We start from the raw sequence: 72089 nt of genomic DNA, 5'->3' as shown, positions 1-72089 counted from the left end.
ATGGACAAGAAAAGGAGAGATTCACATTGCTCTGTAGTTTTCTGGAAAGGCCCCAGCAGCAGATTAGAAGGAAGTCTACTTCAGGAGAGTTGTGGGTCTTTTTTTATGGCAGCGGCAGAGAGAAGATGGAGGAAGATGAGATAGGCAGTCTAGTTAGAGGCTGAGCAGGCAAGGAGCCAGTGACCAGAGGCAGTTGCCTCGTGTGCACTGGGGATTGTTATGGGCAGAACCGTGTCCCTCCCAAATTCATTCATTCATCTGAAATCCTCTTCCCTATACCTCAGACTGTGACCTTATTTAGGGACAGGGTCGTTGCAGCTGTAAATAGTTTAGATGAGGTCATACTGGAGTAGAGTAGATCCTTAACCCAGTATAACTAATGTCCTTATAAAAAGGGAAAATTTGAACACAGGTATGCACACAGGGAGGATATCATATAAAGGTGAAGACAGAGATAGGGGGATGCCCCTGCCAATGAATGAACCACCAGAAGCTGGGAGAGAGGGACAGAAGGAATGCTTGATCACAGCCTCAGAAGGCCCCCCCAACCTTATCTCTGACTTCCAGCCTCTGGAGCTATAGGACAGTCCATTTCTGTTATTGAAGCCATGCAGTCAGGTCCCTCTTTGTTACAGCAGCCCTAGCAACTTGATACAGGAATGTCCCAGGTCATGCCCTTACCTGGGATATATCAGGTTTCTGTCGGAGGATGGTGTTAGGAAGAGCCCTGCTTGGAGTCATCCACACTGATGACCATCTCCTTTGCTTCAAATCACGCTTTTGCAGACGTTGGGAGGCATGATACATTCCAAAATAGTCTTAAATATGTACTGTATGTTATTAGAGTGCCAATAAAGGCTAACCCAGAAGTCTCTGCACCTCATTAACAGGCCCTCAAAGAGAACATTAATTAAATCCTGGAAACTACAGGGTTTTGAACAGTTGGAATTTATATTTTAAAAATAGGCAACTTTGTTTCCTCCCAGCTCTAAAATCTATAATTCTGGTTGTGACACACTTATCACCCACCAGTTCTTATGTTCGTTTGGATCTTTCCAGATTTCTTAGAAAGTGCCAAGAAAACATTTGCATCCCGGCATACATTCTGAACTGGACATCGTCCTGAGAATTTCAATAAAATGAAAGAAGCACATGGTTCCCAAATATCTATCAAATCCTGCCACCTCTTACTGTTTGAGAGGAAAGAGGTACTACTTTTTAAAATAATTTTTAAAGCATTTTCTAAATTTTTGTGCATGAAATTTGTGAGATTTTCTTTAATAGGTGATAAAGAAATTATGTGATCTTAATAGACTACAAAGATTAACAGAAGTAGGACCTCAAGAAATCTCTGTGATGGAGAGCCAGTGTTTACTATATTTGGGTGCACTTTCTCCAACAGCCATAATCCCACAGCAGCTACTGCTGACTGGTTCTCTCCTCCTCCTTCCTACCTTGTCTCCTCGGCAGTGGAGAAAATACAAAGTTTACCAGCCCGAAATAAAATCTGCATTAGGAAGCATGAATAGGTCAGATGCATCATCAAAAATATCGACCTTAAACTTAATTTTGTTTTGGATTAGAAGGGTTATTTCTGCCTTTTTTTTTTTTTTTAGTTACTACTTGGTTTTTTGCCTTAACCTTTCAAATCCCAGACACTTTGCTATTTCATGACTTTATTATCTTTCCACTGCAAGATAAATATGATACTTCATAATGTTTAATAAATTATATGTGCTGGATGAGTGACTTCTACAAGTTATCTCTCAGCTTCTGCATCTTCATGTGCAGATGAGAATATTAATACCCACCCTACAGGATTGTTGCGTGACCTAGTAATGTAAGTGAAAGGGATGCTCCATCAACTCCGATAAGGATTCTCCATCAGCAAGCTGATAGGAAGAGGACAGGGGGTTTACTGAATGGGGAGGGAATGGTTAGCAAAATTACCAGAAGCCTAAAGAAACAAGTTGGGGGATGGTGTGAAAGGGAGACAAGGCAGCTGGAATCACAGCAAAAACTACTCTACAAAATGATTTAGATGAGGTCTTCCTGAGCAGAGATGCCAGTAGCAGACAATGACTCCTATTGCACCCGCTGTTGTTGTCACTGCTGATGTCATTGCCACCAGACGGAGAGCTTCCCTCTCTTGGCTCTTTGTATGAAGAAGTCCTGACTCAAATTCCTGGCTGGCTGTGTCTGATTGGCTAAGCCTGATCACATGCTCCTAGGACTCTGCAGCAAGGGAGTCTGGGAAATTGAGTATGTGACACTATCATTTTCAAGAGAGGCAAATTCCAAGTCCCAAATAGATTGATATGGTTCAGAATTTTATAACTAAGAAGGGAATTAAGAAACATATCAACAAACAAAACCTGACGAGGGCCACAAATATCCATCATTTTCTGCAACACAGTAAGATTTACATATATTATTTAAATATGTTATTATAAAAAATACAAGAAGAGAACAAACAGAAATAATTCCCAAGTGGGAAAGATCAGGTGCAAGTTTATTTGGAAATTAAGGCTTATGATGAGATTGAGAGTAAGTAATATTTAGACACACAGGCAGGTAAGGAGAGTTTGCGAATTTCAAGATGAAGGCAACTGTAGGGACAGTGGTTTGACTTCTAAAAATATAGAAGTATACACTGAAAATGAACAGAACCATATCTCAGAAATAGACCACTCAGGAGATAACTGGGAAAAAAATGGGAATTAAGTATAGGAAGTTAACTTGTACCCTGACTTAGGGGTATCTTTAATTCTATATTAAGGACTACATGGCTATTCAAAGATTTCTCACTGGAACATGGTAAGGGTAGGAGAAGTTATTTTGAAATAATGGAGCACATCCTGAGAAAAATCAGCAAGTTCTTTAATGACTTGCATGTGACTTGGGAAAAAGAGACAGTAATGGAGGCATTTGAACAACTGAGCCTTGAAAATGACTTTACAGCAGGACTTAAAGGATTCATAGTTAAAAGCAGTTTGTTACTTATGGCAATGGTAACCTGGTTGAAATCTATTATCAGAGATAAAATGCCTCTGAGAGGCTTCTTTAGCTGGCTTCTGTTCTTCCTGGTGTGAATCTTGTGGTTTTACCTTTTTTTTTATTTTTTGGCTATAGAATGCAGATTATGGGCAGGCTGCATTGTAAGCCAACATTTCTATTATAGTTGTCCTGTATCATTGAGGACATAAACATATTTAGAATGGTAATTTGTGTCAGTCCCGGAATCTAAAATCCACTCAACTGGTGAATGATAAACAAATTGTGAGTTATCTATAAAATGGAATACTATGTAGCAATAAAATGGAAGAAAAACATTTCATGCAACATGTATGAATTAAAAAAAAAATTTCCAAGAGAAAGGCACTAGAAACTTAAAGCTTGCTACTGTTTAATTCCATTCATTTCATTTCCTGTCAAAGGCAGTCCTGAGCAATTTAGTCTTTCTGCTTTTGATAGCACAGCAATCATGGCCACATAATTTTTTTTAGAATCTGTTCCCTTCTCTTAGAGATTATGGAAGTTTTTGTTTAGAACTGATATTACTTTCATCCTTAAGTATTGGGTAGAATTTTCTGGTGAAGCCATCCAGTACTGGAGATTTCTTTGTTTAAGGGTTTCTTAATATTGGTTCATATTCTAATTAGATGTAAGCTTAGTTAGGTTATTTGTGAGTGAGCTTTCATAGTTTTTGTCTTTTGAGGAATTTGTTAAATTTAACTTATTTTAAGCATTTTCATAAATTCCTTTATCATTTAATAGCTATAGAATCTGTAATACTATTCATTATTTTCATTCATGATACTGGTAAATTGTTTCTCCTCCTGTTTTTTTTCTTCATCAGTTGATGACAAGTCTAACAATTTTATTCATCCTTTCAAATAAGCAACTTTTGGTGTCATGGATTTTTCTTTCTCAATGATTTTTGTTCTTATCTTTATGACATTATTTCTTTTGTTTGACTTGGGCTTACTTTTCTCTTTTGTTCTAGTTTTCAATGTGGAAGATGGATAACTTATTTGAGACCTTTCTTCTATTTTAAATGAGCATCTGATACTATATATTTTCCTCAAAGTGCTGCATCAGCTGCATCCTGAGCATATATTTTTGGTATAATCATCAAAATATTTGATATACTATAAGACTTTGGTTCTTATAAGTTCAAGGTTTTGTTTTTTTTTTCAATTTGAGATTTTAAGGGAGCTAGATGCATGTTTCCATAAGTGTTTTGTAGATTGTGTTCTCCAGAGATATTTGCAACTGTAATTTTCTCCCCATATGCTTTTCTACAATGTGACATTGGCTTCATCTATTAATAGATGGATTCAAATTACCTCAAGAGAAAGGATGATTAGTAACTGGCCAACAGAGTACCAAAGAAATGATTTTTTAGGACTTCTGAGGCCAGTTACAAAATGTTATACATCTTCTGTCTTATTCACTGAAATACTATTTTTTTAACTTAAAAAGTGAATATTTAAAACCATAAGATACTGCTTAAGGTGTCCTGCTACCCTCAGAAGCTGCCATGTTCTGAGAATTAAAAGAACCACGGTGAAGCCACATGAAGGGATTTGCTCTGTGGATCTTTCTGGTCCAGGAGCCATTCATGTGGGTAAGTAAGCTTTCAGATTAATTATATCCTCCAGCCATCAGGTCACCCCTGGTATTTGAATTTTTCCAGCTAAAGTCCAGATGTTGTGGAGCAGAGAGAAACCATTATTCCTGTGCTCAACCCTGACTCACAAAATCTAGGAATATAGTAAAAGTATTTTAAGTTTCACATTTGGGAGTAATTTTTATGAAACCCTAGTGGACAGAACAATTATATACTTGACTTTATACTTCAAAGCCAATTTTTTTTTTAATACACTTTACTTTTTAGAGCAGTTTTAGGTTCACAGCAAAATTGAGCAAAAAGTGAAGACTTCATATATTGTCCCCTTTATCACAGACTCACAGCCTCCCCCATTTGAAACAGAGTAGAACATTTGTTACAATCATTGAACCTATACTGACACATCACAATCACCCACAGCCCATCATTGACATTAGGATTTACTCTTGAAGTACTATATTCTATGGCTTTTGACAAATGTATAATGACATGTATCCATAATTATAATATTACATGGAGCATTTTCACTGCCCTAAAAATCCTCTGTGCTCTGACAATTTATCCTTCCCTCCCTGCTCCCCACCACTGGCAGTCACTGATCTTTTTACTGTCTCCATAGTTTTGCATTTTCTAGACTGTCGTGTAGTTGGAATCATATAGTATATAGACTTTTCAGATTGGCTTCTTTCCCTTAGTAACATGCCTTTAAGTTTCCTTCATGCCTTTTCATGGCTTGATGGCTCATTTCTTTTTAGTGATAAATAATATTCCATTGTCCATAATACATATAAATAATATTCCATTGTACCATGGTTTATTTGTCCACTCACCTACCAAGGGACGTCTTGGTTGCTGCCAAGTTTTGATAATTATGAGTAAAATTGCTATAAACATTCACATATGGATTTTTTGTGGACTTAAGTTTTTCAAGTCATTTGGATAAATACCAAGGAGTACAATTGCTGGATCATATGGTAAGAGTATGTTTAGTTTTAGAAGAAACTGCCAAACTGTCTTCCAAAGTGGCTGCACCATGTTGTATCCCATGATCAATGAATGGGAGTTCCTCTTGCCCTAACACCCTCACCAGCATTTAATGTCGTCAGTATTCTGGATTATGGCCTTTATAATCAATGTGCAAGGGTATCTCACTGTTGTTTTAATTTGTACTTCCCTGAAAACATGATGTGGAGCATCTTGGCATGTGCTCATTTTCCACCTGTGTATCTTCCTCAGTGAGGGGTCTTTTCAGTTATGTTGCCCACTTTTTAATCTGGTTATCCAACTTTTTATTGTTGAGTTTTAAAAGCTCTTTGTGTGTTTTGGGTCATGGTCCTTTATCAGATTTGTCTTTTGCAAATATTGTCTCCCTGTCTATGGCTTGCATTTTCATTCTCTTGACTGTCTTTCCCAGAGAAGTTTTGTTTGTTTGTTTTTAATAAAGTCTCTCTTATTAATCTTTTCTTTCATGGATCAAGTCTTTGATTTTGCCCCTAAAAGGTCATTGCCATTCTTAAGGTCATGCAGTTTTTCTCCTATGTTGTCTTCTAGGAGTTTTATAGTTTTGTGTTTTATATTCACGTCGGTACTCCATTTTGAGTTCATTTTGTGTCAAAGAAAATACTTTACCAAATGCACAGCCCAGCCAATATTTTCTTTTCTTTTCTTTTTTTTCAGTATATGACACTTCCCAACTTTATTAGTTTACAGTAATAAAATCCAAGGGGAAAATCAGCATTCACAGAAAACTGTATACATACTGCCAGGGATATCTTACATGGCCAACTGATGAGGTTTAAAAAGACTAAAGGACTGCGAAGAAAACTTTCAATTACTGAATGCTCTTCTGTCTGACAGTTTTGTCTGTAAAGTAAGCCGATATTTTCTTAAGGGCTGCAAGTTATGGAAACTTCTGAAGAGGAGCTTCCAGGTAGTTAAGCCATGTTTAGTAACTAGTGTTGATGCACATGCCAGTTAATCCTGGGTGATTCCGACCTTGGAGATAAGAACATTTTCATTAAGTCATTCTTCTACACAATATTTATTCAGAAGTATTTACTAAAATGTCTCCTTCTGTGAGACATTTTTCTAGGGGATAAACTATATCTGAAGATATAGTATGGAACTGAAAAATCACAAATTTTTATATTTATGGAGCTTATATTCTAGTGGGAGAAAATAAGGAAACTATAATGTATATTAGCTATTGGTAAGTGCTGCATATATAATATGGGAAAGAAGAATAGGCAATTTGGGGTGGAATTCGCAATTTTTAATACAGTCATGTAAGGTTCATGGATAAGATGACCTTTTAAGGAAAGATCTGAAGGAGATAAAGAAGAAAATTGTGCAGTTATCTGTAAGGAGAAGAAGGGAGAAAGTAGGCAGACATTAAATCAGAGAAGTAATGAGAGGGGAAGATTAGGTAGAAATTTATATGCTTTTAGTCTGAGTGAGATGGAAAGTCACAGAGAGTAGACTAAAGGGACCAAAGTATGGATACTATTCTCCTTGTAGTTGGAGAATTCCACAGCCAGGTTTTCTAGGTCTCCAGCTTAGAGACAGTAGATCATGGAACTTCTCAATTTCCTTAATTGTGGGAGCCAATTTCTTGTAACCAATCATCTTTCTCTCTCATATCTAGAGTATATATTACATAAATATTATATATACATGTTTTATGGTAATATATAGTATATCCTATGTTATACGTATCCTGTGTTATATATATTATATAAATATATATTTGCATATGAATATAAGTTTTTAGGTATAAATATTATATAAATATATTTATAAAATGTATATGTGTGTAGATAGACAGTTAAGCCATTGGTTCTGTTTCTCTGGAGAACCCTGACTAATTAATACAGGATTTAAGTTCAGATTTTTTCAGATATGGTATGTCAAATAAGATGATTCTTGTTTGATTGCCTCTGCATCTGATGGCTATCAGAGCCATTGGCTGGGGTGTGTGCCTGCATGTGTGCGTGGCAGGGAAGACTGGGTACTGAGGAGGAACACTCTTCGGCAGAATACCTAAGCGGATTACCTAGGAAAATATATTGTAAAATTTGACTGCTAAGCCATGAGCATGACGGGGCCCTCTTGAGACCTTTGAATGTCAATGGAGTAATAATAATGATGCACATTAGGTTCTGAGGAAAGAAGTGAGGATATAAGGGTAAGATCCATAGTGAAAAGTTGGGGAGGTCGTGAGTTGGACAGTGACACTGAAGTCAACGTGCCAGAAGGAGAGTGAAACCCATAAAAAATGTGTGATGTGTGTACATCTGTGTGTATGTGTATGTCTGTGCCTCTGTGCATGTGCATATGTGTCTGTGTGCATCTATGTGTGTGTCTGTGTATACATTTCTCTGTGTAGGGTTGTGGGGAGGGTGTGGCGCTGTGTGTGCATTTTATCCAGCAAAATTCAACTAAGGTGTACAGAACGCAAAGCTCAGATTAACAAAGTTCCAATTAGATTTTTGGCATACTGAAGGTAGAGGCTCAGGGCAGTGGAAGGAGTCATTACTATAAAAGATTCTGGACTGTAAGTGGAGTAGGAGGAAAGTGGGAATATGAAGATATTTGATATTTACATTCCCACCCACAGTGTGTGAAAATGTTGATTCCTCATATATCCATGAGATGGTACCAATCATTTTAAAAGCATATATCAACTGAGAGCCAAACAGTGGGATTGGATCTATCATTTACCTTGCATTTCCCTGGCTTCTAGTCAAGGTCGAGCCACCTTGAACTACTTACTGACCTGGCTTTATTTTCTTTATCAAATGACATTCACATCTCGCCAACATTTTTCAAGTTATACTTTATCTTTGATCTTTATTTTATTTTTCCTACTTGGTCTTATAAAATTAATTTTAGGAACTTATGTATATTAGGGATACTGATTTTTTTTTACCGATGTTATAATAATTTCTCTATATTTTATTCTTTGACTAAGTTTTTGTTGTTTTTGCTTATAGAACTTTTAAATGTTAAAATGTTAAATTGGTCATCACTTGTTCAATAGCTTTTGGTTTTCCCATTTGTGTTTAGGAGAGCCTCCCTCACAAATGCTTTAAAATAATCTGTATTAATTTTAATACGTGCCTTCTTTAAATATTTTAATTTTCTGGAATACATTTCTGTATGGTGTAAAATAGGGATAAAACTTATTTTTTTCCCCAAACGTGTAGCCTATTTTCTCAACATCATTTATAGAAAAACTTCATTTTTTTCTCATCTTTTTGCAATACCAAATGTGCTATAGATTAAATTCCATGCATTCTTGGATATCTTTATCAGTCCTCTGTTCTGTTCTTCTGGGATTGCCATATTTTGTTACAATTTAGCTTCTTAGAATATTTTAATATCTGATAGGACAAATCCACCTCATCTCTGCATATGTTTCACATTGTTCTTGGCAATCCTCACACATTTATTCTTCCATATAAATTTCATACTCGGTCTGTCCAGTTCCCAAATATACCTCTGTTAAGATGATGACTAAAATTTTATTAGATTGAATTATTTGTTTTGGAGAATTAGCAATTTAATTAGGAGTAAAGCCTGTCACTCTTAAGTCTTCATTATATTTTTCAATAAAATATAGTTACTTCATATAGGACTTACATCTTTATTGTTGGGTTTAACATTATATTTGTTTATCTTTCCATTTAATTTCTTTTTTTTTTAAGATTTTTTATTTATTTATTTGACAGAGAGAGATCACAAGCAGGCAGAGAGGCAGGCAGAGAGACAGGAGGAAGCAGGCTCCCTGCTGAGCAGAGAGCCCGATGCGGGACTCGATCCCAGGACTCCGAGATCATGACCTGAGCGGAAGGCAGCGGCTTAACCCACTGAGCCACCCAGGCGCCCCTCCATTTAATTTCTAACTGGTTATTAAAAGAAACCTTACTCTAAATGTTCTACATCCTGCTGCTTAGGGCAATTATATTATTGGTTATAGTTATTTTAAATGAATCTCTTTTATTTTCTAAAAATATAGCAATTATTAGTAAGTAAGGAAAATTTGTTGCCATTTCTGGTATTTTTATCACCAGTTTCACTTTTCGGATTTCTTCACCTATCCCCTCTAACACAATTTTGAATAATAGGTATTCTCAGATTTCATTTTGACTTTAGTGACACTTCTGTTAGCAATTCTCCGTTTAATATCACATTTGCTGTTAGTTTCTGATAGATACTCTTGCCATGGGCATATATTTTCCTTTTGTAAATTAAACTTCTCATTTAAAAGAAAAACAAAAAAACACCAGTGTCTGCTTTTACCTTTACTGCCTTGACTTTTTGGTTGGCTTTGTTTTCTAGCTGAATAATCTGTTTTCATTGTTACTAATTCTTAGGCACTTTCTTCAGGTTTATTTTCTTCTTCTTGAGCTTCATGGGTGACAAGGGCTTCGTGTGCACATCCTTTAATGCAGGTGCTTTCTTGAGGGTGGGGTGGGAGGAAGCTTCCCGACAGCAGCTCCATGCAAACGCCTGGCCCTGCCTGCAAACACCCTCATTTCTCTGCACAGACCTGGGGAAATCTCTCGTCAAGCAAGACTCTATGTCAGACTCTTTCATTTTTTGCAAAAAGAATGAATTGTTTTCTCTCAGCTTGATAGAGCATATTGATCTTCTTTCAGTCAATAACACAAAATGCCTGCCCTTCTGGTCCTCCCTAATGACAGCCATTTGGGTAGTCTGGCATGCTGTTCTCGTCGCCAGCCCATCTGAGACAACTGGTATCTGAAAGGAATAATCTAAGAATTATGTTGACTACTCACTTTTCAAGATTCTCCAGGATTTACTCATAACTCAGATTAGAAAAAGAACTGAACGCCCAAGACAAACACCTTTTGCTAGATCATAGCCCTTGTCCCAGCACACACTGCCATGAGTCCCAGTGCCAGAATGTTCTTTACCGGATCACTATGAGTTTTTGATGTCCACTGGCTTGTATTGGAGTCAATTGTCAGAAAGAGACCCATGGAGTCTCTCTGTGTTCTTAAAGGATGATTAGTGGTGACTTCTATCATATTTTAAATCTCACATACATAAAGATTTTACATGACATATTTCTCTCAGGCCTTTGGGAGTGGAAATTATTTCTCCCATAAAGTGGGATACATTTTTTTAAAAAGATTTTATTTATTTATTTGACAGAGAGAGAGATCACAAGTAGGCAGAGAGGCAGGTAGAAAGAGAGGGGGAAGCAGGCTCCCCACTGAGCAGAGAGCTGGATGCAGAGCTCAATCCCAGGACCCTGAGATCATGACCTGAGCTGAAGGCAGAGGCTTAACCCACTGAGCCACACAGGCGCCCCAAATGGGTACATTTTTTAGCTAAATAATAAATATTATATAATTCATGAGATTGGATTATTTGCCATGGTTGATAGGAATCTTTGTTTCTTTCTTCACCTCTCTGCTGTGCTATTTAATCTTTACCTGTTCTTTTATTGTAAACTGCTTTTGTGAAAATATATCTGGTATAATCAAGTCAGGGCATGTACAAATAAGGAATAAAAGTAAATAAAAGCAATTTCAAGATTTATAAAGCAAAGAAAGGAAACTGGTCTATTTGTTGTTCATTATCTAAAGTAATTATATGGGGTTCCAATACTTGGTATATGTCTGTAAAAAAAGTTACAAGGACTTCCTGTAAAAAAATTGTTTTTTGAACCTGCACTCCATCTCTATGTCTGGGAAGCTCAGGGGTTGATATAGCTCCTGAATCCAAGAATGATGTACTAGAGAGAAGACTAGAAGGGCTTCTTTTACTCACTGTTTTGACATTATGATGTAGTGAGTTTCAAGACCAATCTGGACATCTCATCTAGAATGCTGACCAGCAGGGCTAAAGCCATGCTTCACTCAGGAAAGATGAAAGAAGTACCTGTGTGATGTCAGAGCCACGCCACAGTGTCATCACATATTAGCCATCCCCTGGGCTCCCTCATTCTGGGCCCTGAGGCAAGTCACAGGTTGAACCACCATGACTGGGCTCAGGTGGCACTGCAGATTGGCTAAAGGGTCTCTCATGGGTTGTGCGATTCTGTGCCTCTCCCCTAGGAGGCCCAGGCACTGGGGAAAGCTACCTTACCTTAGGTTCATCCTTTTGAAAAGAGGGTGCTTAATTCAATCAAACAACCCCCAGGAATGACCTATCATACATGTCCCTAACTGCTCTGAGTATGGCAGCATTTCCAGGGTTGGGGTTTCTGGGGCAATCCTGTATCCAGCCCCTTCCATTTGCCTCTGCAAAGTCAGAACCAAGATGTAATGGGATAATATTTTTTAACATTTTCTGAGGTATTTTTTATTGATATCTTTCTTGTCCTGAAATTCACAACTCATGGAATGAATGGCATTCCATTTCACTACCTTAGAAAAAGGGAGGAAACAGCCTGGAACAAAGGATTCATTGGAAGATAGTCTTTGTTCCAGAAAAGAGGGGAGGGGAGTTGTTCTAAATTACACAAACATTTCTTAACACATCAAGGACAGAGCTTTGAATTATGAGCAAAGAAAATCTTTGCCATCAAAGGGGGGAACTTAAAGGGATATGCACTAGGTAAGGATGAGGATGTGCGAAGCTAACACTCTGTGAGAATGGGGAGATCACCCAGCAAAGGAAGAAGGTGTGTGAGACCACGATGTATTTGTTCCATGGCTGGAATGTGAAAAACACTAGAAACAATCTCATTTTTCGGGGGGAAGGAGACCTGGGTCACCACGCAAAAATGGAAGAAGAATGCATGGGAACACACCAAAGAAAAGTATGGTCCATTTCTCTCTCTGCGTTTCTTCAAAACGATGGGCAGCCATTCTGCTTTTGAGCCCTTCGCCCTCTCACCTCGTCTTGAAACTGGGGAAAGGGAGCTGGCTTGAAGCTCTGCGGTTCTTATCTCGTCTGCACAACTCCATAAAATGTGAAAAGCCCTCCTGTGCCCACAGGTTTTCATTCTGTTTTCCCTTACCCTGTGAGACAGGACCAGAATATGTATGTGAGACACCTCTGCAGTCTGGTTTTACCATGAGGTTTTTAGGGTTTTTTGGTCTTGTTTTATTAGTTCATTTTGATTTTGGAATTAAGCCACAGAGTCAAAAATAATCAAGAGTGAAAAATATTTAAGAGTCGTATTAGTTTCCTAACGCTGCTGTAACAAAACACATGAACTGGGTGTTGTCAACAACAGACATCTATCGTCTCACAGCAGTGGAAGCCAGAAGTCTGAACAGGGCTGCTTTCCTCCCTGTCAGTGAAGGAGAATCTATTCCTCACCCCTCCCCCCACACCTGGAGGTACTCGTGATCTTTGGTGTCCCTTGGTTTATAGAAGCATCACCCCAATCTCTTCTGCCTAATATTCACATGGCAGGGTTTGTTTTTTTTCTGTGTGTAACTATCTTGAAAATCTCGCCTTTTTTTCTGAGGACACCAGTTATATTGGGTTAGGGATCCAGTATGACCTTAACTAATCCATCTGCAAAAGCCCTACTTCCTAATAAGGTCACAATCAGAAGTCATAGGGATTAAGACTTCATGACTTTAAAGAGGGGGGGCACAATTCAACTCATAACTGTTGTTTTGGTTTATTTTTGATTTTAATATAGAAAATTACAAGAAAATACAAGAAAATCTGTTTTTTGGTCCTTATCTTGAAGACACAATGGGAAGTCTGTGCAATTTAGGAAAAGAAAATGCAGGGGAGGGGGTCACTCATCGTCTGTAAGGAAGATACATTCACCCTTCTCCTGACTTCCTATCATTCACTAAAATCAGGCTTGCTTAGGGTCCACATCTACAGACCCCCACTCAGCCATGAGGACACACTAGCCTCAAATAAGTTCCAGTGAAAGATCTCTGTCTTTCCTATTTTACAAACCTCATTTTTCTTGCTTGTATTCCTGGAGTTCCATTTTTCACATGCAAATATGAGATCCCATGAAAGAACAAGTATTTTCTCCTCTCCAGAGCAGAAGTTTGAAAAAGGAGATTGGTTTTGCATCTTTGACCAACATATCCATCGAAATATATCTTTCAAAAAAGGGCTTTTTTTTTTTTCCCATACTAGGAGCCAATAAAGGAAGCAGGGACCTTAATTCACATGGAAAAAAAAAAATTAGAAACCTTATCTGAGGCACAGATATATCTTATGGCCTTTCTTAACATGTCACAAAAGTCAGAGTACAAGCAGCCAGCATCAAAAATCTAAGAGCACTTTCAATTTATAAAATATCATGGCCTCCAAAGGCTTCCAGGGAAAGTATTAAAAGTCTGTTCACTTCCATAGCAGCTATATTCTCAAATACATGTTTCAAAAATAAATCTCAGGGGGCAAGTCTCATTTTATCATCAAAGCATTTATTATGTCCCTCTCTGAGGAGATGCAAATATTTATTACACACTCCTCTGCAGATGATAAAATTCCATACAAAATAGATAAATATTCCCTGTCCTGTAGAAGTGTACATTTTCTGTGTGTTCAGCCTTTGATAGGTAATGTCCAAGCTAGGGCTTAACTACCTAAATGAGCTTTTTTTTTTTTTTTTTAAGATTTTATTTATTTATTTGACACAGAGAGAGAGAGAGAGAGAGAGCACAAGGAGCCTGATACAGGGCTCAATCCCAGGACCCTGGGATCATGACCTGACCTGAAGGCAGCCACTTAACCACTGAACTGGACAGGTGCCCCTAAAGGGACCTGATGGAAGTAAGCAGTCACTCTTACTGTGACCACTATCATACTACAAGGATTCCCTTGATGGAATTTAAAAAGCAAAACAGAACAACAACAAAAAAACCACTCAAGCAATTTTTAGGTCTTAAGTCTGCAGAGGAGGATACAAGGTGTTGATCCTGCTTCTGTGGCTTGTAGCTATGAGCATGGGGTCCTCTCACTGCTCATCTCTGAGCCGCTTCTCCAAAGGGGAAGCAGACACAGTCGATCATGTTTAAGACCAGTCCAGGTTTTTTTTACTTCATGTTGAGGTTTCTCCGTTAACAACACAGAGTTTTCTTATCCTTGTCATATATTAAGCCAAAATGTTAAGAGTTAGATCTGGCAGTGTTCTGTTTAGCTTGCTGATTCATTTCAAGGGGAATAGACTAAGGGTGTTTCTCATACTTAAGACATTAGAGCTTATGAGGAAATACATGTTCAAAGTGACTTTTCAGTTTTATTTTTCTCCTAAATATGTGAATGGCATTTTTAGATTTATAATAAACACTATGCCCAGTCAGGTTTGTCTCGGGGCAAAATCCTGTAAGATGCCTTCATCCTATAAACGTCTCAGAAAGCAAATTTCATTGCAAGTCAAGGTAATGTGCCCAAAGGGTGCTGCGATTTCCTCAAATGCTCAGTCAGCAGTGTTCTCCTCTCTGACTCCTTCCCTCCGGTCATCTGGAATTATGCTCCACGGGAAAGAGGCTGGCAGTTCTCCTCTCTGTCAGAATTACCAAGGAGGAAGCTTTAGAAACGGTTCCCTCCCTGGAGTATTACAGAAAAATCCAGAACTAATAAATCGTCCAAGTTCATTGCCAGACAGATAGCCCGATACTCACATCAGCACTTTGCTTGGCATTTGAACTCCTCGTTACTGACTTAAAAATAGGAGGATCAGGGAAAAGGGAAACAGATTCAGAAATGCAGAACCTGATAAAACAGCACGAGGTAGGGTGTGGATTAAAGCAGGAAGGGAGAGAACAGTAGCCCCTGTGCCCTGTGTCACCTTGTCATAACCCCAGGAGGGAAATTTGTTTCTCGGGGAAACCATCCCCTGGGGCAATGCTCCCTGGGCACAGCTGGGGGATCCCAAAGGGAAAGTAAGTCCGATCAGCATCCCTGCCCCATTTCCACGTTCCGTCTGATGGTAACAGTCTTTGTTTTACTACTCTTTGTAGGTTCTAATTAAGTGTTGGATGAAGGGATGCGTGAGTGGAAAATTTATACATGAGCTAACTGTTTCAGACGATCTCTGAGGTTGATTTCTAGTAATTTTGCAACAGCATGCGAAAAGAATAGACATAAAATCCTCTTTAAAATGTATTTGAAAGAAATTAAAGCACCAGTGAATATAAGAGAAGCTAAACTGTTCTGTGGCTTCCATTTGTCTTCTAATCCACTTTGCCCTCTGTATGAAATGTGACATAAAGACATCTGCCAATATTTTAAAGGCTTCTGCTGGTGCCTGAATTATATTTTTAAATTAGACCCTAAAGCTGCATTCTAATGCATTACTTTCATTTGCTAAAGTATGCATACAGCCTCGCTCTACTCCCAGGGTATCCTTTATTTAATCAGTCCGAGAGAAGCTCAGAGCATTCCCATCTCCACGCAAGTCTCCGCCAGATCCTGCTGACTTGTACCTTTCCCCTCTCTGGCAATATATGACCTCCTTGAAGGAAAAGAAAACAGATACATAATTGAGCAGGAGATGGGGAGAAGGGAAGAAAATAATCAGTGAAATGTATGCAGATCTGACTCTGCATCTGATGAGATGTGTGTCCTAGGAGATTCCCCAGTAAACAGTAGCCTTCCCTTGTAAAAGTCGACACAGCCTTGGTATGTTTGGCCGGAAGAAAATGGAAGGTGAGGTTAAGGAAATCAATCTACCGTTGGTTATTTTTTTAGAAAGGAAAAGGTATTGTCTGGACTCCAATGGCAGTAAGAGGTAATGACAGTGGAGTTTCCCCTTGACCCTGCTTTAAACAAAATATAGTTGATTCAGATCTTGGTTGTGATGTGTAGATAGAAGACAAGTTGGAAATCCAGAAAGAGATTGGACTCTCCCAAAGGGAGAAATGCAGAGTTCTACAGGGGAAAGTCACCAGACATGGACGTGAACTTCGGAGGACTCTGCTACTATACCAGTCGATGTTAATTGTTCATCCCGAGAACACGGACGAAAGCTCATGGGCTCTGGCAAAAGTGGATTCAAGTCCAAAAGCAGCTGTTTGTTGACTGTGGAAACCTGGAAATGAGTGGATACTCACTTCTCACTGCGTCTCAGTTCCCCCACCTACAAACTCTATATAAAAGTGGAGACCCAGTCTCCCTCTGAGGCTTCTGTAAGGATTAAATGAAATAGTGATTCAAAGCCTGTAACAAGAGGATTAGGTATTGGGTGTCCATCAGTGTTAGACTTGTACTTAGGATATTGTCCGCGGTGCTGAAGTGAGCAACTACCCCGATTCTCTGGGGTTTAGCGCCACAGGTGTTTGCTTCTTCCTGTGCTGAAAGGTTGGTGGGACTTAGGGAGGGAAAGACAAGACTCTGCCATTTGGACCCCTCCTTAGTCATTGCAATGGAGTGAAGAAACATGAGAGAGACGCACCAGAGCTTTCTACTGTCTCAGGCCAGAAATCATGCACATCATCCTTGTTCACTCTTCATGGGGAACATGTAGTCCTAGACCCTGCCTTACAGCCAGGCAGTCAGACATGTCAAGGAGGAAGATGGAATATTGGTGAGCATTCTTTCAGCCATCAGTGACTTTCTTCCACCAAGACCTCCTATGCATACGCTTCACACACACAAAAAAAATAAAAGTTGCCTTAAAACCAAAGTATGTTTAGTATAATATATAGAAATTTCACAATGTAGAGATCACTCGCACACTTCCACCTATCAGTTCTTCATCAAATAATGAATTGGACTTAATTGTGTTGCTGTTGACTTCAGCCAAAAGTAAGGAAATACCAGCTCTCCCCACCCCCTACAACATACCTTAATTTTTAGTTACTTTGGCAGCTCAGTGGATAACAAAAATCTGATTTCATTAGGTTTTCTGAAAATATAAATATCACCTTCATACTTCCTTTGCCAAGTTTTGGCATTCCAAGGGTGGAAGGGACTATAGTTGGGGAAGGGTGACATGAATCATGGGGCTGACCCCAGCTGCCTGACTCACTCCTAGGTCTTTACCTCACATCTGTAAAATAAAGTATTAGGATATATTCTCCAGGGACTCCTCAGCCTCTAATATAAACCATTCTACAGTAATTTTCAATAAGGTTTTCTGCCTGGGATGTATAATGCTGATGGAATTTCCTCTGCATTCCAGCAAACGGGTTGAATTGCATAGGGACCCAAGAGATTTATTGCCTGCTTCCTGCTGGATTAACCACCTCACTTGGTATCACAGTGGGTCAAGCAGAGAACATTTTAATGAAATGATGTTCACAATTCCTACACAAACAGTACTTGATACTGCTGACCGTAAACACTGCTCTTCTTTGCCTTTAAAGTACTTGAATGTTTGAAGTCATGTTCTGACCTCTCTTTATGACACTCTTCTCTCCTTTAAATAAAAGTTTGTGTTTTAAATGTCGTCTGATTATCATTAGAGGACATCAATTTGCCCAAAGAATTTGGAGCATTGCATCTATTCAACCAACATCTCTTAAGATTTTACTGTCTTAGGCTTCCTCTTAACACCAGATATGGAGGTAAAGAACATAAATTTTTTCCTCAAGGAGCACTCTGAGCGAGAAAAGTTGGAAAAATATAATTACCATATAGCATGATAAATATAAAGATAGAGGGAAGAAAGGAGTGATATGAGTTCTTCGGAAACAGGAAATGTTATGATACCCGGGAGCACAGACGCTGTGGTATGCCAGCTTTCACAGTGAGGGAGTATGCGAGGACAATTAATTCACCATCAGCCCATTCCACTAGAACCAATCATGTCATGGACATTGACCACATTTCAAGGCATGAAAAGGAGTCTCTCAGTGATTAACCCATTCCCCTTAACATCACTAGAAAGCAGACACGTGGGATATGTAGAGTAGAATATGTGTCACTAATGCTAATTTTGCCAAATATAACTTCAGAGATTATTGGGTGGGGGAGTATCTTGAGTTTCAAACGGTCTTCTTTTCTCCCTGTGAGGATTTATGCGTCGTTCTTCCTGACATCACCGTTTCTGACTCCACAGATTTCCTTCTTCCCTCTCCGACTCTTGCTTTCCTTGTGTGTTCTTATGGTCCCTCTTCTTCCTCAGATGACTTTTCTCTGGAAGGCTCTTCTCAGATTGATCACCTTGCACTCTAAGTGAGGTTTACGCTGACACCTCAAAGAATCATGAGTCTGCGTTAGCAGGCATTTCTCTGCCTGCTGTGAGCTTTCTAAAACCCAAATTCAGTTATTAGGGGCAGGGACTATTGCACCAGACATAGTATGTATCCCTGGAATGTCGATCCAGGTGCCAGAAAATTGCAGGCCAGTAGGAAAATGGTGTAATCTGTGATTCCATCTGGCCCATGAATTTCCAGTGGCCTTGCTTATAGATTGTCAGAACTGTTCATTAAGTTTGTTGTGAAACCAAAGGCTTAATATCTGTAATTTAGAGGGTTCAATAGGCAGTTAAATTGAGTGAAACTATTTTTGAATGACTACTCTAGTTTCAGAGAAAGAGCCGACATTGCAGCTCGGAAGAGCTACATTTGAGGCAGCACAGGAATTTAAAATTATTTATAGGCCCTTTAGAAAAGGGCTTTGCTCTGCTAACTTGCGAAACTTTTTTCCCTCCTTGTTATTTATTTATTTTTTTAACAAAAGCTTGAGTGCTGACAAAAGGAAACATTTCTAATGCAGATAGGTTATCAGTCACAACCACGGAACTTGAACCGGCTCCACAAGGGCAAAGGTTGATTGTGTTTTCTGTTTTTGTCTTTGTCTGATCTGTGGTTATCTTCAAATGCACGCACGGATCGTGAAAATGGGTTTGCATGTCATGTATGTGCTGAAGTAGGGGCTGTGATGTGCTGAATGAGAGGCAGGTGTGAATTCCTTACAGACGTCCTTCTATGCCAGCCATTTATAACCAATCCCTTTGACACTTTACCAATAATGGGGATAGTTATCCATTCCTCAAACTAGGGATGGTTCCCCAAACTACGGCACTGATAGCTGATGGAAGTATGACATGTTCGGGTGCTTGACATGAAAAGCCGATGGGGGCCGTCTGGGTGGCTTAGTCGATTAAACATCTGCCTTTTTCTCAGATCATGATCCCAGGGTCCTGGGATAGAGCCCTGCGCTGGGCTCCTCGCTCAGCAGTGAGTCTGCCTCGCCCTCTCCTTGTACCCCTCTCCCCTGCTACTACTCTCTCACTCGCTCTGTCTCTGTGTCTCTCTCTCAAATAAATAAATAAAATCTTTAAAGAAAAAGAAAAGATGATGCAGATGCCCAAGTGATGGCTAAGAACAGGTGGGTGTCGACGTGGACCCTCCAGAAGTGCTCGTGTGAAGATCAGTGGACCCTCATGGGTGCTCGTGTCATAACCATCTAGTTGTTGTTGTGTTTTTTTTTTTAAAGATTTTATTTACTTATTTGACAGACAGAGATCACAAGTAGGCAGAGAGGCAGGCGGGGCGGGGGGGGGGGGGATGCAGGCTCCCTGCTGAGCAGAGAGCCCGATGTGGAGCTTCATCTCAGGACCCTGGAATCATGACCTGAGCCGGAGGCAGAGGCTTAACCCACTGAGCCACCCAGGCGCCCCACCATCTAGTTTTAGAAGGTTTCCAGGAAGGCTCGGGAGCTCATCCCTACGTTATGCTCAGGAGCACCGGAAACTCATTTTTTAAGGGCTAGATAAAATTGTGTCTACTAATACCAGGAGGATTCTGGTGCTGTAGGGCAGGAATGGCTAGTTGCCTCCCTGAAATTCATCTCTCTTTTCTCTGCCCAGACCTAACACCGATTTTCTTCAGAATAGCCAGGATAAAAAGATTAAAAATATGCCAGGATAAAAGTATAAAAAAAAATTACATTTGACCTCTCACCACCTCAGTTTGGGTGACAAGCCTAATGTGAAGAAGATGTAAGTGTAAGTCAGCTGGGGATTTCTGGGAAAGTATTGCTTTCCAGGAATAGATGCCACCCTTTCTTTCTGTCATTCATTCCCATCATCTTCCTTCCTGGAGTGAGAGCATGAGCTTGAGATAGAGCATTTCTTTTGTGATCAAGAGGCAATCAATAAGATACACACACACACACACACACAGACACACCCACTAGAACAGAAAGCCAGAAGGAGCCTAGGACATTAATAACGTTGTAGACTTGCTATTATGAAAGAAAAATGTAAACCCTCACCACTAATTGCACTGCTGAGAGCTTCAGTTAGGTCTCAGATGCAAATGCATTTTGGGGAATTTTAAGAATATGCAGTTTCTATGGAGCATTTCCAGTACATAATGCAAGTAAACAAGCAAATAAATAAAATGAAAGCCAAACACAACACTAACCAATACTGCTCAATATGTCAAAGAGAAAGTAATCATCTGTGTTAAGAGATGTAAATTAGTGTTTAAACTATAATTACAAAGGAATACTGTTCCATGGTTTTCTTTATTCTGATGTATTAAATTCTGATGACATATTGCTGTTTGGTAAATAACAATGGAAATGATGAAATGAATCTAAACACTGTCCTGCAGTCAATGCTTCCTTGCAGTTGTATAAGAGAATGGACTTTGAGATATTTTCATACTTCTTAAGCACTCATACAATTTTCCCTTTGAATTCTTTTCACCGATGCCTGTGGTTTTAGGAATCATTGTCAATAATTATCTTGACCACGCAATTTTATTATCTCTCAACCCGTCACCTCCTCATTGGGTTTTCTTTGATTCCTATCCATCACTCAAATAAATGACTGGCTTAAAAGAAGACAAGTAGAGTCATTAAAAATGCTTTTCTTGAGCAAGGCATCCTCCCAACATTTCTGTGAAGGTTTTGCAAAGTGGTTGGGGTACCAGAACACTTACAAAAATAAGCTCGTAATTCACCCTAGTCCACTGAAAGTTTGCTATTAATAACAGGATTTGAAAGCAATGAAAAACTTCTGTGGTTGAGCAAAACTTTTTGTTAAAGGGGTATTTAAACAGAACTTGTAGGGGTAAGGGGAGTAACTGAATTGAAGAGAGAGTTTTCTAGGCAGAAGGAAACACTGTAAACAAAGAGAGGACTAGAAGGACATGTCAGATAGAGACGGAAGTTCACAAATCACCTTTTGGCTGCAAGTGAGGGGACATGTGGAGGGAATAGAAGAGGTCTTTTGGGCACAGATTATGATAGGCCTCAGTATATTTAGGAAAAGTGACTGTGTCCTGCAAATGGTGAGGAGCCTGTCTGTAGAGGATTGCCCCAGTTTTGACACTTTGTTTTTTATCCTCAAAGACAGTAATTTATGTTTACCTAAAATAAACACAGTCCTAATGATATCACCATTTTATAGACACTATAGACACCTAGGGAAGGTGTCAGGGGAAACCGTGTAGGGAAGAGCAATGGTGTGCTCCTCTTCCTAATAGCCAGGGTCATATAACAGAGAGCTAATTTGAAAAATGAAATCTTATTCTCACCCAGGAGTAAAAAGGAGGCCCTCCCCATTGGGTGTCAACCATGGCTGACTGGACTACCTGGACTTCCATGATCATCTGACATTGATGAGGCAGATCCCCCCTCACCAAACAGAATTCTGTAAAAGGAGACCTGCTAAAGCCTAATATCTAATTAAGATCCAGAGTCTTTAAACTATAATGCCCCCGAATGACCAGGATTTGATAGAAAATCATTTGTCATATGAAGAGGCAGGACAATCTCAAATTGAATGAGAAAAGATAATCATAAGACACAAAAACCAAGACAAGACAGATATTAGAATTATGTGAAAAACACTTTAAAGGAACTATGATAAAAATGCTTCACTGAAAAATTATGAACCCACTTGAAACAAGTTCAAATGTGGAAAATCTCAACAAAGAAAAAGATATAAAGAAGAGCTAAATAGAAATTACACAACAAGTAAATATTAATAACCAAAATTAAAAACCCAGTAGATGGCTGCAACAGCACACCAGGAGGGACAGAAGGATCAGTGAACCTGAAGATAGACAACAAAAATTATCCAAATCTATTCATAAAAACCTTAAGAGAGAAATCACACATTACCTGCAGAATAAACAATTCTAGTGAGGGTAGATTTTTCAGCATAAACTACGGAGGCTAGGAGGAAATGGCACAGCATTTTTCAAGTGCCGAAAGAAAATAACTGTCAGCTCAGAAGTCCATATCCAGTGAAAATATCCTTCAAAAAAAATGAAGAGAAAATGAAGACTTTCTCAGATAAAGGAAATTCAGAGGACTTACCTACCAGCAGACCTACTCCACAAAGAATGGCTCCAGGAAATTCTCTAACAAGTGGAAAGTACTTGATAAAGGAAATTATCTTGGACTGTCAGGAAGGAAGAATATGAAAAACCAAAACTATGGGCACATGTAATAGAAATTTCTTCTCCTCTGGAATTTTCCAAACTACATATGAAAACTAAGCAATGTATGTAAATATTTAAGATAATTATTATAAAAGGGAGATGATAAATGGTGCTTAAAGAAGGTAAAAATTCTACACTTTGCTCAACTGTTAAAATGTTAGCACTAGTAGACTGTGATAAGTCAGATATAAGGTTATACTTAGAGTGACCATTAAAAACACTCTACGAGGGCGCCTGGGTGGCTCAGTGGGTTAAGCCGCTGCCTTCCGCTCAGGTCATGATCTCAGGGTCCTGGGATCGAGGCCCGCATCGGGCTCTCTGCTCAGCAGGGAGCCTGCTTCCCTCTCTCTCTCTCTCTGCCTGCCTCTCTGCCTGCTTGTGATCTCTCTCTGTCAAATAAATAAATAAAATCTTTAAAAAAAAAACCACTCTACGACCATCAAAAACACTATAAACAAATCAAAATGGCATTCTAAAAAATGTCCAAGTAACTTAGTGAAAGGCAGAAAACATTTAAAAAGAGATGTGAAAACAGAGAGAACAAACAACAGAACAAAAAGAATTTAAAAAGCAATTGCTACATTAAATGCAAATGGTTTGAATACACTAATTAAAAAGCAGAGAATGGCAAAGTGGGTTGAAAAATCAAACAGCACAACAAAAAACACAGCTCAACTATATCCTGTCTATAAAAGCTCATTTCAAATGTAATGATGTGGATATGTTGAATGGAAAAGGATGAGAAAATATATACCAGGCAAACATTAATTGTAAGAAATGAGGAGTGGTTGTATTAATAACAGATAAAATAAATGTTAAAGCAAATTATCAAATATTGAGGGGTCATTCTGTAGTGAATACAGAGTGACATGGAATGCATATTCATGCCCCCCCATTCATATGTTTAAATCCTATTTCCAATGTAATGATATTAGAAAGTGGGACTTTTTAGAGGTTTTAGATCTTGAGGGTAGAATCCTCATGATGAGATTAGTGCCCTTGTATAAAGAGATAAGAGAGCTTGCTACTCCCTGCTCTCCACCATATTAAGGACACAGAAAGATGTCTACAAATCAGTACGAGGGTTTTCACTAGAACTGGCCAACACCTTGATCTTGGACTGCCAGCCTCCGGAACTGTGAGAAATAAATTTCTGTTGTTTAAGCCATCCAGTCTGTGGTAATATATCATAGCAGCCTGAGCTGACTAAGACAAAGGGTCAATCTACTAAGAAGACATAGAACCTAAATGTATATGCAACACACACACACTGAAAAATAATGTGCTATAACTGAAAAAAGAAATAGACAAATCAACAATTATAGTAGGAGAATTCAACATTCTTCACTCAATAATTGGCAGAATAACTAAACAGAAAATTTGGCAAAAATATAGATAACTCGGGGTGCCTGGGTGGTTCAGTGGGTTAAAGCCTCTGCCTTCCGCTCAGGTCATGATTCCAGGGTCCTGGGATCGAGCCCCACATTGGGCTCTCTGCTCAGCAGGGAGCCTGATTCCTCCTCTCTCTCTCTGCCTGCCTCTCTGCCTACTTGTAACCTCTGTCTGTCAAATAAATAAATAAATAAATAAATCTTTAAAAAAATATATAGATAACTCAACATCATCCAGAATGAATCTGAAATTTATCAATATACACCCAACTATAACAGAATACACATTTTCCCCAGAGCATATACAAAGACAGAAAATACTCTCAGCCATAAAATAAACCACAAGAAGTTTAAAAGAATTGAAATCAGAGACTGTGTTCTCTGACTATAATGTAACCAAACTAAAAATCAGTAGCAGAAAGACAACAAGAGAATCTCCATATGCTAATAAACTAAACAACACTTTTCTAAACAATCCGTATGTCAAAGAGGAAGTTTCAAAAGAAATAAAATAATGCAACCAGCTGAATAGAAATGAAAATGCAACATATGAAAATATGTGGGATGCAGGTAAAGCAGAGCTGAGAGGGAGATTTGTAGCACTAAAAACTTATGTTAGAATACAGAATGTCTTAAATCAATAATCTAAGCTCCATATCTCAAAAAAAAAAAAAAAAAAAAGAGTAAAATAAACTCATAGCCAGCAGAGGAAGAAAGTAATTAAAATAAGATTAGAATCATTGACTTACCTCCAGCCAGGCTAACAAAAAACAAACAAACAAACAAAAAACAAGAGAGAAGACACAAGTTACTATTATCAGAAATTTAAAAAAGGATATCACTGTACACATCAAAAGGATAATAAGAGAATATTACTGACAACTTTACACACATGAATTTGATTAATTAGATGAAATATACCAATTACAGAAAGTAAAAACTACACCAACTTTTATCTTACAAATTTACTTAATTTATTTATTATTTATTTTTTTTTAATTTTTTAAATGATTTTATTTATTTATTTGAGAGAGAGAGAGCATGAGAGGAGAGAGAGATCAGTGGGAGAAGCAGACTCCCCACAGAGCAGGGAGTCCGATGTGGGACTCGATCCCAGGACTCCAGGATCGTGACCTGAGCCGAAGGCAGTTGCTTAACCAACTGAGCCATCCAGGCGCCCCAATTTATTTATTTTTTAGAGAAAGAGAATGCATGTATGCATATGAGTAGGGTGGAGGGAAAGGGAGCAGGGCAGAGGAGAGGGAGGGAGAAAATTTTAAGCAGACTCCCCACTGAGAGCAGAGCCTGATGTAGGGCTCAATCTCACAACCTGAGATCATGACCTAAGCTGAAATCAAGAGTCAGATGCTTAACTGACTGAACTACACAGGTGCCCCCTACTACTTCTCTAAGAAACCAAAAATTTGAAAGGCTTTATAACTATTAAGAAAATTGAATACATAAGTTAAAATCTTCTAAAAATTTTTCTAGGCTCAGATAAGGTCACTGGAGGCTTCCAGTTTAAAAGTTTAAAAAAGATTAAAAAATTAACACCAATTCTATACAAAATAGAAGAGAAAGAAGTATCTTTCAGTTATTCTACAAGTATTTTCCCAATATCAAAACCAGATTCAGACAGTACAGAAAACTACAGAATTATATATTGCATTAATACACATGCAAAATCTTTAAACAAAATACTAGCAAATACATTCCAAAATATATAAAAAGAATTAAATACATTACCAAGTGGGACTCAATTCAGGAAAGGATTGCTATTCATTATTTGAAAATCAATCAGTATCATCCATCATATTAAACAGCTAAAAATGAAAAATCAGATGATTATAACAACAGTGCAGAAAAAGCATTTGACAAACTAATATACTCCTTCATAACTAAAAAACAAAATAAAAACAAAAAAAATTCTGAAAACTGAAACACAGGAAACTTCTTCAACTTATTAAAGAGCATCAATAAGAAACCTACAACTGGGGCTCTTGTTAAGCATCTGTTTACAGCTCAAGTCATATTCCCAGAGTCCTGGCTTCTCCCTCTCTCTCCCCACTTACCTGTTCTCTCTCTCTCTTTTTGTGAAATAAATAAATTAATAAAATCTTTAAAAAGAAGGAAAGAAAGAAAGAAAGAAAAAGAAAAGAAAGAAACTACAACAAACATGTAATGCTGAAAGACTGAGTGTTCTGCCCTGAAGACTGTGAACAAGGTAGGATGTTAACTATCCTCAGTGGTATGCAAAATGTAACTGGAAACTCTAACTAGTGAAATAAGACCAGAAAAGGAAATAAAAGTTGTGCAGATCAGAAAGATTGTAATAAAACTGCCCCTATTTACAGAGGACATGATGATCTATATGGAAAATGCCAGGTAATCTATAAAAATCTCTAAAACTCATAAGCAATTTTGGCAATGTCACATAATAAGAGAGCAACATACAAAAAACAAGTATATTTCTATATATTAGCAATGGATACTATATATTAGCAATGAATAGCAATGAACACAATAGTTCAAAAAGAATGAAATACCTAGCCGGGCGTGGTGGCGCGCGCCTGTAGTCCCAGCTACTCGGGAGGCTGAGGCAGGAGGATCGCTTGAGCCCAGGAGTTCTGGGCTGTAGTGCGCTATGCCGATCGGGTGTCCGCACTAAGTTCGGCATCAATATGGTGACCTCCCGGGAGCGGGGGACCACCAGGTTGCCTAAGGAGCGGTGAACCGGCCCAGGTCGGAAACGGAGCAGGTCAAGAATGAAATACCTAGATGCCAGTATAGTAAAGGGAGAGACGTACTATGTTCATGGAATAGAAGACTTACCAATAAAGTTGTCAATATTCTCCAAATTGACAAATAGTCTTAGTTAAATTCCTGTTATAATCCCGCAAGATTTCTTATAGATACAGAAATGACTATTCTAAAATTTCTGTGGAAAAACAAAGGAATTAGAATACTTAAAACAATTCTGAGAAAGAAGAATAAATTGGAAGAAAACACTACCCAATTTCAAGATACACTAATCAAGACTTGTGGTTTTGCTGTAGGGTAGACATAAAGATCAATGGAACAGAAGAGAGATGCTAAAAATAGCCCCATACAGGTATGGACGACTTATTTTTGACAAAGGCATGAAAGTGATTTGGTGAAGGAAGGATATTCTTCCAATAACTAGTGCTGGAGCAATTGGATATCTAATTGAGAAAATAATTGAGAAAAAAAAAAAGAGAAAAGAAGAAGAAATTTGATTTAAACCTTGTTATACAAAATGGATGAAAGATTGAAATGTTAAATGTAAAAAAATGTAAATCTTTTAGCAGATAATGTAAGACAAAATTTTTAAGACCTAGGGCCTAGCAAAGTCTTGGACATGACACCAAACATACAATCCATAAAAAAAAAAAAAAAAAAAAAAAAAAAAGATATCTTAACTTTGTCTAAATTAAAAGTATTTGTCCTGTGAAAGATCCTATAAAGTGGGTAAAGAGGCAAGACACTGGAATAAAATATGTGGAAACCATATATGTGACATAGGCATCATATTTAGATTATATTAAGAACTCTCAAAACTCAACAGAAGAAAAAAGAGCAATTCAATTAGAAAAATGGGCAAGAGTCATGAATCCATCTGTCACCGATGGCAAATAATCCCATTAAAAGATGTGTAACATCTTTTGAATACTTGTGTTATGGAATTGAAAGCCAATACCATGGGGAGATATCACTATACACCTATCAGAACACATAAAATAAAAAATAGTGACAATATCGAATTCTGGCAAAGGTATAGAGAAACTGAATCTCTCATATCACTGATGGGAATACACAATGATCGCCACTCTAGAAAACAATTTGCCTTTTTATTTTTTATTTATAAAATTAAAAGTGTAATTACTATTTGAACCAGTAATTTCAATCATGGATATTTATGCCAGAGAAGTAAACACATATGACAGCACAAAAGCCTGAACATGATATTCATAGCATCTTTATCTGTAAGAGCCCAAACTGGGAAACAAGCCAAAGTCCTTCAATAATAGGTGAATAGTTAAATAATCATTGTATATCTATCCAACGGAATACTACTCAGTGATAAAAAAAAAAAAAAGGAAGTGATCATGCACACATTAAGTTGCATGGATCTCAAGGCCATTCTGCTCAGCAAAAAAAGTCAATCTCAGAAGTTCACACACAGTGTGATTCCATCTACTATGTAGTAGGATTCTGTGGGGCATGATTCAGTATGATTCTCAACATGACAAAATTAGAGAGATGGGAAACTAATGGTTGCCAGGTTTTAGAGATCATGCACATGGTAGAGGGCGCTAAGAAGACAAGGGTATACACATAAATAAACGGGGTAGCACAAGGGAAATCTCTGGTGATGGGATAGCTCTGTATCTCCTGTATCTTGACTGTGGTGGTGTTTATACAAATCTACCTATGTGGATAAAACGGTGTAGAAATATGTGTATGCATTGTGCCAGGGTCAAATCCTGGGCACCATGTTTATGCAAGATGTAACCACTGGGAGAAATCACGGGGTAAGGGTACACAGGCTCTCTCTGATCTAAGTTTGCAACTTCCTGTAAATCAATAATTATTTCAAAATAAAAAGCTTGTAAAAGGAGGGGGTGCTACCATCTCGTGAGCAAGATAGATACGTTCATGTGTTCTAACGCAGGAAATAGACTTCCCCTCTATGTTCTAAAAGACAGTCTGCAATAGATGCTCAGATTTTGAGCTCATTGTGACTTGACCTAGATGGAGCTTGGACCTTCATGCTTGGCTGCATTAGAACCATGGCCAGATGCACAGCTCTGATTGCTGCGTCTTTCTGACTACCCAAACGCTATCTGTGGCAGCCCGGATGCTGCCAAAAAATAACTCCAGACTGCCAGGTCTGACGCCCCCAGAGCTGCTGTGGCTTCCATCACCTTTTTGTTTTAGCTGAGGTTTGACCCAGATTTCTCCTTTCTCTTCCATTTAATTCAGTGCATAGTCATTGAGCAGCAACTACCCTGGGACAAGCACCGTATCAGGCACCAAGTTCCCTACCGCCGCTTGCCGAAGGAACACACTGATGAGCGCGAAATGCTGACTCTGGTTCCACCATCTCGAAATCAATGGCCTTTTAAACAGAGCATTTGGTCAGGCACTGATCCATTCCTCACCAAACCAAACCAAACCAAACCAAACCAAAACAAAACAAACTAAACAGTTAACTAAATCTGCTTAAGGATCTGAAATAAGCCACGACTCGTAACATGTTTGTGTAGATTTTTGACTTTCACCACCAGTAGTGTTCCTCATGAAAAGATAAAAATTAAAAAACACAAAAAATGTATGTAGGTTTTGACCTAATAATAGTTCAGAATATCCATCCTAAGGAATTTCTTCAAAATATGGGATCAAACTATATGCAAGATGTTCATCATTAATGTTAAATATAAGACACAAATGACACACAAAGAGGATATACTCCACAAATTACGGCACATTCTCAGTTATGGAAACTATGTAATGATATGTTAAAACATTGAATGAGAAAAATGAGGGAATTTTTATATGCACTAGAATTGTATCTATATTTTTAAAATATAGATTAAAAAGAAAAAGGGAAAAGGATTGGGAGGAATATCTAAATCTTATCTCGTTTTGTGTTGCTGTGGTAGAGTCATGACTCTTGCTAACATCTCTTTTCTATTCTCTCCTATCTGATATTAATCATGCAGTTAATATACAATATCACAGTACAATTTTTTAAACAATGTATTTATTTAAGAGAGAGAGAGAATGAGAAGGTGAGTGAGGGGAGAGGCAGAGGGAGACGGAGAGACAGAATCTCAAGCAGATGCCCTGCTGAGCAGGGAGACCGAGGCAGGGCTCAATCTTACCCCAAGGTCATGACCTGAGCCAAAATCAAAAGTTGGGTGCTTACCCAACTGAGCTACCCAGGTAGCCCCTAAAATCTTTAAATGTTTAACAGATAAAATGAAATTTCTTTTGATTACTTTCCCTAAATCTATCCCTACCTCTTGCCAAATGCAAAAGCACACATAAGCACACAGCTTAGGGATAACTTCTCCCACCAGTTTGGTATGGTTTCTCTTTCCTATACATTTACGACACGTATTGTTACATTGTGGTCTCATGTTATATGGATTGTTTTGTTACTTGGTATTTGTAACTTAAAGGTTACACTGACTTAAAGGTCTTTCTATGCCATTATGTATCTTTATGACATATCTACTATTATAATTGCCAGATTGTATCCTATACTAGATTTTTATTTTATTTTATTTTATTTATTTGACAGACAGAGATCACAAGTAGGCAGAAAGGCAGGCAGAGAGAGAGGAAGGGAAGCAGGTTCCCTGCTGAGCAGAGAGCCCGATGTGGGGCTCGATCCCAGGACCCTGGGATCATGACCTGAGCTGAAGGCAGAGGCTTTAACCCACTGAGCCACCCAGGGGACCCTATACTAGATTTTTTAACCATCTTTCCATGGATGGACATTTAGCTGCTTCCACTGTTTTGCTATTTCAAAATTCTGCAAGGGACATTAAAGGCTAAGTCTCTGCAGTTCACAAATGTCCTGTAATCTGATTCTATTAATTTTATAATGAAAAACACATTTCAAAACAAAATGATTTGATTATATTAACAATCATGTTATTGGGAAATCAATCATGCATTTTATAAAGCATTACAGGGAAAAAATGTACTTTGGATGGGAAATTCTAATTATCATATATTAAATGCAGACCCGAATGACTCTCAAGTGTTTTCAATATTCTTTAAATATATTTTAATTTAGATCTTAAACACAATGTTTATGCAAAGGCAATGCATTATTTTCAGGAACTTCTAAGAGTAAAATTAACCCAGAGATATGGCTTTGCTAAGACATTTTTTTAAATTATATTATTTTCCTGTTGAGACCCTAGTAATGGTGATTTTTTAAAATTTTGTTTGTCAGGTAGTTTGGATCTCAGTTCCTCTGTTGTATTTGCAAAGACAGAAAAATCCACAGGGCTTCAGAAGGGGTACTTTTCAACCTTATAAGCTCCAGACATCTTAAGTTTTCTAGAGCTGAAATAATTTTATAATTAACCTCACCTTTCCCTCTACTCATCAAGCTGTAGGAGTCACTCCCCAATGAAGATTAATAATCATTTGAGGGAATTTTTAATTATTCTCTTATTCAGCTGACACAAAAACTAATCTAGTGATAAATGTGTTTATTTAACGTAAAAGAGGAAAATTGGAAAATAAGTATCATGTTCTATCAGGAATAAATTAACACACACACAGTGCCTTCCAGGTTAGTGCATCTATGAGACAGTCTATTGAATGAGTAAACAGGCATTTAATAAAGTAAACAGTTCTGAATTAGCTAACTAATGAAAAAGGAGAATTTAAACCTAAATTTACAGATAACAGTGTTGCTTGGCTCATAATCGAAGCTGAGTAAAATAGGTCAAACTGAAGGACAAGTTACGAACTGCACAAAATCTGTAGTGGATTCTTCTTGATCCCACATTCTATTGCCTTTGTTTATGCAATCGTCAAATATTGCCTGGACAGTGACAATAGCCTTCGAGAAAGGGTGGGGGTTCTCACTGCCCTGCTCTTAGCCATTCAGAAGTGACATAAACAGCACACTTGTGCACATGACCTATCTCAATTGGGGTTCTGATCATATGCTCAGCTCCAACAGGGGTGCACCATGGCGTTAGCAGGAACTCACCACCTCTTAAGAGGACCTCCAGGTCTTTCAGAATCCACATCAGCCCAGTGCCTAGCCAGTTTCTTCCTCCTGCCTGTCCCCTTGTGGGTCCCCCACCCACCTCCCCAAAGCATGGATCCGCTTGTAGCTTCCCACGTTCCATGCTCCTTCCCCTCTTTATTTCATTCAAACGTTCTTCAGCTGGAATGCCCTTCTCTCACCTACCTTGACCTAGTGAGATCTCTTCAATCTTGAAACCTCATCACAGCCTCCAGGAAGCCTTCCCTGACCTTGCCTTCCTGCCTGGGTTAAGTGCCCCCCCCCCACCCTGCGTGAGTATATGTGTCTAGTTGTAGCACTATGTCCACACCTTATTTTAGTAGAGTCTCTGACTCTGTCTCTTCAGCGATTGTAATTACTGGTATTTAAACCTTATGATGAATGTTGTAATTCAAAAATATTTGTTCAAGTAAATAAATAGATGAATGAATGCACAGTGAATGAATGGGCTGGCTACATAAAGATACTAGAGTTTTTTCTCCTGTTCTTGTTTTTCTCCAAGGTTTTGCATTTTTTCCGACCTAAGTCAGGTTATCTGTGTTCCCTGAGACCTCCCTGACTGTTTAGGTCCACAAACAGGGACTTCTCTTGTCGGAATTTAGTTCCCATCTTTATCCCATTCTGGTTTAGTGTCTATCTGCTAGAGCTGATTCAGGCCACAGGAATTGCTCTTAAACTGATGATAATGTAGGAGTATTTATACCATGGACACTGACCAACCCCACAAAAAAGGGTTTTTTGTTTTTGGAGAGCCAGCTGTTACTTTTACCCGCACACCACTTTGTACGTGAATGTGCGTGTGCATGCATATGTGTGTGTGTGTATGTATATACATATATTACTTTTACTTTGTGTATATTTTCCTACCCAACAGTATTTTAAGGCCTAAATGATAAAAAGTCTATATTTTGTTTATATAAATAAAAAAATTATGTGCTTATTTCTAGAATATGCCTTACATCTATTTCCAAAATGTGTTGTCTAGATAAAATATTGTCTTCAAGATCTAAATGTAAAATAAAAACAAAAATAATGTAAGAGCAAGAAAAATATCCATGTCACTAACATTCAGATTCGCATAGCTACTATGGTTAAGAATGAAATATTAGGGCGCCTGGGTGGCTCAGTGGGTTAAACCACTGCCTTTGGCTCAGGTCATGATCTCAGGGTCCTGGGATCGAGGCCCGCCTCGGGCTCTCTGCTCAGCAGGGAGCCTGCTTCCCTCTCTCTCTCTCTCTCTGCCTGCCTCTCCATCTACTTGTGATCTCTCTCTGTCAAATAAATAAATAAAATCTTAAAAAAAAAAAAAAAGAATGAAATATTAGCTCTGTGCTTCATTATGGCTAAAAGAAAGGAAATAGGCATTTTTAGATTTATTTATTTATTTATTCACCAGAGAGAGATCACAAGTAGGCAGAGAGGCAGGTAGAGAGAGAAAGAGAGGAGGAAGCAGGCTCCCTGCCCGTGGGACTTGATCCCAGGACCCCGAGATCATGACCTGAGCGGAAGGCAGAGGCTTAACCCACTGAGTCACCCAGGCGCCCCGGAAATAGGCATTTTTAAAATTTTACTTTATTATTTGCTACTAAACAATGACTAAAAAGACAATGTATAGTGGCACCAAACAAAAGCAAAATAAAAGTTACTTTTAACTCATGCTGGCCATTCATGGTTATAATACTTTATTTTCACATGGTCTTTAAAAAAATGGAGGTAATTCTTATTACCATCTTGAAACGAAAAAGACACTGAAGCTTAGAGAGGTTATGTTCCTTGTCTCAAGTTCACTCAGGGCTGGTCAGTGTGGACATGACCACCTGTGGTCATCACAACTCTGTTCCACTGTTCCTAGTTATTATGTTACTCTGCCCATCTTGGGTACTAGGGTGACATCTCTCATGAAAATTTTATACCACGGACAAAAATGTCTTCTCTGTGGTGATTATGTACAAAAATATCCTAAATAAGTAGAGGTCATGAATTTCAGAGGTCTCAGGGAAGATGGTTTTGCTAGGACCCAGAATACAGACCCTGTACACAGCTGTCCCAGGATCTAACCAAACAGGGCAGGACTTCGGAGTCTGGAGGCATAACATATGAATTACTTTTAACGCTGTCTTCCTCAAATGCTGCTTACCCATTTACCCAGCCCAAGAGCTGGGTTTTCTCTACCGAAATGAGAGACAGTTCAAAGTTAAAGTCTTGAGGGGATAAGTTTGAGTTCAAAACAAAGTCTCCGTACAGGCCCAATTTCCTCATGGTGAGAAGGTCCCAGTGTTGATGTATAATTTGAACTTTTATTGCGATTTCATTTGGGCTTCATTGTTTCTCATCTCTCACCACTTTCCTTTATATCATAAACAATGGAATGGCCCAAGCTTACAAGCACAGAATTTGGGACTGGCTCCTCAGAGCTCCTGCCCAAATGGTTAGTAGACTCCACATGCAGTTAAGTTCCACACAACAACTAACTTTGTCCTAGTCATACAGTCCCTGTTCTTTAGGACTCAAGTCTCACCAGAGAGAGGGAACCACAAGAACAGAAGCTGTGGTGTGGAGAGGGCTCTCACAGATGCATCTTCAGGATCGCAGGACATCATGGGGGAAGGGGTGTTAACACAAGGCAGCGCTGGAGGAAGGGCAGGTGTGGTACAGAGATAACGGAAGGCTTTAGGTCTCCATGAAGAGGAGTCCAAATACTCACTTCTCCTTGTTTGTCATTTTTCTGGAAGTAAATATTCTTCAGTGATCGATCTTACTATGAACTGGATTCAACAATAAACCTGACTCTTGTAACGTAATAAAAGATACAAAGTGATGTATACCTTGATAAGGTGCAAGTAAGGGGCCCCTGGACGGCTCAGTCAGTTAAGCATTGGGTCTTGATAGTGGCTCAGGTTGCGATCTCAGGGTGCTGAGATCCAGCCCCTTGTCATGTTGGTGTCAGGCTCTGCACTCAGCAGAGAGTCTGCTTGCCCCTCCGCCAACTCTTATGCTCTCTCTCTCTCTCTCTGTCTCAAATAAATAAATAAATAAATAAAAGCTTTAAAAAATGGTGCAAGTAAGAACCTGCGGCCTTTCTGTGTAGACTACGTGATCCTGGAGGACGCAGGAGAGTGGTCCCAGAAAGACACGGCCCTTCAGCAGGATCTAAAGAATATCATATCAGGGCCTGTGGGGAACTCAAGGGCCAGGGTAATGCTGTGAGGGGAAATCTGAATTAAGATTGGTGAATTATACATATTTCACTAGTTATACAAAATGTTACCATTGGGGGACCTGGGTAAAGGGCATATAGGACTTTTCTGTATTACTTATAACTGCATGTAAATCTACAGTATCACAATTAAATTTTCAATGAAAAATTCAATTTCGAAAAAATAAGCTAGAAAAAATGAGTAACCAGAAGGTTGAGCATGGCATTAAGATAAAGGGATGGGTGCAAAGCCTGGGAATGGAGATGATAAGCTCAGTGCTTACAGAATGTTCCACACCAAGGACATCTGTTTGCTCGTCTGAGACTTCAAGTCTTTAAGTCATGTATGATTTGTGGTTCATGGTCTCTGCTACCAGCTCCAGATCTGCTCCAAGTTTTCAGTGATGGACATTCTTCCTCTCTTAAAGCACCACATATGGCATCTTATTATCATGGGCAGCTGGTTGTTTCCTCTAAACATCTTGAGCTCAAGGACGATGCCTGTCTCCCAGAGTGTCCCCAGAGCCACACACAGTACTTGGTACCTCGTGGGCACTTGATGCCATAGAATGGTTCTTGTTAGGTTCATTAACATTCATCAAATTACCAGCAGATGCCCTTCACTGCACCCTGGCATCCTTGGTGAACCCCTAGGGCTGGCAGAGTGGGGCCCAGAGCCACATAGGAAGGTTCCTTGAGTAACCTAAGTGGCCGCATGAGCAAAGCAGCCCCTCATGCTGAGTGATGATTGGACCACCTGGCCAGCAGATACACAGGATGACGCAATCCAGGGAGAACCGAGGGGGGTGCCGAGAGGCTCTCTTGTCTTCACAGCAGGTGGGGAGAAACTTGCCTGCCAAGTGAGGCAGCTCACATGGCAGAGCCGGGAGTTCTGCCCTCAGAGGTTGTAGGAGAAGGGACACACTGCTGTGTGCTCAGAGCATCAAGCATCAGTCACATACTGATTCAGAGCCCTGAGGCTCCCCCGGCCTGAGCCTTCATCCTGCGTCATGTCCACCTGGATGCCGCTCAGCCCAGCTCCGCTTCTCACGGGCTTTTCCTGCCCTCCTCACGCTTGGAACTTGCCAGGCCATGTTGGCACTGGGCCTGCCTTGAGGCGTCCTGAGTGGGGCCGTTGAGGACCTAAATTAGTTGGGATGGGTCCATTTGACAACCAGCAGGCCAAACTGGCACCTGCAGTCTGAGTCACTGCCTTTTAACTGTTTATTAAGTGGTGACAGTGACAGCTAAATCGTGAAGAGGAAGGGCCCTTTCTCTGTGTGTTCCGGTAACGTAATGCTCCATGAAAAGGCGAGAACATCATTACCATGGGTGCTGCTGACACAGGAGGGGGCCGAGTTCTCGTAGGCCACAGGACAAGCACACAACAGCTCTCTCTTCTCTTGTCCCCTGGGGAGGGGACTCGTTGCAAGCCATTCCAGTATGGAGCCCTGGCTTCCGCAGCTCTGATAAGAGACCAGCGTGTGTTCAGAGGAGCTCTGGAGGCTCTTTGGGCAAAATGAAACCTCCTCATTATTATTGTAACATTATTATTATGACTGGAAGAGGCCCAGGAAGCTTTCCCATGAGCTCATGAGCATGTGGCCTTGTCTGAAGGGCTCCCCGATTAGCTGAGGAGGAGACCGGCCTCTATTTTCCATCTGCTGGTGGGCGGGGCCAAGTAACCTGGCCAGGAAGTGAGCTGGTGTGGGATGGCCTTTCTAGGGGGCTCGCTCGTGGGGTCTTGGGAAGGCAGGGCCAGAGATGGATGGGTCTTTCTTCAGTTTTGTCTTTAATCAGAACTGTCTGCCCTCCCAGGTACCAATTTCTGGATGTCAGGAAAACACGTGTGCACGTGCACACACATGCGTGCATACACACACACACACACCACTTTTGTGAAACTGCTGCAACCAATACTCAGTTCTCAGTGCGAGCAGGACTCATGAAACAAGAGGCCTGAGGCAGGTGCACAGGGGTTTAGACCTGAAGACCTGGGTTTAGAAGCCCCACACCCTTGACTTCATGCTGTACAATTTTACCTTAGATGAATCTTTTGGTTCCTCTATGCCCAAATTTGTTTTTTTGTTTTTTTGTTTTTGTTTTGAATGTTCAGAATGAGACTAAGAATCCCTACCTTGGAGGGTGGTTTTAAAGATTAATGAGTTCATTCAGGATTTCTCAACCTCAGCACTACGAACATTTTGAGCTAAATAATTCTTTGTTATGGAGTCTACCCTGTACATTGGAAGATGTCTAGCGGGATGGGAGACAAAACAACAATGAAACAGTAACAATATATGACAACAATGAAACAGTAACAATATTTATGTAGCATCTAAGTGGGTATACTGTAGGTTAAGAAACCTGCCCAGTTTAGAAGTTCTGGGATAGGAACTCAGATTAATTTAGCATGATAACATTTTGGCTCTATACTACTGTGAACATGCTGTATTAAATTAAATAAATTCTGTTTCTTTCTTCCTAGTAGAGGGGAGGGGAAAAAAAAGAAAATGAGTAACACATTAAATTGCCAGGATATTAATTATACAGGGCTACATATTAAATGTTACCCATCTAAAGAGCTAATTTTCTTCACAATGTTATTATTACTTGTTACTTGTATAGCACCATTGATGTAAACATACTGTTTTATAAATACTCCCATGAAGTTTATTGCTCTTATATGAGTGTGCCATATAATTATGCATTTACCTTCTAATAAGAGATGTGAGAAGCACAACTCACTCACAGTAAAACTCCACTGTGTTCGCATCCATCTGACTTTCTAAAAATCTCTGGGTAGCAGCTACAGTCGTGTTATGCTAGAAACAGAATTGGTATCATCTGAGTAAACAAGAGTCTCAAGAAAAATCTATTTTTGTTTTTTTTTTTTTTTTCTACTTTAAGGAAACAGGCCACTCTTTCTCAGAAAGAGTTTCACACCGTGGGGTATTTTTTGGAGGAGGGTATTTTTGGTTTTTTGTTTGCTCCTCCACCGGGCTGATCTATCCCTGTCAAGTCTGCAAGGCGAGTTGCACGTGGGTGGAAAGATAAACCACACTGAAGATTCTCGTTGAGAGTTAGGTCACCTTAAATACCGCATGGCAAGTTTTTTCAGAAGGGAGAAAATGCAGCAAAAAGAAAACACACACACAGAAATGATTGACATGCCAGCATGGATCGTGTTCTAGAAGGCAGCCTAGCTTCTTCAGCTCAGATCACTCGTGTGAACAAAAGCCCTTCCTGCGCTTTCCAAGCCCTGGGCAGGGAAGATGGCGGGCAGAGCACAGTTCCCCCTTATATCCAGTGGCCAGGCTCTCTCTGATGAAATAGCCATTGATGTACCCTATGCGACTAGTCTCAGAGCATTTCTAGCTCAGATACATTCACAGACAGTCCCTTGGGGAATGCAATATAGTCACTCTATTGGTCAAAAATATAAGCAGCTTTGTGTCTCTTTTCCTTTATAATCACCACATGGTTTGTAATTTTAAACACCTAAGACCTTGGAAATGTTTCTTTTGTGTATACCAGACAGGACTCTGCATTTAAGCAGGCAACAAATAACTTCCACTTCCACCACTAGGGTTGTAGTTCTGGACTTTGACAATAAGGGTAGACCGACTACTTAGTTCTTTATTAAGACAATGGGTTCAGCGTGAAAACTATGTCCCCGGGCTTGCCAGGTCTGAGGATGTTGTCTAGCAGGTAATCTTGTCAGCTGGGTAAGATGATAAGGCCTGAAAACCTCCCACCTGAGTTCCTTGAAATTCCAAAGAATAGGAGCCCATGGTAATGGGTAATATTGATCTTTGGGGGAAAAAAAGTGGTGATATGAAATTTAAAAAAAAAAAAATCTTTTAAAAATCTCTACCACAGAGGTGCCTGAGTGGCTCAGTCAGCTCTCTTGATTTCTGCTTAGGTCTTGATCTCAGGGTCACAGGATGTAGCTCCCTGTTGGGCTTTGCCCTCAGCGGGGATTCTGCTAGGGGCTCTCTCCTCCTCCCCCTCAGCCCCTCTCCCCTCAAATAAATAGATAAATCTTTAAAAAAACAAAACAAAACAAAACAAAAAACCTCTCCAACACAAAAGTTTGTTGTTGTTGTTGTTGTTTTATTGAAGTAGCTGTCTTTTTTATAATCTAAGATGTCTCTACAGATATTTTAGTCTAGAGAAAGACTTCAGAAAATCTTTGTTGGTATAGTAGAATTAATCTAAAATATGATTTAAACTATCAGTGATTTCACCTAATTCTCCACTTGGAAATAGGTTAATAGTATACCTTGTTCCATCCAGTTTATCTATAAGATATGACGTATTCCCCATGGGAAGAGTCAGAAATCCTCAGCCAAGTGAAGGAGGAAGTCAGGATGTAGGAAGAGTCAGGATGCTTAGATAGGAAAGCAAGTGTTTCCTTTCTTCCCACCCCTTAGACTGTGAATCACTGATGCAGGAGAAGTTCTAGAGTTCTGTGACTAACAATTCACTCAGAGAATTCATTCATTCTGTTCACTCAGAATTCTAACTTCAGGGTGGATTTTTTTTTTTTTAAGATTTTATTTATTTATTTGAGAGAGAGAGAGCGAGCGAGCACAGGAGCAGGGGAGGGGAGAGGAGCAAAAGGAGCAGGAAGGGCAGACTCCTCACTATGCAGGAAGCCCACTGCGGGGCTGGATCCCAGGACCCTGAGATCATGACCTGAGCTGAAGGCTGAAGCTTAACCACTTAAACAACTGAGCCACTCCTGCGCCCCAAAGTGTTTTTTTGTTTTGTTTTGTTTTTGTTTTTTAATAGTTTGAAATAAATACTTCAGGGATTTGCCAACACCCTGATCACCTCAGCTAGAAGTTGAGCTAATTTAACACTTGATATTGTGAGAAGTTTATTTCTAAGAAAAAAATTGTGTAAAACAAGAAAGTTTACCTAAGTGGTATGAGACAATAACTTAGATCGGAAGTCGAAACACATTACAGTAAAGTGATTTAAATAGAAAGGAAAGCACATGCATAGCTGGTAACTGTAGGTCTCATGTTAAGAAAGTAGCGATCTAATTCCTTTCACATGGGAACCACCAGAGGAGTCTTTGATTTCTGCTATCCCTCACCCCCCAAAACTCCCCGTGTGAGCACTCTGTCCTTATGCTTTAGGGGTTCACACCAACCCCTGCTCAGTGTGAAGTCCAGCTGACACTTCAGCGTCCAAGATAAAGTCTTTTCTTAGAATAAATTTTACATATTCGAAATAAACAGGGCTTTGGTGAAATCACCAAACAATTGAAGCCAGATTCTCAAGCTGCCTTCCCTAGTCTGAACAATTTGAAGCGATAGATGGGTGCTCATTGTTACCTCTTGAATCAGATTCTGGCATTTTCCAGGATAGTCCCCAGTGCAGATCTCCTGGCCTCCGGAAAGCATTTGTCAGCACACAGAGGGTGAGGAGTGCTAAAACAATGGTGCTAAGGGAACTGAACAGGGCATCAGATCCAGACTTAGGGGAAAAGGATTTTAATCATGAGTGGGACTTACTTTGGTTAAAGTGAGTTGGGAGAGCAGAGCTCCAGGCAGACCAGATAGTTGGTGGGAAATTCTGGAGGCAAAGAGCCTGGAACATTCTAGGAGTTTAAAAATCCTGGTAGGTCCAGTTTAGGGTAAGACATAGTAATGGGGATGGGAGGAAAGTAGGAAGTGTTTAATGGTGGGTGGGTCGAGAGAGTTGAGTAGGAGCCAATCCTAATGTCTAAGGACCGTGATGTACTTACATGCAGTGGCATTTTATCCATGGGGGGTTCTTCTGAATTCCTCCCTTCTGAATTAAGGGAGGAATTCAGGGAAAGGAAAGTCGAGCCCTATCTCATGAAGAGTGTCTCCACCCAACAGTGGGCAGGTGGGCTGTCTGGATGCCGTTCATGCTTGGGGGACAAACAGTCTTAAAGAAGATATTCTAATTAATAAACTTAACCAATGAAAGGACTTAACATTAAAAAGAAAAAAAAATGCTTGATACTTGATTGTTTCTGATTTAAATCTAGAAATTAATATTTAATTGATAACATGAATACATCATTATAATATCTTTTTAACCTTATACATATTTTCCATTTAAAAAACCTAACCATGTGTCTAGAATTTTTGGAGAATAGTGAAGAGAAAAAAAAAAAAATCATTCTTGCTTCCACTAGTCTAATTCCACAAGTGCTTAGCAAATCTTCAGTGGATTTTCTTCTATCTTTTTTGCCTTATGAATGGGCATTTCACGGCATTGGTACTCATATTATGTGCCTAGTTTTAACTTTAATTTTCCCATAACATTTCATCATAGATACTTTCCTTATTAGTAGAATTCCATAACCATCATTTTAAATAAAAAGGTAATGTTTCATCCAAAACTTCACCATAATTTATATATTCTTCTGTTCTTTAATTATGATCACCATTCTGTTATTATAAATAATCTATGTAAATTTTCCCAGTGCTTTTGGATTATTCATTTGGGATTGATTCCTAGACCTGGAATTTCTGCTCAGTGTGTATCAATACACTTCTGTCTCTTTGTTCATATTACAAAATATTTTCTGAATGGATTATACCAATTTACGCTCAGACCAGATGTTCCAGAAGACAAGCCTTCTAGAGGACTCGTGGGGACTTAACATCCCCACTCACGCTCCACACTGCGTCATCGTTCCCGGCTGAGGGGGGGAAGCTTGATCCATGCAGATGCTCATGACAGCCCAGCAGAGGGAACATACATGAGAACAGTGTGCTTCTGAGCACATTTTGTCCTTTAAGTTATCAGGAATCACTTCTCCATGGCATCTCCACATATCTCAGACCATGACTCCAAAACATTTATGTAGCAGCCATGGAAGTGAGTGTCCCACTCCAGGGCAGAGGGCAGACTTGTTTTCTGAGCAGGATAATAAAGCTAATATGTCCCTTGGGAGCAAAGTAGGACAGGTTTCCAAGAAGCCCCTTTCCACAACTGAGATTTCCTGCACTCAGTGTTTCTTAGCTGCAACACAGACCCAGGTGTGCACAGCGTGCACCTGGGCCCACCTCCACACGACCCCACAAGCCCTGGGGGACAAGCGGAACAGATGCAGACGTGAGGCTCGTGCTGCCTGTTGTGTGTGGATAATAAGCTAAGTCCATATGGGATCACACTTCCCTCAGCGACTGAGCCTCCAGAATGGTGGTGAGTCAGGCTGTCAGCTGCAGAGGTCCCTGATGCTCAGGGACTGCTGGGCCAGTGACAAGTCATATAAGGAGAGACCACCAATGCCTGTACAAAAGAGGCTCCAGGAAGTGCAGCAAACATGACCCGGCTTCTGATGAGAATTGTTAATTTTATCAGTTTCCCAAGGTCCTATGTAACAGCCCTTCATATTTGCTTACAGCAGAGTATAAGCGTTGAGTGCTGAGGCTCTAGAATCAAACATCTGTCTACCTAGAATCAAACCTCTATCCCTTCCTTATCATTGCACATTGCTAAGATTTGCTAAGGCCTGAAATTTGAGGTCTGTTTCACTGCTCACTCCCCCAATGGCCTAGAACAGGCTCCTGTCCTCCCCAAGCCTCAGTTCCCCACGTTTGAAATGAGAGTAATAAGGACATTGGTTTCGTGAGGCAATGTATTAAGGTGCATGGCATATACAGCAGCTCAGGGTATATACTGAATGTGTTAACTATTAATTTTTTTTGGTACTTGATTACAAGATTTGAACAGATTTTCAGTCCCCCAAGGCTATCAATACTGATTATAACCAGATAATTTGGTATACAGAGAAATCTGAGTTGGTAATCAGCTTAGTTCTATAATTTTACTAAGGAAATGAGTGGACTGTAGGCCATGACCTGCCTTCTGCTGAACTGGACACGGGGCTATGAGCAGGCAGGACTAGGATACAGGGTCCTCAATATCAACTCAATTACCTGCTTGTTGGAATTTATAATTTCCCTATGGTCATCAAGTCAGAGCTAAGTGCTGTGTAGGCAGAAAGTGAGGAAAAGAAAGATTAAGTCAAGGAAAACCTAGAGAAGCCAAGGGTTGCCGCAAAACCACTCTTAAAACCGACAGGGTGGAAAGTAATCTCCATTATCCTGGAAGGGATATTTCTGATGGAAAATAAAGACTGCACATTCTTTGTGTTAAGAGTTAAATATTAAATACCTTATTCAGAAGGGAGATTCTGGGGTTCTCATTCTGAGACAATTTACTTTGACAAATAAAACTAAATTTAGATCTTGCCTACTAAAATCACATATGAGGGCAGGAAAAGCAGCAATAGGGCAAAACATATAGGCACAGGCATGAACATCCCACAAAGAGAAGATATGCTAAATCAGAAAGAAAAATGCAATTAATTCGTAAATGTTGAGTAAAATCGTAGAACGTATCTCAAAATTATCTGCACCCACCATGATATTATTGCACAGGTTACATTAGCTAATGATTAGGAAAGCCTTATGGAAGCTCCATGGCCCTGTGGAAATGTAAACTCATATTAATTAATAATGTAAAGTAATATAATTAACAATTTAAGTGCTATTGCATGGACATTTGATTAGTTAAGAGAGCATATGCTGTAGTGAGAGCCCCTGTCTCTTAAGAGGTTAACTAAAAGTTTGCCCTTCTCAGCCATGAGTATGCTGCTGGAAGTTGGCAGATCCCCAGGGCAGTTTTCCTCCACAAAGTAACTCAACAATTCTTGTTCCTTCTGTCTAGTGCTTCCGCCACCTCAGCACAGTGCCTCCCGGTCACCATGTTGGGGAAGAGTGCTTGAAGTCTGCCCCTGGACCTCAAAACTACTGGTTTTTATATTGGCCCAGAATTCGTGTTCATTCTTTATACCCACAGCCAGAGGCAAGATCTGACTCATCAAGGAGACAGAGATATGGGAAGCAAACACCGTGCTTGGGAAGTTCCACTCTGCCACAGTCCAAAGTAAAATCAGTCAGTTCGGTTCCGTGGATAATTTCTAAGAAGACCTCTCACTGTGTAATACATTTAGAAGAGCTTCATGCAAGAGTTGCTTACAATCTTGACCAAAAAAATAAATGGTGCTTGGTACGATAAAAAGCTCAATTACCCACAAAACTCAAATATTGAAAACAGGTCATTATATAGAATGAATAAGCAAGATTTCACTATTTTGAAAGTTGGATAAGACCATACAGACTGGTTAAATAAAACAGCATTCTTCCATTAAAACACTGTGCAGCCAATACAAATGATGATCTGTATGGGCTTATGTGGTAAGAAGAATTGGCAGGAAAGTACGTATACAGTATGATTCCATACACACACACTCTCTCTCTCTCTCTCTCTCTCTCTCTCTCTCTCAGACTACATTTACCAGGATCCCTTGCGCTTGGATGTGCCCATAAAGCTGAGCTGAAAGTTTGGTGAGAGGAAATGTCACAGTACCTACTCTTCAGTTGGCTTTCAGCCCCTCCCCTAAACAATGATTGTGCAAGTAATCCCTTGTAAGAAGAGAAGAGATTTCATTCCAGGGACAAGGCACAAGAGGAATCTTGTAACATGCATATCCCCATGCTGGTTCTCTTTCTAATGTTAAGATTCTGACAGTGTGTTTTCTCAAACCTGATCCTACCTGCACGTTATTCTCTTTATTTTCAGATTTTTCCTCCTTTTCCCTCCCCTATTGTTTTGTGTCAAGGTGGGTAAATTGTAGAGCTTAGAGAGTCAAAGATTCCTAGAGCAGGGAATCTTTCTAACACTAGTAAGACCTACCACATATGGAAAGCTAACTATTAAAGCTAACTGTTGAACTGATGAGCCAAGTATGTTCCTTATATTATCCCTTTTCCTCAAGTACCAGTAATAGTGTATGAAATGGGTATCTCTGCCCATTTCCCAGCTCCTCCCTTACGCCTATCTGGGGCATCTGGCACATAGCAGAATCTCAAAACTAGTGTGTAATAAAAGAATAAGTGAATAAAGGTTGTTGTTGGAAAATATCACTAATTACGAAACCCTTTCTACTGCCATGAAGTAGAGAGTATTTCCTTTAAAACCAACATAGTTATCTTAATGCTCAGCAACACTAAAGTAGAGATGGGGCAATGTACAGTTCACAGGAAGTGGATATATCAGAGTATGGTTCATTTCTCCGGAGTTGTTGACTGAACCACACGGGGACGTTGAAAGTGATGTAAATGTTATAACCAAGTGTTCGTGGCTGTCTGGATGGCCTCCTAAGACTAAGACAGCACTCAGATTATCAAACATCATCCTCCCACTGCCAGAGAATTCAATAAATTGGTTTGACATTTGATTCTTGGCGATACATGACTTTGGAATGAGGAGGAAGTGAGAGAACAATGAGATTATGTGAAGCACAATTACCTATCTTCAGCTTTTGGGTAGGCTTTTTGACATTCTTTACTTAGAATATGCTTGTGTCTGTCATTCGAGAAAGTTACCCTAAACCGCATTCTGAAACCATTTGATGAAAAAGAGACTCAGAAATGATTGTGTCTTTGCCAGTCTATCCTTTCCTTATCATTGCACATTTATGCTACACGGAATGACTTCACCTCTTAGGAAGATAGGTCACTGCCATCGTCACCATCATCATCATCATCTCTCACTCCTCATTTATTGAGCAACTACCATGAGCCGCAGCCTCAGCACATTACCCATATTGTTTGACTGCTGCACAATGATCTTTTTTTTTTTTAAAGATTTTATTTATTTTTTTTTGATAGACAGAGATCACAAGTAGGCAGAGAGGCAGGCAGAGAGAGAGGAGGAAGCAGGCTCCCCGTGGAGCAGAGAGCCCGATGTGGGGCTCGATCCCAGGACCCTGGGATCATGACCTGAGCCGAAGGCAGAGGCTTTAACCCACTGAGCCACCCAGGCGCCCCTGATCTTGAGCTATGTGCTAAAATATTCCCATATTTTAGAAGAGGCTTAAAGAATTAAGTCAATTTTCAAAAGTCATATATTCAGTAAAGGACAAAACTAGATTAAAACCCAAGTTTGCACAACTCCAGATCCTCTGGCTTATCCATTACTCTGTGGACCAAGCCATAGCTTCACTTCATTTAATTCTGTACTTTTACCACTTAATTGAGAAGATGAAAGAAAGGATTTAATTGTAAAAAACAACTTGTCTCTGAAAAGAAATATCCCTCAACTTCTGTTTGTTAAAAACAACCAGAAGAAAAAACACAAATGAAAATTGTTGTGACATAAATAGAAGTGACAGTAAGGAGCCAGGGGCAAGACGTGCAGATATGAGTGCAAAGGTCTGCTCGGTTGCTCAGGAAAGAATCCAGAAGTCTGGTCTGGTCTGGTCACAGATCCCACCAGATGACATTGCAGCTTCAATTTTTGATCTGCTTCTAGCCTGTGGAGGTTGAGTGAGTTGGTGGCTGGCTGCCCCCATATGCTCAAATATAGGTAGTATATTTTGGAGCAATCCTTTTCATGCCTTGATCATTGCATTTCATGTGGGATGCTTCCTGATAATTTCTTCTGGGTAGTTCTGGCTCTTTGCTACTTTGCCTTTTGATGGTGGCCCTTTACTGGTACAAATGTGAGTAGTCACTTTAGTGATTGCTGGATTGCAGGGGAAAGTAATCACAGGATTCCAGGACTACTTTACCCTACTCCTTAAGAGCCTGTGTAGCCCTGAGATGCTCTTAAAATTTAGACAGATGTCTAGAAACTGAAGAAAAAGGAGAGGAAGGCATTTCCCTTCCTTCCAACGCCTTAGAGCAAAGCTGAGAACACACCAAGAACTCTCTTTGTTCTAGCAACTACTTTCTTAGGTTTGTTCGAAGACCTAATTCAAGCAAGGCCAAGCTTCCGTAAGTGGCAGTGTTTGGGGCTGAAACCGAAAGCTATGGTTCAGATGATGCAGGTCTATTGAAAGTTTTATGCATGTATGTTCTGTAATGAAGCAATCATAAAACTGAAATCATGAAATGACTGGCGTTCACTGCCTTTCCATTTTCTAAGTAATTATTTGACTGCTCTGGAGTTTAGCAGCCTACTTCTGTTATTTATTTATTTATTTTTTAACTTTCATGAAGATGGAAAAGAGAAACACTTATAAATTGTGCTAAAGGTAGGATGTGCTCCAAAGATGCAAAGGTACTTAAAAGGTACTGGAAAAAACACTGTTTCTTTTTACTGGGGTCTTACAAAACTCAGGATATGTGAGTACAATATTAAAGCAACATTGGATAATTTTTTCTTAATTTCAGAAACCCTCCATGATCTAAGAAATGCTTTTTAATTATATTTTGGCTTTCGTAAGAGTTGGACCATCACCAGACATTATCTCTTTCAATCTGATACTTGAGAGCTTGGTGGTGAGCCAATTCAGCCCACCCTTGTTTTTCTAAATAAACTTTTATTGGAACACAACCACGCCTTCCTCTTTATGTCTCATTTGTGGAAGTTCTTGGTGCTACAAAGGGAGAGTTGAGTACTTGTAACACAGACTTCAATAAAATATTTACTATCTGCCCTTTACAGAAAAAGTGTGATGACCCTGCTTTAAATAAAACAGACCTTCCGGCAACTGGAGTTAGGCTTGTGTGTATTTCTGAAGTAGAACTAAATACAAAACTTAGAATTCTGAACCACCATTATTTTCCAATACATTCCATTTGTAGCTGCTAAGAGGAGTACTTTATCACTTTCTCAGCTTCTTCTTCTTCTTTTTTTTTTTTTTAAATCATAGCACACTTTCTCTGCTTCTTAACAAAATGCATTAAGGAAGAAACGAACATAATGAAAGACCCATATGCAGACGAAAAGTATAGGACAGAATGTCCTGTGGACCTCAGAAAGGTTTTGAAAAGCAAACGCTACTCCATTTGTTCCCAACCTATCCCTTTCCTATTGGCACAATGAGCAGCGTGGCCCCAGGCAAAGCTTCCTAGCAAGATCAAAGTTGAGCCTATGAGAGCATGCCCGGGGGAAGGAAGCATCAACGCAGGGGTTCTCAACCATGGCTTCACATCAGAAATACCTGGGGAGATGAAGCGGCCACCAGTGCCAAGTCCCACCGCAGACCAACTGACTCAGAGGATCTGGCTCTGTGGCCAGGGGAGCAGAATAGTTTCAAGTTCCCCAGATGATTCTGCTGAGCCCATGGAGTCCAGAACCCCTGGGCTCCTGTCATGGAGGAAGCTGCTGTTCATGAGGAAGCCTCTTAACTTTTCTGGCCTCTTCCTTTGAGTCTGTAAATTGAGGGGATTGAAGTGAATTTCTTAGAGGTCATTCCCATCTGTGATTTTATTTATTTTTTTATTTTTTATTTTTATTTTTTTTTTTTATTAATTTGTCAGAGAGAGAGAGAGAGAGAGAGAGAGAGAGAGTGAGCACAGGCAGATAGAGTGGCAGGCAGAGGCAGAGGGAGAAGCAGGCTTCCTGCTGAGCAAGGAGCCCGATGTGGGACTCGATCCCAGGACTCTGGGATCATGACCTGAGCTGAAGGCAGCCGCTTAACCAACTGAGCCACCCAGGCGTCCCCCCATCTGTGATTTTAAATTCAGTTCAATTGAATTAAATTTGTTTCCGCAGAAGAGGAAGCATGAGAATTGTGACACCCTCTGTTACCAAGAAATGGGCAGCATGGGAAGAGCAGAATGGGAATGGATTCATCATCCTGGGCACCTGAGAAAGATGGTCGGATGACGTCGCTGTGGCCACTCTGTGGCTCAACACTGGGGACAGGAGAGAAGCAAGATGGGCACCAGATAAGCAGAGTTCTTTCTGGCCCCTCCGATCTGGGCGGTGCTGGCTCACTTCTATCTGTAGGCAGTAAACCTCCCCCTGGGCAGAGAAAAGGGCCCAGCACCGCATGTGAAAATCTTTAATTTGGAGTCAAACTGAGATGGGTTGATTTCTGGTTCTGCCACTTCTTAGCTGTGAGACATGATTTCTTCATTCTCTCAGGGCATCAGTTTCCTCATCTGAAGCATAGGGTGACAATTGTCTCTCTTCTAGGCTTATGGTGAGGATTGAGTAGAAGAATGCCTTAGAAAGGCCTAACACAGTTCTGGCCACCATGTAGGCTATAACATTATTATAATCACTGTCGTTATCATTACCACTATTATCATTTTGATACTTTGGCAATAGTCGCATAAGTCAAGGTTCCCAGCTATCCGTGAGTTCATATCGGTTGTTACAAAAGTCTCTTGAAAAACCTGATTTTGTTAATATTTTATGCTCTTCCTAACAGCAAGATGGGAAGGTATCTTTTTACACACAACATTTCAGGCATTCACAGGAATAGCAGAAGATAACATAAATATCAGGGTGCAAACTTACTCCCCTTCTGTCCCCCACTACAGAATGCACAGCTGACATGTATTCGGCATACGTGACTAGACAGGAGGGTGTCCATTAGCAATATGTGGTATTGTTTGGGAAGTTCTTAAACTTCAAGGGCGCCTGGGTGTCTGAGGTCATGCTCCCAGGGTCCTGGGATGGAGCCCCGCATCGGGCTCCCTGCTCAGCAGGGAGTTGGCTCCTCTCCCTGCCTACTGCTCCTTGTGCACATTCTCTCTCTCTCTCTCTCTCTCTCTCTGTCAAATAAACAATTCTTTAAAAAAAATTAACTTCATATAAATGGTTTCACATTATATGTATGGTAATGAAATCTGCTGTTTTTGTCTGACATTATGTTTTTGAGATTTATTCACATTAATGTGTGCAGCTTGATTCCATCCATTCTAACTGCTAAATTCTATACTGTTTTATGATTTTACTAAAATTATTTGTCCTTTTTTGTGTTGATGGATATTTGAGTTGTTTCCATTACTCCACAGAAAAAAAAGAAATGGTTCAGTGTCTGCTTGTGGACGTATTTCCTTTGCTCACAGTGTGAGAATTTTTGAGGAGTAACTAAGGCATAGCACGGGTGTATCTCCAGCTTCTCAGTTTCTTCTCCCAGTTCTCCCTCATCGCCTAGATTTCTAAAGGTTCATGTGGCCAGAGCACAGTCCTCACACCTCTGCTCTTCTCTATCTGCCCTAATTATTAGGGGATGTTATCTGATATTAGTCTTTCAATATTACCCAAGGTTACTATCTCTAGTCTGGACATAAGCCCCGAAGTCTACCTTCCCTATATCCACTTGTTCACTTACTAACTCTTCTTGGATGTGTAAAAGGAATATACATATATGGTGGATACTGTGAGTGCTTCCCAGTGGTATCTCTCTTCCAGGCACATATATTTCTCATAACGCTTTTTTAAAAGAATCTTTGTGTACAGTTGATGCACAATGTTACATCAGTTTCAGGTATATGCTGCAGCATTTCGTGCATTATGCCATGTTCCCCACAAGTGTAGCTCCCTCCTAACACTTTCGTGAGGTGGGAGAATGTGACTACTCATCGAGAAAGTAAGAAACGTGTTACATGTATTGGGTTTTTTCTGGGAAGCTGAGTCACAGAGAGTTGGTGCAGGAGGTTATGGAGACCAGACCTTCAGGGATTCACCTGTAAGAGGGAGAGTGAGGGGAGGAGAACTGGGAAAAGTTCACCGCAATGCAGTTAAAACAGAGCCTTAGGTGATCCTATAAGGGCTCCTGGAGCTGGGATGGACCATCAGATTTGTTCCAAATTGGGTCAAGAGCTGTCTGTGTTTCCCCTTGTCAACTGTCACCTGAAGTGAGCCCCTTTAGGGCGAGGACATTTCCCCTGGGCTGGATGGCTCTCTTTATAGGACACAATCCATGGGCAGGCATGCAGGGTGATCCATTGGTGCCCAACTCTCCAACAGCAGGGATAATGAATGCTTCAGACCCCCCAGGGAATTCTGGGCAGCAGACCACTGCATCCAGTGCACAACCGCAAGCTGAGGTCCTCTGAGGCCCTCGCCCACTTTTCTGATCCTGCCATTCCCGTCATCACTGAGTGTGAAGATGGTGAGTAGGGAAGGCAGAACCATGTCACTAAGTCAATGCATAAAAAGCAGCTGTTCTGGAGAATTCTCCAGTCCATGGTGGGCATGGCCTCAGTGAGAAGCAAACTTGTGTTTTACACCGTTAAGATTTGCTTTTCTTACCACACTGTAAGCCTGGCCCAAACTGACCAAGTCAATACCTCAAAATGAATGTGTACAAAACCAAGTTCCTGATTCCCCACCTCCTCCAAACCTACTCCTTTCCGCTGTCTCCAGGATCTTAGTTAATGGAAATTCCATTCTTCCAGGTTATATGTTAAAAACTCGGGTATAGGGACGCCTGGGTGGCTTAGTTGGTTAAGCAGCTGCCTTCGGCTCAGGTCATGATCCCAGCGTCCTGGGATCGAGTCCCACATCGGGCTCCTTGCTTGGCGGGGAGCCTGCTTCTCCCTCTGCCTCTGCCTGCCATTCTGTCCGCCTGTGCTCGCTCTCTCTCCCTCTCTCTCTGACAAATAAATAAAAAAAATCTTTAAAAAAAAAAACAAAACTCGGGTATAACACTGAGTCTATTACAAAGCCAGTTAGTGGCTCTTCCTTTAGGATTGTCAGGAGTTACTGGTCTCTCACAATGCAGCATTACTGCTGCTCCGAGCCACAGACATTTCTCTCCCTAATTATTGCCGTCATTCCCTAACCGATATCTTCCTTCTGCACTCACTGCTCTCTCTCTCAGCAGGGAAGACAGGGGGATTCTATAAGACAATACTCTGCCTCAAACCCTTCAGAAGCCCCATGTCTCTCAATGTAAAAGCCAAATCTTTCAAGGAGCTACAGGCATTCTGTCATCTGGCCCTATGTTACTTCCCCAACCTCATCTGGCATCACATTCCAACTGGCTCAAGCAGTTTTACTGATTCCTTGCACAGTCAGCACACCCACCATGCCTCTCACTTACAACATTTGTGCTCACTGTCCCGCCAGCTAGCCACTAGATCTTTTACTTCCCTCAGGGCTCTACTCAGATGTCATCTTAATACTGAGGTCTTCCTTCATCACCACAAACTTTTAAAAGAATACATCGAGCAATCAATTGTGCTTTAGTGTTCTCTAGAACATACCGCATCATGAGACATATTGTAAATATTTTTAAATTAAAAGGTTAGCTCTGCAAAGGCAGGACTTTCTGTATTACTCACTGCTGTATCTGCTGTACCAAGAGTAGCCACTCTCCACTGAATCTGTATTTGCCGAACAAGTGAATTGAATATATGAGGTTGCTCATTAGTACTAATGGTGTATAGATTATATTGGATTTTCTATGGAAAACATATTATATTTGCATATTACATATTACACTTTCTGTGGAAAATATATTACATATTACATTACAAAATATATTACATATTACAGAGCAATTTTACCTCTTACTTAAATCTTTTAAAAAAATTATATAACAGTGAATTTTCATGTCATCCTTTCTCAGGGGCCATGCTCATCTTCTCTGTCTTGTTCCAATTTTAGTCTATGTACTGTCAAAGTGAGCTCTGTTACTTAAATCCTAAAATCTCTCTTTGCTTTGCTTTTTTTTTTTCTTATCATATTGCAATGGCTAAGATTAGTAGTTCAACTCCTGAGGGTTTTTTTCTATGAAAGAGAGCTGAATTTTATCTAGTTATTTTTTCTGAATCTATGGAAATGATTGGTTTTCTAATAGTTTTGTGGTTTTCTAATAGTTGATTAATTTTTTTATGTTTAACCATCCTTAGATCCCTGTAGTAACCTGCTCGATCTTTGAAATCTATGTCAGAATGCAGAGCTCGAGAGACATAGGCTACAGATTCTGACTAAATGAGGCCACCATCCCTTAAAGATAACTGTTTCCATGTCACAGACTCTTCCACTGACAGGAATGGTGTTTCTTGAAGCTTTTTGAGGTAAAGCTTTTGAAGTCAATACCTTCAGGAGCCTGACAGATATTGTGAATTACTAAACCAGGCTAGAGGTGAAGTTTGACAAGCAGGAGAGCTCACATTAGAATATAGTGGTCAGATGGGGCGCCTGGGTGGCTCAGTGGGTTAAGCCGCTGCCTTCGGCTCAGGTCATGATCTCAGGGTCCTGGGATCGAGTCCCACATCGGGCTCTCTGCTCAGCAAGAAGCCTGCTTCCCTCTCTCTCTCTCTCTCTGCCTGCCTCTCCGTCTACTTGTGATCTCTCTCTGTCAAATAAATAAATAAAAAATCTTTAAAAAAAAAAAAGAATATAGTGGTCAGGAATTAATTAGTATCAACCAATTGTTTCCATGAGTAAACAAAGACCCCATGTTGCTAGATCACATGATATTTGGTCAGGAAGACAGGCATCTGGACTTTTAAAGTGTAAGCTAATTTTTAAATGCTTTTAATTAATTTAAATTTATGAAAGAAGATATCATGTGGTCCAAGTATAATACGGCACTAGGCCAAGTTAGGACTATGAGTTTGAGACCTCCAGTGTTCTAGAATAAGTCTGTGTCCTTGTTTGGTTTTAATAGACATTTTAATAGACATTTTAATTCTATTTTTTTTGATTCCTCATTTGTAAATTGAGAATAACAATAGTCATCTCCCTGAGTTGTGGTGAGTAAATAAGTTTCAGAAGCATGAAAGCAATGTTGAAATAAAAGAAAGTCGGCCACGGCTTCTAGCCCAGGAGTGCATCATTCTAGATGAAAAGACGAAGGAGATGATTTAGCTCATGTCCGTCATCCCTTGAAGAAACCAACTTTGAGGGCGGCCCATGAAATAGATCAATGTAAGTAGGAAGGAACTGCAGCTTCAGTACATTTTCCCTTCCTACTGTCTAGCACGACCCAAGTATTATTTACCATCAAAAATGGAGACATTAAACCTCTCCTTGCTAGATCTCTGATGGTGCGTCGGATATTCGCCACGGAAGCTCGAATTATAGTTCACTGCATGGTGGGTGGGCGCAGTGCATCCCCAGTCATTCCCTTTCTGTCCCTTGCATCCCTTCATGTCTGCGAGGATGGGCACTGTAGGGCCCACAAACATATATGATACCAGAGTCCAGTCCTCAGGGAGATTCTAGGCTGAAGAGGGAGATAAGCCAAATGAAAGACAATGGCCCTAGGTAGCCTGGGGAGGAAACGTGGCTGCCAGACACCAGTCATGGCCCTGCCAGTGCCTGGCCAACATTGCCAAGACTCCGTGCCTCAGTTCTGTGTGGAAAATGACTGTACCAATCTCAACATGAGGGACTAAATGAGATGGAATACATGTGGCAGGCGTGAGCAATTGGCACGAAGTGAAAACTCAGTGATTTTTTTTTTTTTTTTTTTTTTCTGTTCTGTCTAAAGAGAAGCAAAATACCGTGGAGAGACACCTTGGCTGGTCAAAGAGAAGCCTTCGGAAGGCAAGGCCAGGCAGCCTTGTACACCGGGTTCCAGAACATGGGTTGGTTCCACAGGTAGGGACAGTCACCGTATATGGCACAGAAAGTTTTCCAAAACAGGGACCAGAGTGAACGAAAGCTCCGAGTGGGGAATGCACAGCAGATGTGAGGGTACAAGCTGGGATCCTCCAAAAGCCCTCCAGCTGTGGACTGTATCAGGACCCTCCCCCCCACCCACCCACCGGGCTTCGTGCAGGCTCATTGGCCGCGGGCAGAAAAGTCCAGTGTGTTTCTCCGCCGCGCGGGCTCGTCAGGAATCTGGCTATAAGGAGTCTGTCAGAGGCCCTGTTGCTTAGGGTGCACTCGGAGCAGATTTGCTGCGGGCTGGGGCAGTGGAGGGCCCCCAGACGGCCCTCCGCGGCCGGGGCCAGGCGAGGGCACACCTGCGGTGACATCAGTCCCCGGCTCACCTGCCCGAGCCAGCGGAAGGGCTCTGGGGATGCTCGGCAGGCTGGGGGCAGGGGTGCATCTGCGGGAGCCCACAAACGAGGCAGTGAGCGGCCCCTGATTAAAATGCAGAGCCCGAGAGAGGGCGAGGCCGCAGCTGGACAGCAGCTTCTCCGAGTCACTTGAAAAAGCCTCTCTCACAGCTGGAGAGAAAAGAGCCCGGCGCCACTGGCCGGCCATTGTGAAATGCAAAGAGCCCTTCTTCGGGCGGAAGCAGCAGTTCACCCAGCTGTCGAGCATTTGAAATGTAAAAACCCCGGGGCTCCTGGGGAGGGCAGAAGACAGAGGCCACGTCAGAGGAAATGCAAGCTGCTCCGGGGGCTGAGGAAACCGTGGGCTGAGGCGCTCACTTTGAGCCATCAATAAGGCTTTCAGAGAGCGGGGCAGAAAAACAGTTCCGGAGGGAGGGCAGGGAGAGGGGCCGCCCCGGGGGCTGCAGCCGCGACCGTGCGCGGAGATCCAGCCCGGGGCGCAGCGTGCACCGCAGCCCCCCTGCCGGACGGGCCCAGGGCCTCCCCGTGCACGCCCCCCCCCCCCCCCCGCCCCGCCCCGCCCCGCAGCCGCCACCGCCCTCCCCCTGCACGCGCCCCCTGGCCCCGCACCACCGCCACCACGGGGCGGGGGGGGGGCTGCCCCATGCCCAGCCTCACCGCCCTTTCCGGAGGGAAATTTCTTCGTCCCTAGTCCCCCTGCTTCCCTGGAGGGCCCCAAAGCAAGCTCACTATCTTTCCCTGTCATTTTTAAAGTTCCCCTGAATCCCACCTCCAGGCCCCCCACATGGAATCCATAGAATCCAGTAGTCCTTCTCCAGGGTCTTGAGTCCCACGAACTTATCGTTTAGGAACTATGTATCGAGGAGCTGGCATTTGTCAGACCTTCTGCCACCTGCTAGGAATAAACGGTGAGCATACACCATCTTTGACCTGGGGAGTTTCCAGTCCTTAATTGTACACAGGCAGGTGACTGAGAAATGCAATTATGTGTAAATTCTCCAAGAGAAGTCCTCTAATCTCTGAGAGCCTGCATCACAGGCGCTGGGCCTAAGCAGGACGGTGTAATTCGGCTAAAGGAGAAAAGAGAAATGCATCTGCTTTCCTTCCTGCTGCTGTCCTGAGCCTGGTGCCCTTAAGGGCTCTTGCAAAACCACAAGCTAGTCTGCACGGGGCTGTGTACCCTATTGTTGCGTGTTCACGGACCGCCTGTCTGCGGTTCCCACTGCCGGCATCAAGCCTGCCATGCGTGTGCCCCATGTTCCTTCAAACCTTCTCTGTGGGCTGGTTCTTCCATTTGTTCCGACATGGAATTTATAAGGCAGTCTTTATTACATTTTTGGAGTCATTTTTTTTTTTTTTTTAATTTATCCACTTGACAGAGAGAGAGAGAGATCACAAGTAGGCAGAGAGGCAGGCAGAGAGAGGAGGAAGCAGGCCCACTGCTGAGCAGAGCCCAATGCGGGGCTCAATTCCAAGATCCTGAGATCATGACCCGAGCCGAAGGCAGAGGCTTAACCCACTGAGCCACCCAGGCGCCCCTGGGGTCATTTTTAAGTAAAAAACCAAAGCAATCAGGTTAGTTGGTATCACAAAAAATAGAGCAGTTAAACCATGGCTGGATCCAGTCCAATGCAGTAACCAAGCCTGATCCTGAACAAAGTTAAGGCACACACCCCCCCCCCCCGCCCCAGCCCTGCAGCCCAGGTGGGATCTTAGCCCTTCTCTGCTGGGGCTCCGGCTTGCAGGCTCTAGTGCTGCTGAGGCTAATACTAGGCCCTTCAGGGTTAGAGAGTTCGGGAAGGGAAAGGGTTGGGATGAAGGTTCCTACTCCTCAAATTCACTCTGGCACCACAGGTGTGTAAAGCTGACACTTTCTCCCCTGAGTTGTTTTGTGGGCTCTTCACAACCTCTCCTGGCCCTAGAGGCTCCTTACATGCAGTGCCCTGGTTGTGCAGAACATAGCTTTTTTAACAGAGAGGACTTACCTAGGGAATGGGCTAGGAAGTCATCGGACAACTGCAAGACAAGTAAGGGCACTGGAGTCCCAGAGCTGTCCTTGGTGTGAGGGTGACCTGCCCTGGGTCCTGGTGACAGCGGGAAGACGTCGGGTTATGAGAACTGAGAACGTGGAAGCTTGGAGGAGGACCCTCCCAGAGCTGGATCCCAGCTGGGAGGAGGGGGCTGCCCCTGGTGCTGGTAGTGCAGGCGCAGGAAGGCGGGAACCCAGGCAGCTGGGACTCAGACCACTGAAGGAGTGTTGCTTCGGGAGAGAGTGCTGGGGCGGTTCCAGACATGTGGGCAGATCCAGAAACTGAAATAAAGGGTGCCCAACAGACCCTGTGGAGAGAAGCAGGCTGCCCCGTAAGCCGCTGCCATGAAGAGTTCTGCAAGAGAGGACGGGGCCCCGCGCTCCTCCGGCTCCGGCCGTGCTGTCAGCCCCTACCTGTGCCAGCGCAGAATGGCTCAGGAGCCCTGCCTGGCCACGGAGCAAGGTGGCTGCAACCCAGCCCTGGCATCAAAAAGCATGGCACGGGGTAGGTAAGGGACGGAAAGCAGCTTAACAATGGGTGTGCCGTTCCCCATGGCGCTCTATTTCTTTCTTCAACACCTGGGCGTCAGCGCTCTCTTGGGTCAATTTTGCCCTGGAAGGGGCTGTCTAGGACAGTGGTGAGTCCGACACATCTGCCGTCTTGCTCAGAGCCCGTGCCTGGCTTGTGAGGAATAATCACACATCCTTCTCCCAGAGGGCCAGCCTCCCCCTCATGCAGCTGTCACAGTGGCACCCCCGGCCCCAGAGTCCTTCAGGAGGGAGCCAGGGGCTAGTGTAATGTGTCAGCCAAAATACCAGCTACAGATATCCAGGCTTCTGAGCAATTTCCCTTAAGTACCTTTCCTTTGACCCACCGTACAAGGGAATGTCCCTCATTTCTCGGGGTACATCAAAACTCACACTAGAAAAATCTTGCCCCCACTCCAGCTTCTTCTAAACTTCTCAGATCATCAGATGGATGAGGGCTGATGAGTCATGTGGGTTGGTTTTCTCTTCCTTCTGAAATCCAGCCTCAAGATCTTGCACCTTGTTCTGGAATGTGACATCTGTCCATCTGTTAGGGCTTCAGCTGAAATCTCCACTTCCACATTCGGCTCAAACTTTAATTAACAAATTCAAAATTAGAGGAAAGTATGGTATGTTCTATAAAAATGTCATTTATACATCCATTTCCCTACCATATATGGAGCATTGTCAAGATAACAAAGAGGAAGAGACATCATTCTTTCCTGCGACATGTACAGGAGTGAAAGGGAAGATAGACATATAGAGAAATAATTAGAATGTGGAATGCAAAAATTAAAGGGGTGGGGGGCTTTGATGAAGAATGTACAGATGCAGGAATTGGGTTTTGCACAACAGAATGGTCAGCTGGGGAAAGGACTAAACTTTCTGGATAGGGACAGCAGTGCCTGCAAAGGCTTAGGGGCATAACATGGAAGAAGTCCTCAAAGACAAGCAGGAAACCAGCCAGTGACTGGGCTGCCTCCAGGTTGGGAGTCTGGATCTGCAGCTTAGATGGAGGACGTTGTTGTTTTATTTTGTTTTGTTTCCTTGAGTGAAGATGGAAGAACCTGAACTTGAGAATCCCGTTAGGAGATTGATGTTCAAGAATGCACATTCTTAAAAATATGAATTTCTGAACTAAGACAGGGAGAGGGTCTTGTTAGGATTTTAGAGATGAAAGTCAGGTCTTGTCGACTTGCTGGATTTAACAACTTAGGGGCAGGAAAGGCAAAAATCATCCAGATATCCTACATCATAATGCTGGTCTTATGGTCCTGCCATTGACAAGAGGCTGGGGAGACAGGGAAGCAAATGATGAGAAGCCTTGAGTGGTAATGAGTGCAGTGAGAAGCGGGGAGTCAGGAGACAGCTTGGGGCTGAGAGCAGAGCAGGGAAGATTTCAGTCTACAGTGCTCTCAACCTTAGGGCACAAAGCCATGGGAAAAATGGATATTAGAATATAACCATTGAAGATGCTGATATGTCAAAGAGACACATACTTCATGCATGCATTTATTTGAAATCTCCATAGATGATCAGTAAACCTTATACTTTGCCCAAATGACCATTTAGGAAACCATCAAGAAAGACTTTTCCTTCAGAAAGACAGATCACTTTTGGGGGGGGAGGGGAGTCCTAAGGAACACCTTATTTCCAGCCACATAAAAATGCATTCAAAATCCAAATTTTGTTGCAACACAGTGACATCTAGTGTTCAGTTTGGCTATAACAGCAAGAGGCAGGTCCCCCAGGGAAGCGCAGAGGAGGGTTTCGACTTAAAATTCCAACATGGGTTTTAAAGGGAACGTTGTAGAGGAGGAGCAAAGTCTCATTATCTGGTCTTGCTTCCAGTAGGTCTAAAGCTCCATGGGCGCAGACACGCAATCACATGGGCGCCTCCGGGTTCAAGGTTACACTTTGCAACTCAGACAGTGTGTCTTCCTCACCTGATGAAGGTCTTTCCCGGCACATTTGGTTTTGATGAAGATTTTTAGTTAATTGTAATAGAATCATTGGAACTTGGATTATCAGTTTGCTTTAATGGTCGTCACTGACATTTTCTATGAATATAATTATGCTAAAATATTACTTGGTCCTGAAACTGCACGAGTGGATTGTAGATACATTCTCAACCGCTAACTTCGCGACAGAGACAAGACAGGTACCTGCCAGTCTTGCTGGGTTTCCACATGAAAGGTGGCGCTTCTGAGTGCGAGTAGCTTGATGGCAGGAGCCCCTCGCCAGAAGTTAGATGTCCCATGTTCTTGTCCTGGTGTCGTCACTGATGGGTGACCTGACCTGGGTCAGGACGCCCTGAGCTGCATCTGGAACTAAGGTGTTAAGACTGAGTGACGTTCTCCCGTTTGTCCTGAGACTCAGCGAGGTGCTTGGCTTCTGCTGTTTCGTCAATCTGCACAACTCTGCGTGGACATGTGTGTTCTGTCCCTTGTTTTATAAATGAGGAAAGTACAACTCGGACAGATTAAGGGGATGCTCCAGTGGTCAGCTTGTCCGTGCGGATCTGCGGGTGTGAGCCAGCAACACGGGGCTCCAAGTTGGCCGGCCCTGCCCACGCACCCCAGCCGTCCCTCACACTGAGATCAGTGAAGTGCCCGCTGCAGGAACCATCCATAACTAGATCCTGAGAGCTTTTGCATAGGAAGGGGAGTCAGTGCTATTTTCTATATCTAATTCTCTCTGTGTCCTCAAGAAGCAATTGGCTCAATATTATAATTACTGTCAGGAGAAGATACCACCGATAGCGATGCCAACATTAAAATCACTGGGTTTGAGGGCACCTGGGTGGCTCAGTGGGTTAAAGCTTCTGCCGTCAGTTCAGGTCATGATCCCAGGATTCTGGGATAGAGCCCTGCATCGGGCTCTCTGCTCGGCAGGGAGCCTGCTTTCCCTCCCTCTCTGCCTGCCTCTCTGCCTACTTGTGATCTCTGTCTGTCGAATAAATTAAAAAAAAAAAAAAATCACTGGGTTTGGCAGTATCCAAAGCAGAAAAGCTAGTTCTGAGAACTTTATGAGACAGGGTTGTTTTTCCTGTGCATTTGGACACAATTGCCCAGTGTATTCGTCTTCACAGCAGGCTGGGACGTTGCTGGACTCCAAACTACGTGCTGGCAATAAGGTTCAAGTGGAATGAAGAGAAAGGAACTGAAATGGTTCCTAGTATGTATCCAGTACTGGGACTTGGCCACGTCATGCTTCACGTCCCAGCAACCTTGGGGTCAGGTGGGGGTCCTTCCCACTGCTGCATGGGAGACGGCACCTGTAGTCTGCCTTGTCTGCGGCACGGTGCTTAGTCTAAGGCCTCCTCCTGTACTACCCACTGGTGTGGATCTGACTGCAAAGTTTGCCACACCCAGCATGTTACTGTGAAGGGAATGCATCTTCTCATGCACTCCTGCCCAGGGCATAGGTGGGGACAGACTCGGAGTGGACTTTTGTCATTGTCTCTCAGTCTGAAAATCCGCAGACCGGTTCAGCAATTCAGACTTTTTATTCTACAGATTTCCCCCTCTTTATTGCAAATATGTGTATTTTTTTTTTCGTGGATTGTAGTATTTTAAAAACGCTGATCCTTGAAGACAGCACAATTGGCCTTCGAAGGACATTATTAAAGTCCATGCATACAATACTATGTGGCTATTGTAAAATTATGGTATATTTGTGTGTACTAGCACAGAAAAAGCTCCAAAATATAATTTTTAAAAAGATTTTATTTATTTGAGAGAGAGAGAGAGAGTGAAAGAAGGAAAGCACAGAGGAAGAATGAGAGGGAGAAGCAGACTCCCCGCCGAGCAGAGACCGCCCCCCCGCCAGCGTGGGGTCTTGATCCCAGGACCCTGAGATCATGACCTGAGCTGAAGGCAGATTCCTCACTGACTGAGCCACCCAGGCGCCCCTCCGAGATATAATATTAAGTGAAAAATTAAGCCACCAGCCTGAGGTCTATCACATCCTGCAGTATATGGCCCTGTTTGCTGGTTAACCACAGTCACAGACAGTGCTCACTGCCCTCCAGACACTGGTCCAAGAGCTTTACAAATATTAACTCACTAATTCTCCTCACAGCCGTGTGGGAAAGGTGCTACTATTAAATCCTCGGATAAGGAAACTAAGACATGGAAGCAATGAGAAACTTGCCATGGTTACAGATGGCTCTGTCTCTCTCTGTCTTTGTCTCTCTCCCCACATATGAATGCAGTGTGGTCTACAAGGGTAGAAACATTCAGCGAATTACCTGGCTCACTTAGGAAGTGACCAGAGTTGCCAGGTGGAAGGGGCTATTTACCGACTCCTCTATATACTTGGGCATTGCTATTTTTAACAAGTATATTTTCACATAGTTCTTGGATAATGATCAAAAATGTATGTTAAGATGAGTGTGGGATATGAGGTTTCAGCTGAAGGGTGTTCCAGGCCCTTCAGGCAGGTCTGCGGTAGCTTTCAGAGGTGGGGGATTCTATGCCTCCTCCCTAAACCTGGACTAGAACCCAGGTCAGGGTTTGAGTCCTTCAGAATAGCCTGCCAACTCTGCCATCTGCTCACCAAGCAGACACGGTGTGGAGGTCTGCCTTCTAATAGTTGGTCAGACCACGAGGCTCTTCCCAGCATCGCCCTTCAGCTGGTTCCACAGCAAGGCTGAGACAGGGAGAGTCTAAAGGCGGTGGCCCCAGAGACTAGCTCCCCAAACTGGCTGATTATAGGGTTCCTTTGGAAAGTTACTCCAAAAATGTGCACATCCCCACATTCCATATTTCATTCAAATTCAGCAGAACTGAGAGCAGGTCATGGAATCTATTTTTGGAGAATTCCCCAGGTGACGCTTCTGATCAGCCCAGTATAGGAGCCAGGTGATGCCGTGGGCCACACGTGAGTGATAAGGCAGTAGTACACAGAAGCAGGCGTTTTTTTCCAAAGACGTGTGAGGGGCAAGTTCACGGCCCATGAGGTCAGCCAGCCAGAAGAAATACAGCTGGGATGTGACCATACACAGGACCCCCAGGGGAATGGCCCAGCAAAAGCGAGAGGGCGTCAGAAGCCCAACAGCCCAGGCTGGGGATTGAGAGAAAATGAAGACATTAGGGCGGAAGCGTGGCCTGATCACTCAACTCAGAGACACTGGTGAATGTGGGGCACAGGCTCCACCCCCAGAGAAGGTGCTGGGGCTTCTGCCACCTGCAGTGAGGTTACCTGGTTTCCTTCTACCCCCAGCACGCTTCTGGGTCCTCTCGGGGGTCCCACCTCCCTGCCTTAAGGGAGATCATAGACATCCGAGAGAGAGCTGTGGAAGGAAACGGCAGTAGAGAGGCTGGTCAGGGTGGCGGGGGGGTGACACCAGCCGCCCCGAGACGGTCAAACCCCGTGCTCCCAAAGGAAGAGTGGCCGTGATGCGTCTGGCTCTCTGGTAAAACCCTGCGGCAAAGTCAATCCTCCTTAGCCAGACAGCCCATCTTCTCAAGATCATTGGTCCTGGGGAAATGGCCCTATTTGTGAACATCTGATTGCCGAGAGAGGTTCTCATTTACAGACCACTAACAAGATTAAAGTGCTAATTTAAAAAGTGCTTAGCCTAGATGTTTAAGCTGCACCCACCCTGTGCGTTGACAACTGCTGTTTCTCTACTGGTTGCTAACAGGAGCCGTTTCATTCCTTTGCATTGAAATGGATCAGATAAATCACATTTGGTAGGTTTACAGAAGCAAGCTATGACAGGCTGCTCAGAACCGAAAGCTAAATAACCTGCTGGGGTCTGGCTTTCTTTCATCACACGCTCTATCTTCAAACCCAATACCTCTTTAAAGCTGCTGATAACACTCCAAATGCTCCTAGGCCTTGTCCTCAGACACAATGTACGGTTCCACCAATGCTATGGAATTTAAACATTTTTGATACAGTCTATTAAAAAGAGGGATTATAGCTCATTCAGATTCAGCAACTTCTAGTAAAAAAAAAAAAAATAATAATAATAATAAAAAGTCCATGAAATCAAATGCTGCATTTGCAAAGGAAACCGGGTAGAAATCACACAAGGACGCTCTCTGTTCTGCCACTAAATTATCTCTCCTGGGCAGGCAGAACTGATAAGAGAACTCATTTTACACACACCTCAGGAAGGGAACAGGAGAAGATTTCGTGATCTCCCAAAATAGAAGGGAAGTTCACATTTCTGAGGGATAAAAGCTCCCATATAGTTTATGAACGACCATTTGAAATTCTCCTTTAAATAGGAGGCAGAGGCTTCCTCTGTGACTCTGGGTGGAGGTTCCCCCGTTTGTATGGAGCCTGGTTCTCTTGTTGAGGTGACCACCACACCCCACGGGGCACGATCCTTCCACGACAAGAATAAAAGGAAATTGTGCAAGAAACCAAAATGAGGAGGATCTTATGGAGTGCAATGTTTTGCAACATGGTGTTTCAGAGTATTCTCCTACATTTTTTAATTAAATGGCTTAAGAGCCTTACTTTAGTCATCTCTGGAAGTTGATGCCACAATTAATAATGAACACAAGTGAAAAAAACTGCTATTTTTTATACCTACTTCCCATAATTTGTTACCTAATCAGACCTGAACACTGGACATAGAAGGGGATGAAAAAGAAAAAAAAAAAAACTGGAGTAAATTATTAGATGATTTTGAGAAATAGGGAAATAAAAAATAAGTAAAGAGAGTGGATTGAACAGGGAAAATACCACTGTCTGGAGGTTACAGAAAGCCGGAAGTCTAAGGAATAGAAGTTAGAACGTGTTTGTGCAAGAACAGAAAGTTGAATAAGGACAGAGGAGGGCTGAGCAGAAAGGTCCCATAACTTGAAGCAAATGTCTGCAGCACATGGAGCCAGGCTAGCAAGTTCTGTTCTTGATGGTGTCACTCACCAGCTCAGCGACGGTAAAGGCCGTTTGAATCTTCCAGTCTTTACCCATCTTGTTTATAGAATTTTGGTCATATCTACCTCATGAACTTGGTACACGAGATATGAACAGCATCCTGCTCCGTGTCTCAAATAATGTGATACCAACAGCCATGAGGAAGGATGCCAGGAGTGGAAGTGATGTGGCAGGTGGGGTGGTGACAAGGTGGCTGTCACTTTGGGCCAATATTAGTTATTTTTACATGAGTCGATTAATGCCTCCATTGTGTTGCCAGTGTAATTGTGCAAAGTCATGATTATAAAATGATTAAAAGAGAAATGATACCAGGGAGGATTATATCCATTAGATAAGGAAACATATAGAAAATAGAATGTTGTCTTTGAATAATTTCTAAAGGCTCATTAAAGGACCCAACTTAAAAATCAGGAAAAGGGTTTTGGAGACCAAAAAAATCAAACTTCTTATTTTCAACTGTTGATTCTTCCACCTGTTCATTCAAGTGAATTAGTTAGAGACATTCCTTTTTTGGAAAGCATAGTCTGCTGGGAGATGGAAGATGCAGATACATAAAATAAAATGGTGTTAAGTGCTCTAATCAAATGATACAAGATAACAAGGGAGAAGCCTCCTAACTATAGCATGGTTTGTAGGGGAAAAAAAAAAGAGGTGTCTCTTTAACAAAATTTAAAAGTTTCTCAACAGGGAGAGGAGTGGGGAATGGTCATTTGGGCTTAGAGAATGACACCTGCTAAGGAAGAGAGTAAGAGACAGAACCCCATGTTTGTGAAGGGTCTAGAAGTCTGCTGTGGCTGTGGTGGGAGTATAGTGGAGGAACAGGGAGCTGGAGAAGAAGGGAGAGAACTAAGAGTGAAGCTGTGATGTGTGTCCTGCGCTGGCAGGTGACGTGCATCCTGAAGACAACCGAGAGCCAAGGAGTGACTCAAAACGACGGAGACTGGAGCAGCCTGGTTTTGTGTTCTCACGTGAGGAGCTTAGAAGTCAGCATCTCACCTCAGCAGCTGGTAAGAAACTGAGCAAACCGAAAAATCAATAACCCTTCTTAGATCCCCTAAAGAAAGGGAGATCACAGGGTAAACTGTGCCCCCCCGACGTTGGAGAGACAAGAGAACGCAGAGAATCAAACCCAATGGAGCAGAAACCTGCACGGAAACCTCCACGGGACTGAGAAGAACTCCAGGGGGACCCAGGCACACAGGGGTCTCCGCATGTTTGCGAGTTTTACTCCAGAAGCTCAACCAGGTTCTCAAGGTGAATATTAGACCTTTGGTTGGAAGAGAAGAAAAACCATCATTTTTAGCTACAGTATGCCAGAGTTTTCTGTTCTTTTTCACCAGGTCTGCTCTCAGGACACAATATGTAACCAGAGCCAGACCTGCTGGGCTTTTCTCAGAGCCTAAGAAATACCCATTCCAGACCCCTCTCACCACCCTGCCCAACCGAAAGGGGTTGGGAAAGAAAGCTTCACAGCTAATGTGAAGTTCACAATCCAGAGACTGAGACCTTACACAGGACCAGAGAACGCTGGCCCATCCCCACATCTCACCACCATTCCTGAAGGCCTATTTATAGCAGTTCTTCTTATTTGGGAGATGAAGGCTGGCCAATCAAGAAAGGTTACAAGGCATACTCACAGGCAAAAAACACAGTTTGAAGAGACAGAGCAAGCACCGTAAATATACTCAACATGGCAGGGAAGTTGTACTTGCCAGACAGGGAACTTAAAATAACTTTGGTTAATCTAAATAGGTAAAGAAAACATTGTGTGTGCAGAGAGGTGGCTATCCTGAGAAAGAATCAGAAATAAATGCCCTAAATCAAAATACTATAATACGTATGAAAAATCTCTTGATAAGCTTATTAGTAGATTGGACATAGCTCAGGAAAGAATTTCTGAGCTCGATGCTATCTCAATAGAAACTTCCAAAACTAAAAGGCAGAGAGAAAGAAGACTGAGAAAAAGCAAACAGAAGATCAAACTCTGGTGAGAAAACTACAAAAGGCAGCTATAAGCATAATGGGAAGCAGAAGAAAGAGAAAGGAGCAGAAGAAATCATTGAAATAATAATGACTGAGAATTTCCACCAAATTAATGTCATCAGACTAGAGATCCAGGAGGGTCAGAGAGGACGAAGCAGGATAGGTGCTAAAAACAAAAACAAAACCAGAAAAACCAACCCTGCAGTTAGGTACATCATTTTCAAACTACATAAAATCAAACTCACAAGCAACACTCACTAAGATAAATCACATCTGTGCCGTAAAACACACCTTAGCAGATTTAAAAGAATAGAACTAATATGATGCCTGCTTTCAGACCACAATGGAATTGTGGTAATAGAAAGATAGCTGGAAAATCCCCAAATACTTAGAAATTAAACAAAACACTTCTAAATAACACATGGGCCAAAGACAAAATCTCACAGTTTTTTGGGTGCAGAAAAAGCAGAGCTTATAGAGAAATTTATACTATTGAATGCATATATTAGGAAACAAATATTTTTCATATATATGTACCTTAGAGAAATTAGGGGGAAAAAGAGAAAATTAAATCCAAAGTAAGCAGAAGACAAAATACTGGGAAAAAAATAAACTTTTTAACAAATGGTGCTAGAACAGCTGGGCATCCACATGGAAGAAAACAAATCTAGACACAGACCTTGGACCCTTCACAAAAATATTCTCAAAGTGTATCGCACACCTACACATAAAACACAAGAAGGGGAGGTGAACCATGAGAGACTGTAGGCTCTGAAAAACAATCTGAGGGGTTTGAAGCGGTAGGGGGGGGGCTGGAGGTTGGAGGAACCAGGTGGTGGGTATTGGAGAGGGCACGGACTGCATGGAGCACTGGGTGTGGTACAAAAACAATGAACACTGTTACGCTGAAAATAAAAAAAATAAAATTAAAAAAATAAAACCAAAAAAAAACCCACAAGAGCATAAAAGTCCTAGAAGACAGCACAAGAGAAAATGTGGATCTTGGGAATGGCAATGACCTTTGAGATACAGCATTGAAAGTATGATCCATGAAAGAGAGAACTTATAACAGGGACTCATAGAAACTAAAAACATCTGCTCTGTGAAAGACATTGTCAGGAAGAAGAAAATATAAACCACAGACTGGGAGAAAAGATTTGCAAAAGATTTACCTGATAAAGGACGATTACCCAAAATATACAAAGAGCTGTTAACACTCAACAGTGAGAAGGCAAACAGCGAGATTAAAAAAGTGGGCCAAAGGGGATATTCACTTGTTTTCCCTGTGATGGCTCCTCCATGTAATATTAAAAACTACTAAATTTGTATTCCTTTTCTTCTATTAGGAAAACAAAAAATAAATTCGAAAATTTAAAAAAATGGGCCGAAGACCTATAAAGGCACCTCACTGAAGAAGACACAGCTGGCCAATAAGCGTCTGAAAAATGAAAAAGCATCTGCTGCACATGGTCTGTCATTAGAGAAATGCAAATCAAAACAACGAGCTAGCACTACATGGGGTCAGAACGGCCATAATCTGGAACGCTGACATCAAATGCTGAAAAACGTGGAGTAAGAGAAACTCTCAGGCATCGCTCGTGGGAGTGCAAAGTGGTGCAGCCCACTTTGGAAAGACACATTGGAAAGACAGTTTGGTGGTTTCTTATAAAACTAAACATATTCTTACTGTATGATCCAGTCACTGGGCTCCTTGGTATTTACCCAAAGAAGCTGAAAACTTGGGCCCATGTTAAAAGCTACACGTGAATGTTTATAAGCAACTTTCTTCATAATTGCCAGAACTTGGAAGCAACCAAGATGTCTTTCAGTAGGCAGATGGATAAAGGAATTGTGGTCCATTCAGACAATGGAATATTGCTCAGCCCTAAAAATAAATGAGCCATCAAGCCATGAAAAGACTTGGAGAAACTTTAAATGTATATACTAAGTAAAAGAAGCCAGTCTGAAAAGGCTACATATGGTGTGATTCCAACTATATGACATTCTGGAAAAGGCAAAACTATAGCCATAATAAAAAGGTCCGTGATTTCCAGGGGTTGCGGGGGAGGGGGAAAGGAGAGATGAAGCAGATAAACAGAGCACAGAGGACATTTTAGGACAATGAAACTACTCTGTGTGATACAGTAATGATAGATACATGTCACTATATGTTTGTCCAAACCCACAAAAGGTACAACACCAGAGGAACCCCAGTGTAAACTTTGGGTGGTGAGACTGTGTCAGGGTGATTTTATCAGTTGGAACAAATGTACCCCAGGTGGAAAAAGTAGAAAGGACCCAGAGGCTGTGTATGTTCAGCAGCAGGAGGTATAGGGAAAATATTTGTACTTTTCTTCCATTTCGCTGTGAACATAAAACTGCTCCAAAAATAAATAAATAAATAAAAATAAAGCCTATTAAGCAAAGAAAGAAAGAAAGGAAGAAAGGAAGGAAGAAAGAACAAGCCAGAGTGGAAGGCAACTGATGGCAGCTATACCTGGGTGGGCAGGAGATAATGCTCCGGCATGACCTAATCGAGGTCCTCACACTCAAGGGGGAAGCTGAGACCAAGCATCAAGATAGGAGATCATCTGAACTAGTTCCCCCAGGATGTAGGCATGGAGTATAGGCATGGAGTATGGAAACTGGGAGCATTCCTGGGACTCCAGGGTTCTTGTTGGGGAAGCGCAAAGCTGTGACCCACATTGACTTAGAGGCGCGGCATGAACAAGGAGCAGGGTTGGGTCAGTGGAGGGAGACGATGTATGTAACCTCTTCCTTGTACAAAGCTCTCCACGGTGCTGGCAAGCATCCTGGCGTTTTTGAGTACATTAACTTATATAACTCTCAGAAGAAGTTGGCACATTAAGCATGTTCATATTCATTTTTTAGTGAAAGAAATATGGTTAGTGGGGTAAATAGTGTTCCAAAATCTACCCTGTGCTTATCCACCGCACTCCAGCTACCAGCCAGTGCTAGGCTGGATGTTACTGTTTGAAAGTTCATGTTTTGATTTATGTTTTATTTATGTTCATTTGTTGACTTATGTTTTATTGGGCAAGAGCTAGTCTTTCTCTCCTGTTCCAAACTCTGGGAGAACTAATTCTGCCCACAGAGGGACTGAAGGGTCAGTCAGCATCCTGGCATCAAATACATAGTTCGTTCCTTGCCTTCCAGGGACAGCGTGTAAGGAAGAGCCTGCTCATTGACTCCAGGTGTGCCTGAATCGATAGTACGGCCAGCGTCCCCACCCCCCATACATCTGGTGAGTTCCCCTTGGGAAATACTGAGTCCAATACTCAGTCCAACCATCCCTCTGTGTGAGTGCAAAGCCAGACTGGAATCCAATAGGACCCAGACTGGAGAAGGATGGAGAAAGAAGAGCAAAGGGAAAGGAGAGCCGTGATCCAGAAGTGAGAGCACCCAAGGGTTCTGGAAACATAAACCCAGGCAAGCTGCAGACCTCTGTGAGTCTCTGCTGTTTCACCTGTAAAATGGGAGAAGAACCGTGAATGCAGGATCCATGTGGAGAACCTTGCATGTTCCAAGCAGCAATGCATAGTAACAATGATGCAAACGGGGATCACGGCTGCCATACTGTGGTTCCGCACCCAGAATTCGGCCTGCGCCTGGTCCTGGTGGCCTCTGCTTCAACCCCCACTCTCAGATAAGGGAGAATGTTTCAGAAAGGCTTGCTTGACTCCAACACTTCAAAGCCCTTGCTCTCCAGGCAGTGAGGACCCTCAGGGTGGGATGCTGCCTCGTTAATTGCCAAATACCAGTCGTGTGGGAGGAGAACCATCACCTCACTTGGCACAGCGATGATGATGATGACGACAAGTAAATGTCACTTTAAACGGAGCGGCTTTACACTGATGCTTTCCTAAGGAGCATCAGAGTCTGAGCTGATGAGATGTTCTCAGCCGCGTTTTCAGGCAGTAGAGAGAATATTCTCTTCCTTACAGTAGAAATGTGACAAAAGGGGGGGAAACAAAAGCAATATGGAACCTCCGCTTCCATAATTAAAAACAGTTTGGTCCCCAAACACTGATGCTAAGCACGAGTTGTGAGCACATGAAGAAGTATTAAAACAGCCATGCTCAGATATTTGCTTGGCAGTAACCGGATGTACAACCACTCTTCGTTTGACGAGTACTGTACAGACTGAGCCTAGTGTCCTCATGGCTACCTTTCAGGCTAAGGTAATTTCACATCTCATGATGGCATAGAAATACCAACCCATCTCCGGGCTCTGTTCTACTCAAGCATCCTTTTCTTATAGCTGCCTGCCATTCCGCGGTGGGACAGACTCACAAACACGGCTGTCTGTCCTGCTACTAGGGTGGTAAAGAGAGTGGTGATTCTAGTGAACTCTCCAGGATACGTAGCCACGGGACTGACTGTGAGTGAGAATGTGTCTCCTGGTGAGTAATCCATAGGGGATCCTCTGGGCTCAGAAGCTCCGTATTTGAATATCGTGTTTGAGGTTTACAAAAATATCTGAAGAGCTCTTTGAGAAATCCAGTAGACAGTACCTCGACCGTAGGGCAGGTAAAACTTTTGGTACCAGACTGATTTCCCAACAGACGTGAAAGAAAGCCCAGAAGACATCCGACCCAGCGAGCACTTGTTTGTGAGGGAAAGTCTAAGTCTGATTCGTCATTGTTCTTCACGTTTGTGATAATCATAATAACGTGTATTTTAGTAGCATGTGATTTGCAAGAGCCTTCACACACATCATCTCAAATGTAAATGTTGGTTACCTCTTTTATATAATGCGTCTGTTTTAAGAAATTCTTCCACATTAGTGTTTGATGAACGAATCGATGGTTTACATTATCGGAGGGCACAGCATGTCTTGGAGTTTAGATTATGGGAAGTGGGTGCTGGGCACAGGTCCAACGGGCTCCTCCCCACGCCCGAGCCTCTCTCTAGGGCTCAGTTTCCTCGCTGTACAGAGGCTATATAGAGGCTAACGATGTCCCCAGAGGTCTGCCATGTGGGGAGCCTTAGCCATGCCCATGGATCTCTTAGCAAGAGACGCCTTCCCTCCGTGGCACGAGCTGCACAGGGTGGCACGTGTCCCGGGGCCAGCAAGTGCAAAGGCATGGATAACGCTGGGGCACGCGCAGTGATGTGAGCGTGCACACACTCAGTGGCCGGGTGGTTAGCACAGCGGCATGCCCTTGGGCTGCTCGGGCCCCCAGCTCCCTGAACCTCTGTCTCCCATCTGCCCCGTGGAGATAAGAGGCTGTGTGTTGTGTGCAGTAAGTGAGATAACGTGTGTAAATCGAGGGCACAGGAGCTGGGCCCTAGCGCAAGCTCGACGCATGACAGTTCTTCCATTCAGGGGCCCAGGGGGTAGAAAGCAAGAAAATATAACAATAAAGAAGTAGAGGCGGGGGGGGGGGGTAGAAAAGATGGATTGCCATTCTTTAAATAAAATCGGCGAGCGAGGTGTGAGAAAAATAGAGAAATGCAGAGAGTCTGAGAGAGAGGAATAGCTACAGGCACTTGGAATAGTGCGGAA

The 72089-nt window shown here is 41.8% G+C and overlaps 1 non-coding gene across 1 annotated transcript; it reads right to left on the bottom strand.

Annotated features, from left to right (window-relative positions):
* Positions 1-52668: 52668 nt before the first annotated feature.
* LOC125110142 (U6 spliceosomal RNA) lies at positions 52669-52774 on the bottom strand. The gene has a single exon (XR_007130473.1). It is a non-coding gene; the product is annotated as a U6 spliceosomal RNA (small nuclear RNA).
* Between the last annotated feature and the right edge of the window lie 19315 nt (positions 52775-72089).

The sequence above is a fragment of the Lutra lutra genome, chromosome 9, assembly GCF_902655055.1.
Source record: "Lutra lutra chromosome 9, mLutLut1.2, whole genome shotgun sequence".
In the NCBI taxonomy this organism is placed as follows: domain Eukaryota; kingdom Metazoa; phylum Chordata; class Mammalia; order Carnivora; family Mustelidae; genus Lutra; species Lutra lutra.
This window is presented reverse-complemented; position numbering and strand designations above follow the sequence as displayed.